The 50,638-nt window shown below is 52.3% G+C and overlaps 2 protein-coding genes across 5 annotated transcripts; both read right to left on the minus strand.

The window, feature by feature from the left end:
- Window positions 1–4,751: 4,751 nt before the first annotated feature.
- Window positions 4,752–9,276, minus strand: CASTOR1 (cytosolic arginine sensor for mTORC1 subunit 1). Of its 3 annotated transcripts, XM_032395151.1 has the most exons (9): window positions 9,042–9,276; window positions 8,351–8,421; window positions 7,007–7,194; window positions 6,792–6,924; window positions 6,420–6,543; window positions 5,863–5,976; window positions 5,610–5,692; window positions 5,417–5,511; window positions 4,752–5,286 (listed from the first exon to the last, which is right to left on the minus strand). In XM_032395151.1, exons 1-9 carry the CDS (start codon window positions 9,152–9,154, stop codon window positions 5,218–5,220), a joined length of 990 nt encoding a protein of 329 aa, XP_032251042.1. In that variant the 5' UTR covers window positions 9,155–9,276; the 3' UTR covers window positions 4,752–5,217. The 3 variants fall into 3 exon arrangements, with proteins under 3 accessions (XP_032251042.1, XP_032251043.1, XP_032251044.1); XM_032395152.1 differs by lacking the exon at window positions 8,351–8,421 and having other exon boundaries at window positions 9,016–9,249; XM_032395153.1 differs by lacking the exon at window positions 5,417–5,511 and having other exon boundaries at window positions 5,196–5,286.
- A 2,033-nt stretch (window positions 9,277–11,309) lies between these two features.
- On the minus strand, window positions 11,310–42,823 carry TBC1D10A (TBC1 domain family member 10A). 2 transcript variants are annotated; one of them, XM_032395125.1, is made up of 10 exons: window positions 42,546–42,823; window positions 23,727–23,826; window positions 19,389–19,496; window positions 15,122–15,228; window positions 14,325–14,439; window positions 14,180–14,245; window positions 13,313–13,502; window positions 13,047–13,201; window positions 12,370–12,448; window positions 11,310–12,091 (listed from the first exon to the last, which is right to left on the minus strand). In XM_032395125.1, the coding sequence occupies exons 1-10, from the start codon at window positions 42,752–42,754 to the stop codon at window positions 11,958–11,960; spliced, it is 1,263 nt and encodes a 420-aa protein (XP_032251016.1). In that variant the 5' UTR covers window positions 42,755–42,823; the 3' UTR covers window positions 11,310–11,957. The 2 variants fall into 2 exon arrangements, with proteins under 2 accessions (XP_032251016.1, XP_032251015.1); XM_032395124.1 differs by having other exon boundaries at window positions 11,683–12,448.
- Window positions 42,824–50,638: the final 7,815 nt, after the last annotated feature.

The following is a 50,638-nucleotide window of genomic DNA, read 5'->3' on the forward strand; positions in this document are numbered from 1 at the left end:
GGTGGACATTCAATGGGTGATGGAGAACGTGGCCAGCTGGGGCCAGGTCACCCTGTCCACAGAGCAAGCATGTAAGGAAAGAAGAGAAGCAGAATATGGCAGTACACACAAATGTTGGGCACCCCCACATTAATAGCCAAAGGTGGGAACCCAAATGTCCATCAACAGATAATGAATAAAAAAAAGTGGTACGCCCATACAATGGAATGTTATTCAGCCACAAAAAGGAATCGAAGTACTGATACATGCTACCACCTGGATGCACCTCAAAAACATCAAGCTGAGTCAAACAAGCTAGAGGCCAAAAGTCACACAGACCCCGTCTACGTGAAATGTCCAGAACAGGGAAATCCACAGAGATAGAATGCAGATTGGCGGTGGCCAGGGGCTGGTAGGAAGGGGAATGAGGAGTGACTACATATGGGGTTTCCTTTTGGGGTGACGAAAATGTTCTAGAACTATATAGGTGGTGGTTGCACAACATTGTGAATGTGCTAAATGCCAGGGAGCTATTCATTTTAAAATGGTCAGTTATGTATTATGTGACTTTCACCTCAATTTAAAAAAAATTTTTTTTTTTTTAAGGCAGAGCTTAAAAACAGGGCAACTCCAGGAAAACCAAGGGGCTGGAAAGCAGCGAGTCGGCTGCAAGGGGTCCGGAGAGAGTCAGAGGCTTCTCACAGCCCTTCCTGTTACTGCTTGGTTAGCGACTGTCCTGGAGCTCTTTCTTGCTCATTGACTTAGAGAAGGCTCAGCTCAACTTCAAAGGCCGGGGCATGCCAGCTCAGGACAGGGTCTGGCAGCTGTCCCAGGAAGAACCTCCCAGCTCTGGGGGAGAGCAAGTCTAAGGCAAGGCCCAAGAGCAGATCTGGTAGCCGGAAGAGCTGTTGCGGCCAGGAGGTCTCAAAGGCAGACCTCCCGAGCAAGGGTCTACCCAAGGCCGATGATCAGGGAGGGAGGGGATACAGTAAGATTTTGCTGGGGAAAATTCACTTGTGCTGCCAGATGACAGGGAGACCAGCAGGAAGCCTGAGGAAGCACAGGTGAGGACAACTGTGGGCTGAATCAGGACCCTGGGAAGCAGGGAAGGCCAGGCCGTGGAGGACGGAGGAGCTGGGAAGCTGGTAGTAGGGGCAGGGGGAGGTGTCGATCTCTCTGTGTCACGGCAGAGGGCCCAGACTGAGGGGCAGAAAGCCAGATCAGGCTTGCTTCAGGCTGCAGACAGAAGACGAGGGACAGAGGAGGAGTGGACAGAAAGGTAGGAGGGAGACTGGGGAGGCTGAGGCAGCTGGGGTGGAGGTCGAAGGTGGAGGGGTGGAGTTAGGGGGCACCCAGCACAGCCCAGCAGTCCCCTGGTGACCGCAGCAAGCTGGGCCTCCTGAGATTAGGGAGAGGCTGGAAGGCCTAGGAGGATGTGGGTCCAGAGAAGGAAAGTGGACAGGAGGATGCACACGGACACACATGTGAACACGAAAACACCAGATGCGGATGCATGCACTGGCACATGCGGACATACAGAAACTGCCCCGCCACAGAGAAGAGCAGACGCACAGACACCAGCAGCACCCACGTCCACATGCGCACAAACAGGCACAGATGCCTCGGACCACGCATACACGGGACGCATGCAGAAACGGAGCCAGGCACACAGCTGAGGTTCGGACGAAATCGGATGCACGTCTAGCTGCAGAGGCACGAGGACACACTGGGACACATGGACACGGACACCTGTGAAACATCCACAGCCACATCAGCATCATGACCAATGCCCCCCCAAGAAGGTAGCTCCGGGCACCCCCATCTGAGGCACCCTTGGCTCCAGAACCCCAGCACCAGGGCCCGCCTGGGAAAGTGAGACAAACCACGGCCATTGCCCAACACACCCACTGGGCCCAGCCCAGGGTCAGGAAGGAGCCAGGGCCAGGCCTCGCGTGCCTGCCCACAAATTCACTGCCACCGGCAGCAGACACCCAGCCACCGACGCAGACAAGGGATCTTGCAAAATCATCCCCATCCCTCAGGGTTCAGCTAAAGTGTCCCTTCCCCCGGGGGCCCTCCCCAGGCTACGGCCCCAGTTAACCTTTCTGCATTCGGGTTTTGCCATGCCCAGCTCTGTGACCTTGGGCAAGTCCCTCCACCTGTCTGTGCTTAAGTTTCCCCTCATGTAAAGTGTGGGGGGATAACGAGAACGTGCGAGAACGTGTGTTGAATACATGAATGACTGGAGCACATCCCTTCCCACCTCTTGTACGGATGGGGGAATCAGCTTCCCTGGACTCAGTCAGCTAGCTGCAGATGGGGCTGCCCTCCTGCCTCCTGCCTCCTGCCTGGTCCCTTCCCACCCTGTGGGATCTTGGAGCCAGGTGGGACATCCAAGAGGGTATGTATGGGTTTATTCTCCCTTCTACACAGGACCAAGAAGCCAGCTTTAGAGCAACTTGGCAACAAGCATGGGACCATACAGCCTGCCTGGCAGGGGTGGGGATGAGGACTTTAAACCCTGAATTTCTGCTCAAATAACTTCAAGGAGGACTTACAAGGTCATTCCTCTGTATGGGCAGGTAAAATCTGAGAGGGTGGACATGAGCCACTGAGTGTCCCTGCCTGAGCTTTCCTCATCTCCCGTCACCATCCACCCAAGAGCCCCCCCCACCCCACCCCACAGGTTCACATCCTCCCAGCAGATAGGAGGGCTGACAGCACCTTTCTACTCCCCAAGGAACTGTGGGCAGGGCCTTCCCCAGGCAAAGGCTTCCATCTTTATGAGGATGGGCACTCGGGCTCTGCAGTCTAGGGCCTTGACCCTTGCACTCAGGAATGGCTGTGCTGATGTGGGACAGGTGGACAGGGGTGCCCAGGTTTGGAAGGACAAGGACGTGGACTGTGTGCCAGTGAACACCCCCAACCTTAGTTAAGAATGACCCAAACTGAGCCCAAATCCGGGCTGACCAGACTGAGTTCTTTGGTTCTAGAACTCTCCAGGGGCCCAGGTAGGACAAAGAGGTGATTCTGTGAGCCTCCACCTCAGCCTGGGACAGCTTAAAGCCTGTCTATCTGATGGCATCCAGAGCATCAGACAAGTGTGAGGTCCAGGGTCACGTCCCACTTTCAGCTGAGTGTGCCCCAGTCACCTCCCAAGCCCTGTGCCCTGACCCCAGGTGGGTCCTGGGGTCCCTGGCAATCCCAGAGCAGATCTCCCCATTTGTAACTTGTTGATGGCCAAGCTGACCCAGTGACCCCCAAGGACCCTAATGCCCTGGGAGCTAAAACCCCTCCACATAGACTCACACATATGTGGCAAAGAGACACACATGGGCTCTAGGCCTGGGTCCAAGTCAGACTAGCCCGCTGGGGCCCTCTTACCCAGGCCAATCCTGTGGGCAGTACCAAGAACCGATGCCAGATTAGGACCTGGTTTGAGGGACTAGGCAAAGCCTGATCCACCCGGAAAGCCAGGATAACAGAAACACCCAAATCAGGCAGTGACTCACAAGCAGACAGATGGACAGACCCCCCCCCCCCAGAGCTGAATATGGGGCCCAGGAGCTCTCTACCTGCAGGTCAGGAGCCCCAAGGATTCTGGTTCTAAAGCCCCCACTTAGCTCAGGACAACTTTTGAGCCAGGGCCCAAGGTGTGCCCTCCAGAGAGAAGCCAGAACTCCCTCTTCCCCCGAAAGTCAAACTACAAAGCAATGACCCCTTCCCAGCACCAAGAAGTAGAGAGGTCCTGAAGGAGCTGCCTCCTAGACCTTGATACACATGAGGAAACGGAGGCTGAAGGGAAGGGGTTGGCCTAGGGTCCCCGACCGCTCACTCACCGGGCTGGACTGTGTGCTCTGTTCCTGTGATCTGCAGACCCTGAGTTCCCAGGGGCAGGACGGGCACACTGCCAGAGGCCTGGCCCCCGTTCTGGCTTTTCTGGGGAGCTACTATGACCTCTGAATACGCCGAAGTCACACCCTTCTTCCCTTCCTAAGTGCGGGCGGGTCTGGGCTGAGGGTACCTGATAACCTCCCCGGGACATCTGTAGGGTCCCATCTGGCTCACAGTGGAATCCCGGTCTCACGGAGCGAGGAGGCAGCCCCTCTGTGACAGGAAACCCGTCACTGGCCCAGAACGGTAGCCTTTGAAGGCAGAGTGGGTTTCAGGTGGCTTCCAGGCCCCTGTCCTGTCCTTCTAGCCAGAGGAAGCCCAGTGCCTGAACTCCCAGGTCCCCACTCTGGCTGGCCCCCTCCTACTACTACTCCAGGAGAGCCCTAGTGACAAGAACTAACTGATCTCTTGGCCGACAGGGACTCCTGTGAGGGACCTCTAGGACTCAGGCATGGCCCAAAAGCAAGCAGGCAACAGCCTGGAAGAAGGGTGCTTTTGGGCCCTCCTTGAGGGGTTTCACTATAGGCCAGTCACACTCAAGGTGGCAGGGAAGGCTGGGGGACCTCCAGGCAGGAGGGTCTCTGAGTCTCTAACCATGTTCAGAACTTTCTGGGCTATTCCAGGAACATCAAGGAAGGAAGAAAGAGGCTGGGCTTCAGAGGCAGGTAGCCCTGGATGGGAATCAGGTGACCTTGGCTAAGTCACTTCCCTTCTCAAAGGTTCAGTTCTCCTGGAGGTGAGAACTGAGTTAGGTGAGCCCAGCCAGAGCCAGCTACATAGGGACAGACCAGGACTTCAGGCAGAGGGGCTGGGAGGAGCCGAAGAGCAGCCATGCCCAAGCTCAGACAACCCCCATGGACCACAGCCCAACCCTTCATAACTACAAGCCCTTTATTAACAAGTCAATAAAAAAGAGAGAAAGATGTAAAAATACTTTTCTCAGAGGCCCCCCAGAGGGGCAGGCACTGTGAGAATCACCTGGCCAGGGAAGGCAACCCAGCCAGAGGCAGAACGGAAACCAGGGCCCTGTCCGGGGAGCAGCTGGCCCGGGGCGCTGAGAGGGGGGATGGCTTGGACCTCAGGCAGGGAATGTGCAAACGCTGAGGCCGCGCAGGGAGTGATGGGGTGAGGGCTTCCCGGAGGAAGCCCAGAGCACCGTGTTCCCCTGCGTGGGCAGACACACGTGTCCACGTGAGAGCCGGTGCCTGCACGCAGCTTACGTACAGAGAGCAGAAGAAGGGGTCCCCCGGCAGGAATGGGGGTGGGGAGGGCTCATCCCAGAGCTTGAGGAAATAGCTTAGAGAAGTCTCTGGAAGCCTGGGGTGAAGGGAGAGCGTGGAGGCCTCAGGAGCCCTGGCCATCCTGCCGTCGCTGGAGGACCTCAATGACACTCCCGATACCATCCTCAGGCACCTGTGGGCAGGTGGGCAGAGGGAGCGGTCAGGGCCACGCCGACCTCCTGGCCTAGATGGACTTCATCCTGCACCCTCCCCACCCTCCTGGGCCTCAGTGTCCTTCCAGGAGCCCAACCCATGGCGCTCACCAGGGCATGGTCAAAGTTGAAGGTGCTGATGTAGTAGGCAGAGATGTCGGCCGCAGCCAGGGGGCCTGCGATCTGGGCCACGATCCCACACTCATCTGAGGGTTATGGGGGGGGGGCGGGAGTCCATGTGGATCATCCTGGCCGCTCCCCCAGGTCCTCCCCAAATCCCCAACACACAAGAAGCAGCCCTCACCAAAGCCCAGGGGCTGTCCACCGATGCGCACCATTCTCCACAGCTCTCCTGAGGAGCTGGTCAGCAGGAGGTCACTGGGGAACCTGGAGAGGCAGGTGGGTAGTGGGCACAGCACCCACCCATCCCCTCCTTGCCCCAATGTGAGCCCCTGGAAGTAGGGGGACCTGGTGACCTCAGAGTCTGACGCTCTACCTCCTCCCTCCCTAGGGCTGGGCTTGGGCTCTGTGGTCCACGGGGCTCAGGAGTCACATACTTTTTCTGCGTCTCAGCGTCCATGACGATGGAGATGTAGCCCTCGATGAGGGAGAAGGCAAAGAATGTAATGGAGCTGGGTCCAGTACCACCAGAGGCTGCTTCCTTGGGGGCGCTGGAAAAGGACAGGAGGCTCAAGTGCTCTTTGGGGCACCCAGCCCACTGTGTCTCCTCCCTTCTCTGGGCCACTTTCCTCCCCTGTCTGAGGGCCCTGATCTCCTGATGGTGTCGGGGAGAGGACAATGAATCTCGCCTCCTCCGAAGACACTGGACCCCAGGGTTGGCAGACGGCCAGACCAAAGCATGGCTCAGGGTGGTCTCAGTTCACACTACAGGAAAGGGCTGAAGCTGTGGCATCGGGATCTTCCCTGAACATCAGTGAGGGGCACATGGGCATTGCAGGCTGCCAGGAACCCAAGACACAGAACAGGGCACAGAGTGGCAGAACTGAGGGACACGCAGAAGGTGTGAGCACAGAGGGACACGCAGAAGGTGGTGGGACACAGCATAGGGAACAACGGTGTGAGGACAAAGAGACAAGGTGCAAACGAGGCCCACCTGTATGAGTAGAAGAGGACATCGATGAGCGTGGTAGCGATGGCTGGCAACGTCTCAGGGTCCAGTGTGAGGACACAGAAGCGGTTCTGTGGGCTCTGGATGGGATGCACGGTGGGGCTGGGCCCTGTTAGGAGGGACCAGGCAGCAGCTGTCAGGGTGACTGTGGGCTGGGGCGCCCCCTGGTGGCCAGACAGGGAGGAGCCTGGGTGGGGTGTAGGGTCAGGCTCTACACCTCTTTCCTCCACCACATCTCCCTATCTTGTGAGGCAGTCAGTGTCAGCTGGTATCACGCCCACAGACCAGCCCTCACAAGGGAAGGGCCCCAGTGGGAAGAGGCCCTGCCTAGATCTGGGTGTCAGAGGGTAGCCTCACCATGCTGAGAACGGGGAAAACCATTGCTGGAATCATCCCTGGCAACAGGCACAGGCTCCCCGCCCACTTCTCGGTAAATGTCGAACTCCTGGGAGAGCGTGTGGATCACCACGGACAGGTCCTGTTCCCGCACCTGGACCACAGGGGTTTGACGTATCACATGAGTCCCCAGGCATGCCCACCCTGCCCCGCACTGGAGCCTGCCAAAAACTCACCAGGATGAAGTCCGTCTGGTACGTGGACAGCATCAGCACAGACACATGGTGCTCCGCCAATGGCGCAATGACTGAGCGGGCAATTTTGGTGACCCCAGCAGCCTGCACAGCTGCACCGCTGTGGGATGACACGTTCAGCACCAGCCATGTGGCCTCAGCCACTTGAAGGAACTCAGATGGGGGTAGCTCTGCGAGTAGGAAGTATACACCAGGTCAGGGCCTATGGGGCTGGCCCCTACCCCTCGTTTGTCTGTGCTGGGGGTGGGGGGATGGGGTTCCACCAAGGTAAGGGTGTGGAGACTGGGGCTGTCTCCCTCTCCCAAGTTCTGCTCCTAAGAACTGCATGTATGCAAGGACTGAGAAGTGCTTCAGGTGCTGGCCTGCTAGGGATGGAAACTTCCCAGTTAAGACTGGAGCTCCAGATTCAGACAGACCTGGGTTCAAATCCCAGCTTCACCATTTACTTGCTGTTGACCTGGGGTAAATGATTTAACTTCTCTGAATCTGTTTCCTCATCTGTAAAATGGGATGAGAGCATATACCTCATGATAGCGTTCTGTGGTTAAGAGGTTTTTATACCATGTGGCACCACCAGGGGGCGCCAGCAAATAAGGCTAGCTGAGGGATGCCCCTCTCCCTCGGCAGACCTAGACTTTCCTGCAGTACAAACAGGGAAACGAAGGCCTAAAGGGCTGCAGTAGAGGATGGGCCAAGCCTCAGTTTTGTGGCCTGAGGCTCCAGGCCTGTGAGGAGGGGTCAGGCTGGCAGGAGCGGGAGCCAGATGTCAGCTTCAGGGACCAGGGAGGAACCAGGCTGGCGTCCAGTCCAGAGCAGGAGCCAGGGCCTGGGTGGCTGCTAATCTCCCAAGTGCAGCCAGGAGGCCCCCCAGGACCCAGACGTGGGCTGGCTGCCTGCTCCTGCATTCCTTTCCCAACCCTCAGACTCCTGAAGTTCCCAGACCAGCCAGGGAGGGGGTGATCAGCACCAGAGAGATAAGTCCAGGGAGAAATAATGGCCAGGGGAATATAACTGCCACAGGAACCTCTGATTCTTGCCCTGAACTGTCATTGAGGCCCTGCCACTGGCCTGAGGCTGCTAAGTGCCCTTCACAGCCCTGTCTATAAAGTTCTCATGGGACCCTATTAATAGAGAACCATAACTATACCCATTTTACAAAGAGGAAGTGACTTGCTCAAGGGCACACAGCCAGTCAGTGGCAGAGTGGAATTCGAACCCAGACCCATCTACCTTCAAGGCCCCAGCTCTTGCGATTTTGGAACCCAGCATCTAGTGAGAATCCCACAAAGAGGGGAGCACGACATCCTTCCCCAGCCCAGCCCCCACCTTTGAAGCCCTCCTCGTCCACCATGAGCGTGTAATCCTCTGGGGTCTCCGTCAGGCTGAAGAACTTGCACCTGGATGGGGGTGGGGGGCATCTTCAGCCTGGGTTGGGCGGAGGAGGCGGGCAGGACTTCGCTCCAGTTCGCCCAGAAAGACCCCTGCTGGGCGCCTCCCTGCCCCCTCAAGCCTCAATTTTCTCACCGGGCCAGTGGGGTGTGGGCCTCATCACCGGAATGACGAACTGTTTTTCGCCTCCCGACCTCTGTTGTAGGAGCTCCCGACCCTCCATTCCGGGAAGGAGGAGAGGCTCACCCGCGACTACAGCCCTGAGGGCGTCGGACTTTGGGCCCCCTAGACCAGCCCCTCTGACCCGATGGGAGGCGTCTGGAAGAAGCTCCCCGCAGTCGCCAGTTGAAGGAATTGCCCCCATTTGACACCACTTGGAGTTAAGCATTGCTCATCCCAGGTTGTTTGCGCCTTAACTGGCCCTGGGAGGGGGCCTCACGGGGCCGGATAGGCGGCGGTCCCAGGGAGGGTAGGCCCAAGCCGGATGGCGGCGGGGGGGGGGGATAGGGAGGAGAAGCGCCCCCCCCGCCCGCTCCCGCTCGCCCAGCGGCGATGTTAATCTCCCGACCCCGTCCCGGAGCAACAGCGGAGCCCACCCCCACCTGTGCCCCCGAACCCGGGCGCGCACCGGCTGCGGCGGGGCAGGAAGAGTAGCTTGATGAGCGGGTGGGTGTAGAGCCAGAGACCTGGGCGGGCGAGGCTCAGCACCCGCACCCGGTGCTCTAGGATGTGCAGCTCCATCACAGTCCGCGCGGACCCGACCCAGCCGCCTACCAGACCCAGGCCGCCGCCGGGGGCGGGGCGGTGGGGGCGGTGCCGGGAGCTTAAAGGAGCCGCTGCGCGGCCGCGTCCATGCCGCCAGCTACGCTGGGGACCCTCCCAGCCCCACGCCGCGTCCACTTCCCTGACAGCCACGCCCTGAGGGGCGGGCGGCCTATCCAAAGTGGCCACGCCTCCTTCTTAAGGTCAGCGCCTCATCCCTCCCGTTCCAGCCCGCCGAGCCCCGCCTCTAATGACTCCGCCCCTTTAGCATTGGCTCGGGGATCACAGGCTGATCCCAACCCGCTGGAGTCCTCCAGGCCCCGCCCATGCCGCGCCCCCTCTCTGGGGCTCCGCCTTTTCCGCAGGTCTCCTTTCTCGCTGGGATCGGAAGCCGATGTGGAGGAGGGAAGTGTGGAATGGCTTCTGTCCTTCAGTCTTATGATTGATATCCTTGAAGCTCCGAAGGGCCGCGAGACGAACCGGGGCTCAGCTGGGACCAGAGTGCTGACCAGAAAACTCTGGAGTATGGAGGGGTAGGAGTAGGCTGTGCAGCCCCCGTGACTCATTCTCTCCCAACAGTGTCTTACCTTTCTCCCTCCTTCCCCTTATGGGGGAAGAACGCGCCTACCCACGAGGATCACAGAGATAGGGAGGGCCCCAGACACTTACATCTGAATAACATACTGTGGGGTAGGGGATGGAGGTGGCCAGGCTTATGGCTTGAGATCCTTCAAGACTAAGTGCTTGGGCCAGGGATGCTCAAGGCCCAGACTTCAGGGGACAGGCCCATGTGTCTGGCGCTCACTGGGTAGTCAGATCTCAGACCTGAGACTTGAGCCCTGTTGAGGCCTCCCAAAGCCTGCAGCCATTAGCAGAACCCAGTTGGCCTGAGCACATGTAAACTTGCTTCATGCCCATGGAGGCCCCCAGCACTGGCAGATGCCCCAGATCTGAGGCTTGTTAGACCAACTTGGGCTCATTTCAACATTAGAACTGGGTTCTGCTCAGGCCGCCTCAGGTTTAAGAAGACTCCAAGGCTAAGCAGGTATCAGCACACCTAGGCTGGCCCTGTAGCAGGACAGACAGAGCATGCTCTGGAGGGCCTTTGGCCCTCAGGCTTCAGATCTGAGGCTTGGAACCAAACAGGTTAAAGCCGGCCACAGGCCTGACTGGGACCCAGCAGGCCTACACAAGCCTCCTGCCTGCTCAAGAACCTCTACTGTAGGCGGATGGAAGCTGGGCAGCACCTCCCTCCCTTGACTCTCTGGCTCAAGGGATTCCTGTGGAACACTGCAGCTGCCACATCCTGGCCTGTCCCCTGGAGAGGGGGGAGGGGATTGTCCTCAAAGCCTCTCATGGCAGGTACAGATGGGGTGGGAAAATACAAGGGTGAGAGGTGGGAGGCAGGAAGTTGGTAGCCTGCCCTGATAGGCTCATATGACACTTGACCTCCCTAGGCCTCAGTATCCCCAGCTGTACCAGGACAAGATGTTCCAGGCCCAGGCTCTGTGATGCCTGAAAACTCCTAGGGAGTTCTCCTCCCTCTCCCACCTCCTTCCACCATGGCCCAGCCCAGCTTGGTAGCCTGCCAGGAACAGCCGCTATTGTTTGACTGGAAAAGCTGCTTCCTCAGCAGAAGGGGGGGGCCTTTCCCAGGGACACCCTGTCCTCACCCTCACCAGTCATCAGGTTGTGACCGCCTGGGCCCTAAGGGGCATTGCCAGGTCACCAGGCACCCTGGTCAGGAGAGGTAGCTAAGGGGTTTTAGGTGCAAATCAACCAGCTTCATCTTTCCCACTCAGCTCCTCTGTTTCCTCATCTGTAAAATGGGGATAATAGAGCCTACCTGATCAGCTGGTGACACAACCAGCCCAGCGTGTAAGTGCTCAGGAAACCGCAGGCAGCCTTCTATTAAAGACCCAAACTTCTTCCCTCATCCCTCTGTGTCCAATGGAGGCCTGGACTTAGCATGTAAGGGCATTCATGGTCCCCGACTCCTGGTGCCAGCACTCAACCCAAAATGAACACTCAGAACCTTACTGGGGTCTGAAGTGGCATCTAGGCAAGGGGCCTTGGTGGAGGAAGACCCTGAAAAGACCTCCTTAAGGAAACCCCCTCCCCTTGCCCCCAGAGATGGGTAGGCATCAAGGCCTGGGAAGCAGGCCCTCACCCATGGCAGACTGGTGGACACGGGGCAGAGGGGATGGGGTAAGCGAAAGTGGGGGTCAGGAACAAGGACTTGGGCCTTGGGCCAAGGACTATGGCAAAGGTACTTCTCAGAGAGGCTCTAGTGCTTGGCTGGGGCCAGGATGGGGGGCTCTGTAGGGTAGAGAGAAGAGATGCTGAGTACCAGGGGTTGCTCCCCTTCCCAGTCCCTAGCCATACACCAACTCTCTACACAAGCCTGTTTATTTCTGTACAAAACCATGTTTCTATTTTACACAAAGAGCACCCCACCTTTTACCCCACCCTCTCTCCTCACAACAGCACCCTAGCCCTGGGAAGCATCCCCCCAGAAGGAGGGGGCTGAGTGAGGCCCCGACCATTGGCCCTCACTTCTGTCTGACCGAGCTGGGCTGGCCCACGCTCCACTCTGGAGAAAATAAATAAAAAGGCTCAGGCAGACTCTGTGCTGGGCCAGCCAGACTCTCTGCCACCCAGTGGCCAGGCAGCTGGGCCCTCAGAGCATGGGCAGGCCCTCGAATGTCAGTCTGTGAGCCGTGTAGGTGTGTGGAGACCCCACCCCACAGGCCTGAGCTGCCAGGGTTACAAGTAGGTGTCCTCACTCTCCTGGGATGTCAGGCTCTCCTGGGAGTGGTGGTGGACTGAATCCTGGGAGCGGTGATGGGCTGAATCCTGGGGAGCTGAGTCCTGCGGGGCTGGGTCCTGGTGGGCTGGATCCTTCAGGGGCACATCCTGTGGGGGACATGCATCTCCTGCAGCGGCTGCCACCTTGGCTTGACTTGGGGTTGGGGGCTTATCCAGCTGCCCGCTTGCCTTTGCCTGCTTCCACTGCTCCTTCTCCTTCTGGCTCTGTTTGGGTGGCTTGGGCTTGCCTTTAGAGCCAGGGAGCAGGGCATCTGGGGGCAGGCGGATGGATGGTGAAGGCTGCAGGGTGGGCCAGGGGCCTGGCTCCGCCTCCATGATGGCCTTGGCACCATGCAGCCTGGGTGGAGAGCAGCACTGCAGCTCACCCCGGGTCTCTTGCCAGCGCCGCAGCTGAATGAGGTGCTCACGCTCAATCTGGCGCTCTGTCACCGGCAACTCTACCACCTGTGTGGGTGGTGACAGGAAGATGGGCACCAGGAAGAAACTTCCCCTCTACTTCCCAACCTGGCCCTGCTCTCCCTCACCATCCCCCAGCCCTGGTCACTAAAGGCTGACCCTAGGAATAATGGGGGTCTGGTCCCTGTGGTGATCACAAGTCCCAGAGCCAAGTGCCAGGTGAGCCAGGCACTTGGGACCCACTGCCTCAAAGGAGAAAGCTGCCCACAACTCGAGTCCACTTGCCTAACTATGTGTCACCTAAGTACAGTCCCTGAGAGACGAAAATCCACAAAGGAAAGAAAAAAGGGAAAATAAAGCCAAGGCCATGGATGTAGTACAGGAAAGAAGAGAGGGTGATGAGTTGCAGCTCCTCTCATCCCCAGGTGGTTCAGAACAGGGAAGGCCCTGCAAACCTAGGCCTCTCTGTGCCCCTGTCTTCTCATTAAGACAGGAGGATAAGGTCTACCCACACCATCCTGAGCTGCTGAGCACCAGGCCTGGCACCAGTAACCTACCTTTGGGGCAGAGAGTTACCAGGCCCCTTCTAAAGGGCCCCCACGTCTCCCACTCCCACCCAGGGGTGATGGGAGGGTGTGGGCCGTACCTCCTGGACCAGGAAGGCCTCCTGCATGATCTTGGGACTGAGGCTCCGCAGTTGCTCGATAGTCTCATACTGGCCCTGACAGGCTTTGAGCTTTTCAGGGGAGCCCAACGCATGTTTCAGCAGCACCAGCCCCACCCGGAAGATGATCTTGACTCCTGCATGAGGGGGTGGTAAAAGGGAGGGCCTGTAAGGAGTTTCTCTGAAAATAGAGGCCCCCTGTGGGCTGGGTTAGAGGCAGGGCTGTTCCCCCAAGCCCAGCCCAGTACCTTCACAGAAGAACATATCCCAGACGCGAAGCACGGAGCTCCAGGGCAGGGTGCGGGCAAAGGCACACATGAACCACTCTGTCATGTACAGCAGCGGGTCGATCTTCTGCCGGCTGAGGTGCTTGTGGGCCACGGGTGACACCTTCTGCAGCAGGGAGAAGAGGATCTCCCCATCCAGTTGGATCGCCTCCTGGGGGACACAGTGAGGCCATGGGGCCAGGACTGAAGGCGACACTTTGGCTCCCAGTACCAGGCAGGCATTCGTTCATCCCTCAGGCAGCTACTGCCTGCAGGGAGCCAACCTTGAGTTGGGGGCTGGGATACACTGAAGAGCAAACCACACACAGCTGGTCTACCTCGTGGAGCATGTAGTGAAAAGGGGCAGACAGACGAATCACAGGGGCAAAGAGACGGGGGACAGGGTGGGCATTGGTGGGGGAGGTGGCTAAGTGCCCAGAATATGGCAGAACCAGGAATGCTGGATTAGCATGTGCCAGAGGTCCCACTTGTCGGAGTCACAAAAAGCTCCCTGAGGGCTGAAAGCTGAAGGAAAGGAGGGGTTATTATGGGAATGAAGGGGGTAGAGGTTTAAGCCTCAAGGCTGAGGCAGGGAGGAACTTGGTGCACTGGAAAAACTGTGATCCTGCCAAGCAGCCAGACGGCTAGAAGCAGCCATGGAGGCCAGGGTGGAACCGATAACTCTGGAGCCTAGAAGACCTCACTTTGGAGAGCCTTGGGTCTTCAACCTGAAAGCAACAGAAGTCTGGGAAGGTTTTAAGCTGGGGCAACAGTGGCTGTGGAGAGAAAAGCCTGGACAGGCCACAAAGGGCAGGTCCCAGGCCTGGTCTGGACCCAGCAAGCACTCACCAGTTTCTCACTGTAGTAGCCAGGCAGGTACTTCTCACAGATCTGCACCAGGCACCAGAAGGCTTGCTGTGGGCGAGAGAGACATGAGGCCTTGCTGCTGGGTATTCCCTGCCCACCCACTCACCCGTCCAGGGCCTGGTGGTACCTCAGCAGGCATGTGCATGAGCAGAACAGCGGCAATGGGCGCCTGGGCCTGGCAGTAGCCCTCCTCAGGTCGGTAAAGGGTATAGGCCTTCAGCACACGGAATAGGTCCTGCTGGCTGTAGAAGGGCCAAGTGGGGCAGGGAAGATAGGTATGACTCTGCCACCCCCTACCAGACCAGACCTGTCTCAGAATTTGCACCTCCCTGGTGACCTAACTATGGTCAGCAAGGGGTTGGTCTCCCACTGCAGCACTCAGACTCTCACAAGACCAGAGGAGGAGGCAGGGAGGGCACTTCCCCTGCCCCACCCCATACGACAGCTGAGAGCAGAGGCTCAAAGAGAAAGCAGAGGCAGAGCCAGGCAGGATGCCAGATACAAGGTAAGAGTATGTCAGGGCTGGAAGTGTGGGCCTCTCATTCAGCAGCTGTGTCTCCCTGGCCAGATAGCTTTGTCCCAAGTGTCTGTCTTGGGCCTCTGGCCTGGCCTGCCTATCTTTCCCCTCCTACATACCTTCTGCCCACCCAGTTATCTCTAACCCTCTTTCTCCCCACCAAAACCTGTTTCCAGAAGAGGACCCAGCAAGCTCTAGCACGCTGGGGAGTAAATGAAAGTTGCCCCAAAGGTAAGAGAAGCAGCTAAGGAGACCCATCCGATTCAAACCAAAGGGAAACTCTAACAGTGGAGTTTGGGGCTCCCAGTTTCCGGGCCCCTGAGATACACCCAAACTCATTTTACATCCTCCGCGCCGAGGGACAGGGCCCAGAATCACCTCCAGCCCATAAGATCCAGCCTGCTCACCCATGGCCTCCCCGGGACACAAACATCTCATGGAAAGGGAACTGCCGGTGCAGATCACGTTCAATGACATCCAGCCACTTGGGGTCCCCAGGGGACATGTCCAGCTCCTAGAAGCAAGATCAAGAGCATGTATTAGGAGTTAGGGATGGCTGCTGGGAAGATACAACTGTCCCAGGTATTGGAGGAGCCCTCTGCCAGGGGCAATGCCCACCCAATCCCATCACGAACTGGACCTTCCTTAAGACAAGTCAGGAAGCTCAGGTAAGGAAGCCTGAGAAGAATGAGAGAGAAGGGGCAAAGAGGCAAGGAGGGAAGGGCCCTAGAAACCCTGAGGGTTGATCCTGGCTCCAGGAAGACCCACGTAGTCAAGAGTGTCTGTCATAGCTGTGGCTGGAAATAACCTTCAGGCACTTTAGTCAGGACTCATTCAAACACCTTAGGTCCTTAAGATGGAAGGCTACTATCAAAGCAATAGCTATCACCTGTTAGCACTGTTCTGAGGCACCCGCGGGCCTCACTGACTCTTCTCAACCTCAAAGAAAAGTCCTATCATTATGCTGTTCACAGATGAGGAAACTGAGGATCAAAGAAAAGTCACTTGCCCAAGTCCTCATGGTTAGAAAAATGGTGGAGCTGGGCCTGGAAGCCAGGTTGACTCAGAGCCATTGATCCCAACTCCTCTGCTGTCTCCCTGTGCAAGTGGCATCACCCCCTATTTAGGAAGGGGTGTATGGTGTGTGTGTGTGTGTGTGTGTGTGTGTGTATGAGAGAGAGAGAGAAGGAGAGAAGGATCTGCACAGAGTGCTATCTGGAAGGATGTGACATTTGTCAAACCATTAAACTCAGAGCCATCTCTGGGTGCTGGGGTTTCGACAGAGTTTTACTCTTTTCTTTGAACTTCTGTGAACATTTTAACATGAGTACCATTTTAAAAACAAAGTATTACACAAAGAAAAATCATTTCCCCATCATTTGAAATGTTCTATATCATGATTTGCTTATTGGTTACATGGATATATATTATTTGTCAAAATTCACTGAATTGCACACTTAAGATCTGTGCATTTTGCTCTCTGTAAATACCTCAACTTTAAAAAATAGAAAGGGGCGCCTGGGTGGCTCAGTCGTTAAGCGTCTGCCTTCGGCTCAGGTCATGGTCCCAGAGTCCTGGGATCGAGCCCCGCATCGGGCACCCTGAGCAGCAAGAAGTCTGCTTCTCCCTCTCCCACTCCCCCTGCTTCTGTTCCCTCTCTCACTGTGTCTCTCTCTGTCAACTAAATAAAATCTTAAAAAAAAAAAAAAAAGAAAGAAAGAAAGAAAAAATATGGGCACTTGGGTGGCTCAGTTGGTTAAGCGTCTAACTCTTGATTTCAGCTCAGGTCATGATCTCAGGGTCCTGGGATCGAGCCCCACATCAGTCTCCCTGCTCAGCGGGGAGTCTGCTTGTCTCCCTCTCCCTCTGCCTCTCCCCCCACTTACACACACTTGTGCTCTCTCTCTCTCTCTAAAATCAACAAATAAATCTTTTAAAAAATCATAAAAATAGGGACGCCTGGGTGGCTCAGTTGGTTAAGTGTCTGCCTTCAGCTCAGGTCATGATCCCAGGGTCCTGGGATCGAGTCTCACATCAGGCTCCTTGCTCAGCGGGGAGCCTGTTTCTCCCTCTGCCTGCCATTCCCCTGCTTGTGTGCTCTTTCTCTCACAAATGAGTAAATAAAATCTTTTAAAAAGATCCTAAAAATAGAAAGGAAAAAATCAATAAAAAGGAAACCCCCAGAGAGCTGAGCAGGGAAGCAGACCATGTACATGTTGCCTGCAGGGCTGATGCAGCATTAGGGAAGGCCCCCTGGGATGAGGGCCAGATTTCTCAGCAAACACACCCGTGGGCACAGACCCAGGCCCTGGCCTTGACTGGCAGGTGTCTTCATAGAAGTCCCTTTCCCTCTTGTGCCCCCTCAGTGGGTGTGTCCCAACATTAAACTAAAGACCCTCGGGTGTCAGGTAACTTGACATGAGAGAGTAAGTACTGAGCAAAAAAACTGACAGAGTGTTTAAGGCTGGAGGGTGGAGAGAAGGACCAGATGCCTTCAGAGGGCTTTTGGTCAGGCACACAGCTGAAGAAGTGGGTGTACAACCTCTAGAGTCCCACATATTCTAAAGATGGGGCTTGTGTGTGTCCTATGAACCTCCCAAGTCAAGCCCAGGGCTAGATACTGTCTGAGTACAAAGCAGGATTGTTTTTGTCAGAAAGGGGAGGAGGATCCCACAAATTCTCCAGAGGACCCTGGTAAGGTAGGGACCTGAGAACCCAAGAAGTCAGTTCCTAGGATGTGCTCACCTGGTACCTCAGCAGCCCAAGGCACTTAACCACACACGGGTGGTTGAGAAAGGAAGAGGTATAGCTGAAGGGCCTGTGGGAAGAAAGGGCTCTGGGAATCAAAGGCAGGTGTGGGCTGCTGGCAGCTGATGCAGCTACTGCAACCTCCAAGAGAGCCTGAAGGCACTCACACCATCATGAGGTGAAGCCACAGAAGAAAACCAGGTAAGAAAAGGACAGAGGTCTTGCCCTGCCCAATGAGGGAGGAAGAAGTAGCAAGTACGGGAGAATATGGAGCCATGAGAGGCTGCAGAAGCTGCCTTGACAGCTGAGATTGGGGTCAACCACCTGGGTCTTCAGGGGAATACAGGAATAGGTGCTGCCACCAATAGCCTGTCACTGTACCCTTGCCTCTTGCTGTCATGTCCACAACAGCCAGAGGAAGCTTCTCATCCTTGCTCATTTCCTCCATGTCATCCACAGGCAAAGTCCTTACTAGGTGTGCTCAAAAACCACTGTTCCAGCCCCTAGGACTGACTTGGGGACCCACCACTCAGCTTCAGAGGATCTAGAAGGACTTTCTTAGCCTTCTCCCACAAGCAACCCTCAAGACTTCACAAAGGTGGCTGATTTCTCTCCAGATACACTACTCCCCACACACAAAATGCACACACAGCTCTGTGCTCTGCTACTCACACAGGATGTGCTCACATTTGCTAACTATGGAACCAGGAGTCTGGCCAGGCCGACGAAGCTCTTGGCTCCCATGCCTGTGCTCTAGCAGCCAGAGGTAAATCATGGACTTGGGGAGAGATTCCCAACTGAACCTCCCCCCTCCACCCAGGATGCAGCCTCCTGAAATGAAAGGGATGGAAGAAGACACTGGAGTCAAGAGGCCTGGTATTGCTGCTCTGTGGGACAGTCCAATCACCCTGATTCCCAGAGCTGCTTCCAACCAGACACTCCACCAAACCCTACCGCCCCATGGCCAAGTACTGCTGGCAAATGACTCTCACCCTCTTCAGGTCAAAAGCAGAAACTCTAGGCTGCCCCGCCCCACCCACTCTTCTCAGGGAACAGGTTTGGCAAAACAGGAGTGTTTGCCAAAGCATGAAGTATGTCAACAAAGAGCTGGTAGCTGGCAACTCTGTTTCACTGCCTGTCACCCACCCTAAGAGCTTGGGAGAAACCCTGATGCCTGGGGCCAGGTCTGGCAGGTAAGCCGGGGTAACCCCAGGGGAGCCAAGTGCCTCCCATAGGGGAGCATGCTGCAACTGCTGCCCAGCCCAGGTGGGCCCTAAGAAGTCCCATGAATGGAGGGGTATTCTTACTCTGGCAGCCATGGGGCAGGGGGCAACGGGTAGGGAGGGGAAGGCATGCCTGCAGAGGACGCCCTCTCTGGCCACTGACTGGTTTCTAACCCCAAAGGATACTGGTTTGGCTCTGCCACCCCTAAGGCTGACAACCCCACTAGTGGCATGGGTGAACTGTGTCTGGCCAGCTTGGATGAGGCAGGAGAAGAGTCGAGGATGGGAGGCTAAGAGTTACTGAGGGTTCAGTGACCCTGAGGGCAGGCCCCCAAAGGCCCAGAGCACAGAGCCCAAGGGAGTCAGGGAAGTGGTCTGAGTGTCCCCTCCTGATGACCAAGAGCTGGGAGGTGGCCTACTAAGCCTAAGAAAACAAAACTAGGTGGTTGACAAGAGAAAGAGCTGGAATGGAGGATGGAAAATCTGTCCATCCCTCTGAAGCCTGCTCAGCGCTGGAGCTTCAGATGGGCAGAGCCCCCAGGAGTCACAGGTTGGACAGGACTGGTCAGTGGGGCATTTGATGGGTGGTCCTATTAATCAGCTCATACTGCTGAGGTCCAAGTAAGCACATGGAGGACTGCTGCTATGTGAAGGACATCAAGAGATGTGGGAGGGAGGGTAGGATGAAAGAAGGGCCACTCACATCAAACTTTCCAGGGTTCTGCTGTAGCTTCACCTTGCCTCCTGACAGGTACTGCCAAGCACGGCCCCGCAGGGAAGGTGGGATGCCCTTCTGGCACCGCAGACGGATCTGAAAGTCAAAAAGAGGACTGTGCTCATGCATCCACCGAGGCAAGTCCTCTGGAGGCTGTGTGCCAGCCCAGCTCTTCTGTTGGTGTTTGGTAGGCCTTCAGTAAGCACACCAGGCAAGCAGAAAAGGGGAGAAAAGAGGACTTCCCTCCTGTTGCTACTATTGCTACAATGCAGAGCCTAGGATGCCAGGGGCAGGGGGAGTAATGACTATAATTAGATATGCTGCCACCAGGTGATGTCAGTCTGTCTCACTGTCCCCTGGCCCAGTGATAAAACAATAATTCCTGAGGTCTCCTACATAATTCTGAATCCCCATGACCATTTTCTGAATCAAAATGTTCCTCCAAGTTGGAGGAGCACCACTGGATATCACTAGGGAGGGATCTGCATGATGTGGGGCACAGCTGCAGCTGTGGGGAGGGTAGCTTTTGAGATGACCCAGAATGTGCCCAGAGACATGGCCTGGGCCCTTCCATGGGGGTGTTTAAGTAGCCATGTGGCAGGACACAGCCCACCTAGAGGGGAGAGAACTCAGCAGAACTCAGAAGGAAGATGGGAGCTGATCAGAATGGCTCCCTCTTTGTTTTGGTCATGAATCCTCTCTTCTGCTCTCCTTGACCCTGAGCTCCCACAATTACCAGCCCAGGGCAGAGGCAGCTGGCCTGGCTGTGAGTCCTGATTCCAACTCTTGCTACAATGCCACAGGTCTTTCCTACCACTCACAGACTGGGAGAGGAGAAGGAGGAAGTGTTTGGGGTAGTTTATGACCCAGAGCTAGGGCTCAATTCTTATACTTGCTGTCTTTATTAGAAAAAGGCTTCCTCTGTCAAAATCCAGTTTGAAAAATCATCATGTCTTTTACAAATGGGAAAACTGAAACACAGAGTGGGAAAATATTAAGGTCACACCATCAGGAACCCACTACCTCCTATACCACACAGGCTAGAGGGATCCAGCCCCATGCACTTCGCACTCCACTGGACTCTCAGAGCTAGATGAGAGGTGAGCTCCACCTGGGCTTTGGGACAGAATGAGACTGAGGCAGCTGCCTTGGTTGTCCTCCTTGACCTCAAGGCCAATGGTCAAGGAGGGTGAGGGAAAAAGCAGAGGCACCACTCCTATAGAATGGAGGGGTGGGGCTACTGGCCAATGATACTCCCCTTAGCCCCTGCACTAAGCAGCCTGGCCTAGGATGAAGATGGGAACTCAGGGCAGTGGGAAGAGCAACTGGATATGGGTTTGAACCCAGTGCTGACCTTGAGCCAATCAATTCTCATCAATAGTTAAGAAGAGAATGGCAATACCTAGGATTCTATTAGAAGGGTGGGAAAATGCCTAGCAGGGGGCCTGACACATAGTCTGTATTCAATAAATCCCTTCCTCTCCACCCCTCCATCCCAGAAAAATGCCTGACACAGAAGCCCCAGGGGCTCAGGCTCACACCTAATTTCCCCTCACCTGGAAACCCCCTCAAACAGTCCCGTTGGAATCTCTCAGAGGAGCAAAGAAGGCCTAGCCTTTCTGATGACCAGCACAAATAAGAGAAAACTTTCCAAGGGTCAGAGAGTGTCAAGAATCAGGAAGGAGACAGGCAGACAGGCTGGAGGCAGTGGGGGAAGAGCAGAGTGGCTGGTCATGGGAGCTAAGCTTGAGCTTCTGGGACTGCCTGCAAAGGGTGAAGAGGTGGGGCGAGGATGGGGCGAGGAAGGGAGTGGAAGGGAACTGCCCCAGACTCTGGGAATAGTTTCCTGCTGCTGTGGGACAAGGGTCTCCTTAAGGAGGCCACTTGGTCTGAGAAGACTTTGGCAAAGGGATATAGTATGGCCTAGAGCCACAGGCCCTTTAGGCTCTCTTCAGGGCCAAGCTTAGCCTGACCTGAGCCAGCCCCTCTACATCATCACAGCCCCCTGTCATAGTTGGCCTGCCCTAGGGGAGCCCAGGAATACCTTCAGTCCATTAAGGTTCTCAAAGAGTCCCTGCCCTCACTCAGGTGGGGCTGGGGAGGCGAGGATGGAGAACCAGGAATACAGCCAGCTTTTCCCACTCTGGCCTCTGGAATCCTCCTTAGCACAGAGGTGATAGGGATGGCAAGCTCCACCTGCCTGCCTTAGAGAGGAGGCAATGGTAGGGATCAGAAAAGATAAAGCAAGAGAAAGTTCTCAGCAAACAGAAAGCACAAGGGATTATCATTCTCTGATTGACAGCTGAGTGAGGCCACACCCTACCTGTCGAACTCTGGGAGGCCTTGGCCAGAGTTAGAGCAGAGCCCTACAGGGGAAGACAGCATTCCAGCAAGAACCTTGCCTCTATACAGTCCCCTCCTGGGGACTCAGGATAAGTCCAGGAGAAGTGTTGGGTCTGGACCTACTTCCTGAAGCAGGTATTGTCCCTCCTGACTTCCTGACCACAGGGAGAGCCCAAGCCTGCACAGCCAAGCAAGAAGAGCTCCTAGGGCCAGGGTGACCACAGCTGAGGTGGCAGGAGTAGAAAGCAGAGGGCTAGGGCCTCTCGGTTGGATAGGGTACAGCCTCCTGTGGTGGCCCCTACTGGACAGGGGGAGCCCTTGGCCTCTAACCACAGTTCCAGGGAAGCAAAAGGGAAGAGGAAGTAGTGCTGCCTGCTCTGCTGAAAGGAGGTCCCCAAGACTCCCCTCTGGAATCCCCACTTGCAAGGGAGGCTGGGGCATGAAGGATCCACTGTCTCTGCCAGCCACTAGTCACAACAGACAGTGGAGAGGGAGATGAAGCTCGAGGTTAAGAACCTCAGGTTTGAACCCAGGCAGTCTACATTTAGTGCCTACATTCTTCATCACCACCCTCTAGATTAATGTGATGAGTTTCCTTTTGCCTCCTGGCCAAAGGAAAAAGAATGAAAAGTAACCTCACAGTTTAATGGTCTTATAAAAATGAAAATACCCAGTGGTCCTCTCCTAGTCTTTTAGACACTAGCTCTGTTGCCCCATAGGAACATCCTTGTGCACCACAATGTGTGTGTTGAGGCAGGAAAATAGACCCCAGAGTCATGCAGGAAGCAGTTGAGAACAATTGCCTTTAAAACAAAATTTTTTAAGAGAAATGTTTAATAAGCAAAAATGAATGCTACAAAGCCTATATAGAACAGCAAGCAAGAGCCCAGGCCTAGGTGTGCCTCTCCTCCACAGGCCTGGGGTTTACAGTCACCAACTCATGGGAGCCTCCCAACACGACTGTCATTACCACTCAACCAGGGAACCTGAGGCTGAGAGGGTGAAGTGACTCACACAAAGTTGCAGAGCTAGCCACAGGCATGAAGAGGGGAAGGTAGTGGGGCTGGGACCAAGCCCATATCTGACCTTCAGTCCTGAGCTTTCTGCTAGGCCCTGCAGCCAGCTGTGCCAGCCTGGACCAGACCAGCATGTCAGGTGATGCCAGTGGGACAGCAGGTTCACTCTCTGCCCTGGGAACTTGTGCAGAGAGACCCTGGACAGGCCTCCACTAGGCTGGGGAGTAACTGGATCCTGCCCAGGTGGCCAAGGGCATCAACACACACACTGTGGTGCACAAGGATGTTCCTACGGGGCAACAGAACTAGTGTCTAAAGAAAGACTAACTAGGAGAGGACCACTGGGTATTTTCATTTTTATAAGACCATTAAACTGTGAGGTTACTTTTCATTCTTTTTCCTTTGGCCAAGAGGCAAAAGGGAACTCATCGCATTAATCTAGTGGTGATGAAGAATGCAGGCACTAAATGTAGACTGCCTGGGTTCAAACCTTGATTTGTGGGTCACCCATAAAGTAGGGGTACCACTGCTACCAACCTCACTGGAGAGTTGTAAGGATCACTCAAGTCAAGTATCCAGCACACTGAAAATGTTCAACACATGTTAGCTATTACTAGCACTATAAAGTCCTCCCTGAAAGGTGGGTGGTAAGTAGCAGCAAGAACTTCTCCCAAGAGGGTTGGAGGAAAGCTGCCTATTAAGGGCTCTTGGCTAAAAGTAGCTTTGAAGTTTGACTCCAGGACAAAGTTCTGTGTGAATCTGAAGTCATCTTGGAGGACCAAGTAAAGACTAGTCCCTGCCCTCCAACCAGCTTCTGTTCCCTTTTCAGAGCTGGCAGATGGGGACACTCAAGGATGCTGGCAGTTGGAGAAGCTCCTGCTCCTCTAAGCTGATACAGGTCCTCCCTCTTCCTTTTCTTCCCCAGGCTGCCAACTCCCAGCCCAAGGCCCAAGGCCAGGCCCCTCACCTTTTTGTGCTTCTTGGCCATCCATTTGTCCCAGTTGTTGAGCATGTCCAGCCACTTGGACTCCCTCTGCCTCAGCACCTCCAGGGGGACTTCCTCTAGCCTGTGGAGCAAAGGGCAGGGCCTGTCAGAGGTGCCAAGAGAAGCAAAGGCCCTGGCTTAGGCCCCAGCCACCAGCCTTGTCAGGCCTTCATTCCTGCCCCTGTCTCCCATCCCTGTGTTCCCTTTAGGGCTGCTAACCCATGAACACCCTAACATAGATGAGAGGGAATGCTGCCCTCTCCCTAAAAGGCATAAGCCAAAGAGACACCAGGTTAAGTGCCCACTCCCCCAATGTGTCAGGGGGCCAGGGGTCACTGGGCCTCTCTGGGGGCAAAGGTCTGAGTGCCTGCATCTGTGCACCAAAGCAAAGCATTCCTGTCCTGGGTCTGTCTAGATAAATATGCCTCTTCAGAGGGCCTACATGCAAGGTATAAGCTGGATTAAAAAAAAAAAAAAGTCAAACAAGTACAGAAATAACATGCTCACCTCTTCACTCTAGCAAAGCTAGTTACTCATAGTTTCCCCAATTAATACCCTGGCCCTTTCCCACCGCTCAACCTTACTCATGCCAGTCCCTTTGCTGGAATAGACTCCAAGTTGTCTCTACCCTATCAAAATCCTACACATGCTTCAAAACCTCACCAAATATCACTTGTATTTCTACATCTACTAACTGAGCAGCTACCACAGCTGTGCTGGCATTGTTCTAGGGCCAGGGCTTCTGGGCAGGCTATGGGGAAACACTCCTTCAACTAGAACAAAGTCCTGGCCCTCATGGTGTTGACATTCTGCTGGGCTCTGAATGCCCACTAGAGTCACGGGGGAAAACACTGGAGCATGGAGACCCACCCCAGGCAGGCTGCTGAGACAGGCTGGGGCAGAATCCCTGGCTTAGCCAGAGCATGCTTTAAGTGAGTGGGCTTCCTCCAAGAAGTGAGTTCCCAGGAATTCCTGAGTTCACATAACTCTCAGGGGCAAAGAGGAGGAGACTAGCATTTGGAGACTGGGTATTCTAAAGATGCTTTCTTATTTAGCCTACAGAGCAATACTGGTAAGAAAATCATGAAAAAAAATGTATGTGTATACCTCTGTACACACACATACGTGCTCTCTTCTTAAAATCACTTTTAAAGTGGTGGATTATGGATCTTTCAAATTTCTTTTTTTTTAACCTTTTACTTTTTTTCCAATTAAAAAAAGTACTTGACGTTGAGAGGTAAGATACCCAGGGAGGGTATCTTGCTCAGGGTCAAAGAGCAAATCAGTGGAAAAACCCAGACTCAAATCCAAGTTAGATCCTAGCCAAGAGCCTGTACTCAGTCCTGCCTGACCTCCCAGAAAGGAGTGCAGGGTCAGAAGCACTCAGGCAGCTGGGAGGAGGCCCTTAGGAACAGGACATGATGGGGCTAGGGCTTGGCCCAGGCCTTGATTCTCTGATTCTCTCTCTGACGGAAGGAAACGTGCTGCTGTGACTTTTACTGGTTGGAAGAGCAGAGGGAGGGGCTTTGGCAGAACAGAGGCCTCCAAAACACAAAAGGGCAGGTCTTCTTTACTGAGCTTTATCTGGGGAACTGCACAGGCCTGAGAGCAGCTTTGGAGCTGAACAGCTGAGGAGAAACAACAGCCTGAGGCAAACTTGGCCCCCTCAATACACTGACGCAGGTCATTTTCCTCTCAAACTGCTGACCCTCTCACCACCTAGAGGCAGAACCAGGACAGGAGGACACTCCTTTCCTTTCCCTCCCCATAGGAGAAAACCAGAGACCACACCTTTATATCAAGACATTTACTGACAGATGTATGTCTCCAGGCAACCCCTACACACGCAGGGAACGGAAACCAAAGGCCCAGACATCACAGGACATGCTGCCTCCCACCGCCTACAAACCACTAGCTTATACAAGTCACATGAGTCTTCTAGTTAACTAAATGAAAGGGGATGCCCACGCTATGTTAACAGGAAGTTTTGGCAGTTGTGGATGTGGATAATAGTTGATCCAATCCTTCCACTGAGCAGATGAGAAGACTGAGGCTCACAGAGGGCAAGGCTTTTGCCTGGGAGTTCCAGCTTCCAGTGAATTCCCACGTGATTAAATACATGCCCATTTGAAACCTCAACCCTCCAGGTCTGTCTTTGTTGATAAGATCTGACTGCAGGGCCTCAGAGATACCCATTCTCCCAACTGCAGATACATAGGGGAACACATTCAAGTTCAGTGTTCCTTTAAATGATGTCAGATAATAGCTTTAGCAGTTTCAAAGCCCCAACATCAAACCTCAGACCGGAATTTCAATTGGTTACAAAACAAACGACCATATTTCCTGGATTCTAAGACACTACTGATTTTAAGCTATACCACTGATTTGGCAAGATCTTCTCACAAACAATAAAAAAGGGGCGCCTGGGTGGCTCAGTTGTTAAGTGTCTTCCTTCGGCTCAGGTCATGGTCCCAGGGTCCTGGGATCGAACCCCACATTGGGCTCCCTGCTCGGCGGGAAGCCTGCTTCTCCCTCCCCCACTCCCCCTGCTTGTGTTCTCTCTCTCGCTGTGTCTCTGTCAAATAAATAAATAAAATCTTAAAAAAAAAAAAAAAAACAATAAAAAAAACCCACCACTACTTTAAATGTACACATCAATCGAAAGATCTATTTGGCTTTTAAAACCTTAAACTGAGGAAATTTTTGAGGAAATATGGTCATTTGGGTGGCTTCTCCTCCAATAGCAGAGGAGTTTAAGTCACCTGGAGATGGTGAAAAGGAAGACACTAGAGGTCTGGTTGTACCCACCACTCAGCACATCACGTGCTCTCTAACTGCAGGTAGATTTCTCTTGATGCACAAGATGTGCTCCTAAAAAATTGCAGGCTATTCTTTATAAAAAAAAAAAAAACCAGAAGGTTCACATATCCTTCAGTCTAGCCAGTCAGGATCTCGAAAGGCATCTGATCAGACTACTGTCTGGTATAGGAATCCCTTCCATAATAGGTAAGCCCTGTGCCCTCTCTGGACCTCAGTTTCCCTAGATGATTGGAATGACTTTAATTGTGAATTGATCCTCAAAGGATGCCCAGAAAGGAGCCAGGAGATGAAGATGGAGTCAGGGGCGTCCCTGCAAATAGCATGATGGTGTAGACGCTATCTGAGGTAATTTCCTCCTGACAGTGGAGGGAGAGCATGAGCCAGCTTCTAGTGACAGGGAAGCTGACCAAATGGCCAGTTTAAAGGACCAATGGCACATCAGGGATGCTTCAGTTCGAGGGCTTCACTTATCCTTCAGAAAACCCCTCTTTCTTTAAGGTGGCCTGAGGGAGTCTCTGCAATTAAAGAGCCTAATGAGAACAGTCTCTAGTGGCCCAACCCATGCTGGAATTCCACCAGGGATGGGGCCTCATTATCACAATAAGCTTATTGTTGAAGTTTCTACTATTAAAATTTTCTTCCCCATGTAATGCCAAAATTTTCCTGATAACGTCTATCTATAATCTCAGCACCCTCTTTTAAGGCGGCACAAATCTCAGCCAGACCAGTCTCATCCCAGGCACACACGTGCTTATCTCTTTTCAACCACCCATCCTTACCTGGAATGCCCTTTCTTCTCCCCTCTCTACGTCACAGCAACCCTTTCAGAGCCCAATATATCAGTAAAAACCACAGCTTCAAATACCAGCAGCAACAGTAGTTACCATTTATACATCATGTACTACTTACCAATTTCTTCCTATTCCTGTTTCATAATAACCCTACCATAATACCATTCTCTCCATTTTCCAGAAGTAGAATCCAAGACTTAGTAAAGTTAAGTGCCTCACTCAAGGCCATATAGCTGGAAGTGACAGAGCTGGGACTCAAACCCAAGCCTGCCTGACTCCACAGCCCATGCTCTTAACCTTTATACTATACTCCTCTGCTCCTACAGGTTAAGCCCTCAGCCTTCACATAGTCTCCGTGCCTGCCCCGATCTCATTAACTGTCCTCCAACCTGAAGACATCAATCTTGACTTAGAACACTATTTCTCAAAGTTTTCAAACTGAGACCCACAATAAGAAATACATTTTATACAGAGATTTTTTACACACACACACACACACACACACACACATATAACGGAAATACATTTTATGAAATAATTTACTCTTATATGCATTCTGAAATTCTCATTTTAATTTTATATTATTCTAGTCTATTTCTTTTGTCTTTTTTTTTTTTAATATTTTATTTATTTATTTGACAGAGAGAGACACAGCGAGAGAGGGAACATAAGCAGGGGGAGTGGGAGAGGGAGAAGCAGGCCTCCCGCCGAGCAGGGAGCCCGATGCGGGGCTCAATCCCAGGACCCTGGGATCATGACCTGAGCCGAAGGCAGACGCTTAACGACTGAGCCACCCAGGCGCCCCTATTTCTTTTGTCTTCTTTTAATGTTGGTCCCAATCCCCTAAAACTGATTTCAGCAGTAATTCATTAATGAATCAAGAGATGAAATGAGCACTTCATTATAACTTGCTCATATTGCTTAGCACTGTCCTTAACTGGACTGGGTCTTGAACTTCGGTAACTCCCACCAAGTATCTCACAGGTATTCAACAGGTGCCTGCTTGCTTTTCTTCATGACATCATTACTTTCATATGAATTGCATTCAGGGCTACAAGCCACTTCTGCTTACGCCAATTTTATCTGTGCCACTAATAGCTCAGTGAGGTGGATCCCTCACTAATTAATAGATTAATTACTATTTGGCACCTGAGAAACTTGACCCAATCAGAAAGGTTATATGACTTGGGCAAAGTCACAAAGCTACTAAGTTAAGTGGTAGAACCAGGGATTCCCCTCTGCCACAGTGACTCATGTGCTGCTTTGGACTCGCCTGGGAAGACTGTGAGGAAATCAGCCGTTCTCCAGATGCCACTGTGGGGCTCTATCTTTGGTCCCCAAGCCCCTAGAGACAGTCGATCCCCATCTCCAGTGCTCTGACTGACCCAGGGAGAAGCCTGCCCATACCCAGCAATGCTCAGTGAAGCCAATATGCTGGATGGGCACAGCTCCCAAGCAGAACCTCAGTCAGGAGATGGCAAGCCTGGGCAAAATGCTGTTTGCTGGCCACCCCCTCCTGAGGGAGAGAGGCACAGAAGAGACAAAACTGGGCAGCCAGGGGGTGACTGATCCCAGATTCTGTTGAGCTCTCAGGCTGAGCTAGGCTTAGCTGTACTATGCCAGGCCATGGCCCAAGGCAGCAGTGATACTCTCCTGACCCCATGCTCTGCAGGCTCCCAGTTTCCTAGCCTTCTCTCCAAACCCAGAAGCTGGAAGTTTGCAAGAGCTCAGAGGAACAAGACCAGTTCCCAAGGCTATAAGACCAAAGACTGGGGCTCTCTCCCCACTTGCCTTCTGCCCAAGCACGCCTCAGCCCTTCTGGCTGGCAGTCAACCAGGTATGGTGCCCATGCCCATGCCCCCTTCATCTGATGGTGGAAGATAAATCTTGATCCCAAGGAACCATTTTTAACCCCCTCCTCCAAGCCTCATTCTCCAAACCAGCCCAAACAGAAAGCCTCTTCATTTGAAGAGAAACAAAGCCCAAACAGAAAGCCTAAGGTCACAGACTATAGGATTTGATCCTCCTCATCTCAACCACTGGAGGCCAGCTGAGGTATGGGGAGAGTGAACAGAGTGGGGATCTTGAAGCCAACCAACCTAGGTTTCCATTCCAGCTCCTCCACCTGGGAGACCATAGGCAAAATACTTGCGTTCCCTGTCTCAACTTCTTCATCTTTAAGTGGGACCATAATACACACCTCAGATTTTACAAGACTGCAGTGAGGAAGAAATGTGTATAAGGGTCCAGCCTGGTGAGCAGCCAGCAAATGGTAGCTATTAGGTGACTGATATTTGCAGCTTACCTAGTACTTTCATATCCCTTTTCTCATCTGACTGGCCCATACACACAGGCACATACACATGCAGCAGGGCAGGATTATGCCCATTTTACCCATGAAGCAACTGACGCCCAGAGAGATTAAGTAATTTACTTAATGACACAGACTATAACTCCTGGCTTCTGATCCCAGCTCTATCACTTTATAGCTGTCTGAAATTGGCAGGCTGCTCCACTCCGAGCAGGTTCCCCACCTGTAATATGGGGGCAATGCTACCTCCTTAGAGGGCAGCGGTAAAGATCACATGAGGCAGTAAGAGTGGACACATTTCCAGCACTGGCCATGAAGTAGCTCTGCCAAGTACTACATATGCACACAATTCCCCAAGGAAGTAGCTTTTATTATCTCCATTTAATAGACATGAAAACTAAAGCTCAGCACGGTTGAGTAATCTGCCCAAGGTTACACAGTCTGGAAGTGGAAGCTGCCAATTAAGCACTAAATTATCCAATAAATATAAAGTGTCTCACCACCTGGCCTCAATATAATCTAAAGGCCTCAGTGCCTGTCACATTCTCTTCTCTCTTCTTTACCACCCAGTAGAGAACCACTACCCTCTGTGCCGAGAAGGGCAGGAATGAGCGACAAGAAAGCGTGGAAAATTGGGAAGTGGATGTGCAGAAAGAGCACAGCCTATGACTGAACCAGGGACAAGGGTGGAGGAGCTTCCCTCTCCCAGAGCTGGAAAAAGTGAGGATAAACAAAAGGCTGACCTACTTTGCACGCTGGGTAACAACCTCTGGAGTTCATTAACCTAAGAGGTGGTAATGACTGAAAGTATAAACAGCTTTTATGCCAGCTCCATAATAACTGATGATAGGAAACTGGAATGCAAGAGGGTGGGTTGGAGGGGGGTGGTGCAAATGGCCGACAGTCAGGGCTGGGAGGACTGTGAGATCACCCAGTAAGTCTACCTCCTCCCCAGACAGTCAGGGAGGCCTATAGCCAGAGGGTAAGTGATCTGCCCGAGGCCATGCTGTGAGTCAGTGTGGAAAAGGAAGATGGTCTGCAGCAGCCTGGCGCTCCCTCCTGCGGCCTGGCAGCCACTGACTTAAGGGTAAGGCAATGTCCAGGCTCTCTGTCTGGGTGAGAGTCTGGCTTGCTTCACTCTCCCCAATTCCCAGTGCAAGCTAGTTCTGGGCCTGCCTCCCTTTCCCGTAAGGAATTCCCTGGCTTTGCTCCTTCCAGCCCTGGGTCAGTACACAATGGTAAACAGGTTCTCTCCACCCTTCACTGGCCTTGCTGCCCTGGGCCTCTGCCCAGCTCTCCACTCTGTTCAGCTCCACCCTTCTTGATGTCAAGCGGAAGAAATGGTTCCTTTAGGCATCAACCTTGCTGGCTCCAAAAAGCAAGGAATCCCCATTCCCCTACCCAGCTAGGGAGGCACAGACCACAGCAGAAACCCCCAGGGCAGCTCTCCCTGACACTGCAGAAAGGTATGGAGACTATTCTCAATAGAAGACTTCCCTTCCCCAAGCCCCCACTCTTAGCAGGCAGAGTAGTGCTCAAAACTTCCCACAGGCAACCATGTCCTCAGATCACAATCTGACTGTGGACACCCAGGGGCCATCCTGATTCATGTACAGCCCCCTCACCCATCCTTACCAAACTTCTAGATCTGATTGATAGATCTTACCAAATTAGTTTTGACTCACTGTTTGACTCACTGATTCCTTCAAGGCTCCCTACTGCCCTCTCCTTGTCCAAAAGAAACCTAAGGCCCTGGCTCTCAGCCCCTCCTATTTTCTCTTAACATCCCTCTTCTTTCCCCAACCCTATCTCTAGGTGGCCCTCTCTCTAAAAGGCCCTCTGTCACCCCTGCCCCCACTCCAATTCAGTCCCACTCATCTTCCATGGCCTCATTCAGAACTCCCTCTCATGCCTACAAAGCCTTTCCTAACTACTCCAGGGACAGAACACAATCAGCCCCTCATTATATTCTATACACATTTCTCCAGAGCCTGTGTTCCAGGGCTGAATCTACAAAGAGATGAATAAAATGCAGTCCCTGCCCTTGAAGAGGTCAATCTGGTAGAGGAGACAGATGGGTGAGTAGATAACTAAGAGGGCAATCTGGTAGAGGAGACAGATGGGTGAGTAGATAACTGGTACACATGGAAGTGTTATCACAGAAGCATGCAGAAGGTGCTAGGAAACTACAAGAAGCCCCCACAGTGGTGGTAGTGGTTGGGGGGTTGTTCAGGTAAAGGGGAGCTAACTTTTGAGATGGTCTTTGAAGGGTGATAGGAAGTGGCCAGGGTGAGAAAGGGGAAAAGGCACAGCAGGCAGAAGACCCAGTATGAGCAAGCACAAGTTAACAGAAAAGGGCACGGCTTGTTTGGGGAATGTGAGCAGTCTAGTGGAGCAGGTACGGCTTCCCCACCCGACTATCTGCTCTGCTGAGGCAGCATTCCATGAGAAGGTGCGCTCCTGGAGGGTTCTACCCATCTCATTCTCCACAGTGTGTCCTGGGCCTAGAATAGAGCTTGGTACCTAACTGGTGCCCAATAAATGTGTGTTGACAGAATCATTAGCTTTGTGATCTCAGGAACTCTGTGTTTCAGTCTTCTCCACAGTAAGATGGGAATACTCTTCTAATACTCTTTTACCTTGAGATCAGGTGGGCAAAATACAAAAAGTGCTTGATAAAGAACATTCCCTCTCTGGCCTGATACCAGCTCTGAATCTTCCTTGAAGCCCAGCACAAGGCTGAGCACAGATGTGCTTGATGACAGCCTTTTACAACATTATAATTCTAATATTCAATTAATGTAACTGAATGTCTGTTAGAGCACTTACCAGGCACTTGCTATGCAACAGACATAATGCTCAGCACTTAACTTACATTATTTCATTTAATTCTGACAACAAGCCAATGAAATAGGTCCTCTAATTATCACCTCCTCCCCCCCCACCACCACCTTCCACAGATGAAGAAACAGGTTTTCAGCAAGCCAGTAACTATCTAAGGTCCAGGGTGAGCAGAAGACAGTCCTGGGTGGTGAATGCAGTCCCTGCTCTTCTCCTACTCTGTCACTCAACTCCAGCACAGAGTGCTGACTACTAGGCTAGGTGCACACAAGCCTTGATCCCAGGGAACTTTGTGGACTCAGAGCCATAAACTATGTGATGCTTGGCAAGTCACTTTACCTCTCTGAGATTTGTTATCTGCCTCTGTAAAATGGAGATTATGATGGTCCAGTCTGGTTCACCATGCAGACGTCTCTGTACAATGGCATTACCATGTGACTATGCTGGGAGGATGGAAGGGGTCACTCAGAGGCAGGACAAAAAGCCCAGGGAGGGTGGTGGTAATTATGACACAAATTCTGATTTCTTCCCCAAGTGACTGTCACTACCCAGGAGGCCTGAGACCCCAGGCAGCACTATGGTTGCATGCTTCAAGTTGAATCTTTCAGCAGATCCACCTCTATTCTCACTTCTGCTTTATCTTCACAGACCAAAGAGAAGGAAGATCAGGCCCTCCAAGTCAGGGTCACCTGAGGACTCTGTTCCAAATGACTCAAAGAGGAACTGATGGGGGGGATTCCCAGCTTGCCCTGGGAGGCCAGAAAGCTCCAGACACAAGCTGAGTGGGACTGGCTCCTGCCTTACCCCAAGGCCCAAGGGTGGTGGGCAGAGCACATGAAGGAATCTGGATCTTCACCATTATGCCAAAGGCCTGAAGTGAACCTCAGAGGATAATTCACACTCGAATTGTTAAGAGCCATCCTGTACCTTTACTTTGTGGCACACACTGCTGGGTGTTTTACCAACATCACCTCTCTTAATCCTCATAACACCCCCTCTCTCCCAGTGCCACCACCTGGCCCATTTACCTCAGAAAAGTCACATGACTAGAAAGTGACAGAGCCAGGTATGCTGGTGTCTTGAACCCAGGCTCCCCCAGGCCCAAATTTAGGTTCTCCCTTTTTGTGAAACCAAGACAGAAAGGGAAAGGAAAGAAGCAGCGTCCTCCAAAAGTGGCTGGCTGGGAAGAAACGCTCCTGGACACACAGAGCCCAGGGCCCAGAGTGCACTCAGGAGGAACAAGAGTTCTCTGCACTATGTTCCTGAGCCCCCTCACTAGCCAGCTGCTCCTGCCTTGTCTTAGGGTACATGTGAGGGGCTGTGTGTGAAGATCTGGGACAGGAAGTGTACCATTCATCACAACACCTCAAAACAACTTGAGAAGCCTACCAGGAGAAGCACAGACACTTAGGGCTGGATTGAAGTCCTAAAGCCGGGATGGGTGAGGGGGGCGGAGGGAGGTGGCCCAGAGAGGCCACACAGTGGGCACCAGCTTTGGTAAGATAGATAATTGGAAAGGAGGAATCCTGGGTTCCAGGCCCAATTCCATCACTTGCCTAGCTTTGGTTTTCTTGGCTGTAAACAGGAAAATAAAACTTATCCTACAGATTTCCCATTGCTCCTGTAAGGACTACTGTAAGGCAATGAGAATGAAAGCACTTTGCAGACTAAAGAGCTAGACAAATCAGAGCATCCTTTGATTTGATTATACTCCCAAAGACATGAGGGTCACTGGTACTACACACAAAGAGAGGTCCTCCCACAGGAGGAACAGAGCATGCTAGAAGAATTGGTCTCTGTGGGCTGTGCCATGACGACCCCTTGCACTTGCATGGTACCTCATAAAAAACTTCTCAAAGCATTTTTCATATACTCCAAGGTCAGTCTCAGAAGCAGAAGAGCTCTTCAACATCATCCCATTAAAACTGCCTTGGTTTATATGTGAGGGAAACTGAGGCTTAGAAAGATTAAGCAATTTTCTCAAGGTCACACAGCTAGTTAGGGATCCACTGAGGAGGCTAGGGACTCAGGTCTCCTGACCCCTGTTCAGCAGTCTTTGTTTATGCTATGCTCCTAATCCAGTTATCTCATTTGATCCTCACAATCCTTTTGTACACAGGCCACGCCTTTAATTACCTATTGAATATCTGACTTCCCTGCTAGGCTGTAAGTCCTGGGAGGGCAGGACCAGGTCTGCATCCCCCATTCCCCATCCCCAGCTGCACACATAGTAAGCGCTGTGAGAAACAGGGAGCATTAGCCTCATGGTCGGGAGAGAGGACATACCTCAGTCACACACCATAAGGGTCAGTGGTGGAGCCAACACCAGCACCTTGACTCCTCTGCCTCATTCAGAGCCCTTTCCCACTACTAGCCTAAATCCACATTTCCAGCCAGACTCTTTCATCTCTGAGAAATGGCTGGCGATGCCCCTAAGTGCTAAGGGGTTCACCTTCTCACAGGTACAGGACTTATTTCCAACTGCCCCAGCTGAGGACCCAGTTCTAGGAACACAATAAAGACTCAGGGTGAGGTCAAGCTGGCCCTGGCTGCCATGTGCCTCCCATTGATCAGTTTATCTATGCCCAAAGCCCCACACCTACCCTCTCCAGCTGCACGCCACCTTAAGGCTGGTTTTCCATGCCCTCAGGCCTTACTCCTCTCTCCTTGGAGAGGAGTCTGGCTCTCCTTGTAGGCCTCTTTGCCATCCAATATGCTTACTGGGCAGAGAGCACAAAGCTCAGTACCACTCACCCCACCCCCCACCCCAACCAGGCCAGCTAACCCGCTCTCCTACTGGAGAGAGACAAAGAATCCCTTGATGTGTTCTGGGCATCCCAGCCATGCCAGGCACCTTGGGGAGCCCAAGGCTGTGACAAAGCAGAGTCAGCAGCAGCCCAATGTCCACTTCAGGCCTTCCCTCCCTGTGGTCAAAGGGCCCCAGTATGGGTTCTGTGAGAGATCAGGGCCACTTCATCTTGTCCCAAGCCTTCCCAATTCCCCATCAGTCCACAAAGCCAGTTAGGCATCAAGCCTTACTGATTTGCTGGCTTCTTCATCCTCATAGCTCCAAACCTCTTCCAGGCCTCTCCATTGCCTTTTTGGGCTGTCCTGAACTCCCTCAACTGGTCTCACTGCCTGCGGTCCAGCTCCTGTCTACAGCAGCACCAGACTGACCTTGATGAAACACAGGAGGCCTCAGTCTGACATTCCAGGCTATGCATGGTCCACCCAACCTACTTTCCTAGCCTCCCCTTGTTTCACATTCTCCTCCTGCCTTCTGCTCTTCTTGTCACCTCCGCTCTTGCACACCGTATTTCTCAAACAGCTGGCTTTTGGGGGTACTTTGCACATAGGTCCCCTCCCACCCAATGAAATGCCCTTCTTGCTCCTTCTGAGGCCTGGATCAATGTCACTTCTTCCTGGGCTCCTATAGATGGAGCTGGCTGCCTTTTCCTATATATTTCAGAGCAACCACACACCTCAATTATAGCCTTTACTGCTCAACACGGTAATGATTTGTTTGTGGTTCTATTTTCCAACAAGTCTGTGAACCTCTTGAGGGCAACAAGACACAAATGCCTTGTTCAGTTCTGTATCCCTTGTCCGAATCACAGGGGCTGGCAGAGTGGTGCTCAATAAATGTTTGGTAAATAAACTCACTACTAAGATGGATAAGCTGGCAAAAGTAAGACTTGGGTTTCTCTCCCAGTCTCCTGAGTCTGCTGCCTACTTTCCTAACTGATGAGCAGTGAAGAACTAAGCTGTGACAGTTTCTTAGGAGCTGCAGAGGGCATGCAGAGGGCGGGGTGGGATAAGAAAGGAAAGAGAAAGGTGAGATAAATAAAGCCAAAGTTGGCAGCTGCCCTGAAATCCTGGATAGGAGGCTTCTAAGCAGGTGAAGCATCAGGAGTGTTGGTTTGCCAGTGGGGCAGACAGGACAGTTTCCTCCCTGCCAGGGAGGGTCATTGGGCCCAGGAGAGCAAAGCAGCTAAAGGAGGCGTCCTCCCCCTCACATGTACTGCCTGCAGGATAAAGTCATCAGCTAGGGCACTGACAATGGGTGGATGATGGCTGGGTTCTGCTCTGGTGGACAATGTATCCTGGCCTGGATGCTCAACTGGCTGGGAGTCAGGAAGAGAATGGGCAGTGAGTGACATGTAGGGTAGGAGCAGGCTGAGAATCAGAAGATCTGGGATTCCTCCTTAATTTGGCTCCATTGTTAACTAACTGCAAGGCTTTTCCAAGCTTCGGATTCCTCACCTGTACAGGGAGCATAATTCTTGCCTTAGCTACAAAGAAACAAAGGCACAGAACGGACATCAAAGTCAGATGACCATTAGGCAGTATTTTGGGGTCAACAGCAATGCAGCATGGACTCTGGCCTATGGGAGGGCTAGACCAGGCCTCATCTGGCCATGCTTTCAGGGCTTCCCCAAGTATCTTTCTCACTGGTTCCTTCTCTGACTTGGCTGGCTATGGACTTTTGCTGTCATGAGACCTACCTTGCCCTCCACACCAGGATGGGGAGGTAGCCAAGTTCCTGCTAACTCCTGCTCTGGGTGTGGGGGCCTCAGGGACTAGTGAGCACCTGTCATCTGCCTGCTGCCACCTGAGCAAGGCTTAGTCACTGGATTTAGCATTGAGAAACAGGTTCTAGTCCTAGTTCTGCCATTTACCAGCTGGCAAACCTTGGGCACTTTCTTCTCAGATCTTTGGTGTGCTCATCCATAGAATGGGGATAACTGCCCCTCTCAGGGGAAAGTGAGGGTGCAACATTGGTTACGGTTCACTCCTGCTCACAGGGGAATGAACCTCACTGACACTCATCATCGTATCTAGAGATGCCAAGTAGAAAATGAAAAGACGGGACACCAGCCACTCCAATCTTAAAAAGGAGCAAGAACAGAGGTGCCTGGCTAGCTCAGTCAGAAGAGCATACAACCCTTGATCTCGGGGTAATGGGTTTGAGCCCCACAATGGGTATAGAGATTACTTAAAAAAAAAAAAAAAGGTAGCAAGAACATTCATTGAGCACTTACAGTGTGCTAGACTCTTTTCAAACATCAGCTCCTGTAAACCTCACAAAAACCCCTGCAAAAATCAGTATTATCACAACCATTTCACAGTGAGAAACCGAGGCTTAGTAAAGTGAAGCAACATGTCCAAAGTCACAAACACAACCAGACTCCAGAGTTTGTATGAAGAGGGAACACAGAGCATCTTCTTTCCCCCCACCTCAGTGTAAACAGATTGGGTGGCTGGACCAGAGCCAGGCCTCACTGGTCCTCTGGAGGTCCTGTTTCAGACCCAGATGCTGGGAGGACAAAACATCAAGTAGGGCCCACTGCCTTATCTCTTTCCCACAGCTTAGGATTTCCTATCAGGCGGACACACAGGCACCTTCCCAGGGCAGCAGCTGGTGCACTGGCCTCCTACTTCACCAAGTCTTGTCTGAGGCCCCAGAACACCCACAAGGCCACCAAACTGGATTTTCCTTTGAAGCTGGAGAAAAGAGAAAATGGACGGCCTGTGGTCTAAAGTCACAGACCAGGGCTCCATATGTGCAGCTGCCTCCTTCCAGATGGACCACCCAGGGACCACTCCACTGCCAGTTCCATGCTCTCCTGGGAACCATAATAGCTCAAGAAAAGAGGATGCTCTGAGCTTACAAGCTGGAGAAGGTGGTGGGAAGGCAGGGAGACAGGCTGTGGCCTGTCAGGAGGGCCCTGGCCCTGCCCCAACAAAAACTGGCACAGACCAAACTATAGGGATGCCAATTAAGCCAGTTCTACGATTTCCAAAGCCACAGGGCTGCCACAGTTGGCTAGGAATAGTGGAGGGCCCAGGGGACAAGAGAACTGAATCAGCAGAAGACAATACTACTATTCCAGATGTTTCTCTCTGGACCCAGCTCAGATCCTTCTCTCCCCTAGCAGGAAGCCAACACCCACGGGATCCCAGAAAGCATAGCTCCTCACCTCATCTGGCCTGCAGCACAGAGCAGACTGAAACTAGGTGGGAAGTTCCAGCCTTAGGAAGCCATTCCTGGCAATCACATGGGAAAAGAGGGAGGTCAGGAACCCACCTCTCTCAGGCCATCTCCCTTGGGTCAGGAGACCTGGTATCCAACTGGTATCCTTCTTTCCCTTCCTGACCACCTCCTCTATGCTACAGAAGGAACCTCCCCATATAGATCTGTTCTTCCTACCCCAAAGTGATAGGAATGGTAACATCACTCTTCCTACCTTTCTCCACTGAGAACACTTCTTTTTCCTCCTCTGGTCCTTCCTGGGCTTCAACAACCAGCTCAGCCCCCAGCCAAGCCAAAAGAACTAATGCTGCCAGCACCTCTGTTTGTGTGCCTGCCAACCACAGGGCCCTTTGCTGGCTGGTTTCTTTCTTTCTCTCCTCACTTACTGGCTACTGCTCACGAGCAGGCAGGGACTATCACAGGCTCACCAAAGGTATCCTGTAGAGTAGGCTCAAAAGACAGACAAGGTAAAGAAGTAGAAAGGGCCTAGGGCTGGGAATCAGAAGTTCTGGGATTAGTTTCTGGCTCTGATCCTAACAAACTGAAGAGGTGAGGCTAATCACTTTTCTCAGGCCTCAGTTTACCTATCTGTATGATGACAGCCATCTCTAGGGTCACTTTCAGCTTTTTGACTTGAAATGTCTGTCAGTAAATGTCATTCAGTAAATAAATACTAATTGAGCATTTACTTCTCTGCAGGCCTGAGTGGAAAAAGGTGAATAAGCCTGGTCCCAGCCCTCAAGCTGCTCAGTCTAATAAACCAGTGATGACAGCATATTGTTACCCTTGCTGGCCTTGTCCTTGTTAGCCTCCTACACTGCTGAGCTAAGTCAGGGAAGATGAGGGCAGGCAGGTTCCTGCTAAGAACCTTCTGTTCCACCTATCCAGCACCTGATTTTCTGCTGGGGCCATAGGCCATATTAATGGATGGTGAAGGCAGTGGAAACTGTCCTGACCTAGGAGTCAGAAACCCTGGGTTCAAGTCTTGGTTCTGCCAACTAATATGCTGTGTGATCTTAAGCAAGTGATTCTCCTCTCTGAGCCTGTTTCCTCATCTGTAAAAGTAAAGGCTAAGCTGGGTCAATCTCTTAAGATCCCTTCCAGTTTGGGGCACCTGGGTGGCTCAGTCGTTAAGCGTCTGCCTTCAGCTCGGGTCGTGATCTCAGGGTCCTGGGATCGAGCCCCGCATCGGGCTCCCTGCTCGGCGGGAAGCCTGCTTCTCCCTCTCCCACTTCCCCTGCTTGAGTTCCCTCTCTCGCTGTGTCTCTGTCAAAAAAAAAAAAAAAAAAAAAAAAAGATCCCTTCCAGTTTTAATAGTCTATGATTTTATGATCTGCTCAGGCCAGGCACCTAACAGTCACCTGAACAGGGTAGCCTCTGATCTGCTTTCTTCCCCACCCCCTAAGCCCCTGGCAACTGCCAAAACCGACCGTCTTGAGACAACCTTTGGTCCACGGTGGCTGAAATGGACCTTTAATCTGGAGCCAGAGTCCCTGCCCTCTCCACTGCAGCCATTAGTGCTAACGTTTCACTTCTCTGCGATAGCACATGGACTCCTAGCACCCTTAACCATGAGATTAGCGTTAGGGCAGTCACCCTGAAACTTTCCATAACTTCCCCTCTTCTGGCCTTGGGCAGGGACTTACTTTTGGCTTCTTCGGAACCACAATATAAACTAAGCAGGCACAGTCAAGCTTTCAGACACCAGAGATTTTAGGTTGATCAACAGGGTCAAGAAAGTGAGGCAGGGAGAGAGGAGGGAACCTGGGATCCCACCTCAGCCCCAGTTCTATAAACACCAGTGATGTTGAGGGCATCTGCAAAGCCTGGGTTTGTGGCTGGAGTGTGGGGAAGACAGATGTCTGGCTGCCTGGTGGGGGAACACAGCCAAAGGGAGGTGCTCCCACTGGGGCGTCTCTCTGTTCATAAATACCAGAGGTACGCCCTCATTCTTCTCATCAATTCTCAGACCCTTAGAAGGAAAAGAAAGGAAACTAACATTTTCTAGGCCACTACCTGGGTCAGACACTGTGCTAGGCACCTTCATATACCTGAGCTCACTTAATCCCCACAGTAATCTTGGGAGTACATGTTACTGTTGCCTTTTATGGTGAGCAAACAGGCTCAGAGATTCAGGATCTTGCCCAAGGTCACACAGCCAGCAAGTGTGATTTTTTTCCCCCTAAGTCTGGCCTTTTCCCACTATATCACACTGCTCTGTACCCTGATATCTGGTTAACTGCCTATAAGAATGCAGTAGGAACTCTTATCTCCTAGAATTCACCAGCAAATCTGAGCTCTTCCTTCCAAGAACCCACAAATGCAATTGGGAACTCCTTTCCCACTTGTCAAGACCCCATCCCTCTCAGGGCCCTAATCCCTAGTGACTGCTCCTCAATTCAAAAAACATACCCTAAGGTCTCCTTTGGTTTCTCACAAGCTAATCCCAGGGGAGCTGTGACAAAGCATCAAATCAAGCTGAGGCATCAGATAAGGGGTGCTCTCTGTGTCCTGCACTGGGCAATGTTTAGCCTGCTGTGAGCAAGTGGGGAGAGGCTGGAGGAGACAGATCCAGTGGGTAGGAGAGAACTCTCCTTAGGAGAGGGAGCTACATTTTTCCAAAGGAGAAGCAGGCCTGGTAAATATGAGGCTTTAGGACTGGGTAAAATCCCGGAAGTGACCTTTATGGGGCTGCTTGTGTGGGGTGGGGTTCTTAACAGATGGTCAAGGCACCTTCATAAGTCATAAGACAGGCTGGGGGAGTCTTGGACAGTCAGAGAAGGGGACAAAGGACCATCTGGAGTAGGGTCCTGGCTGAGTCCTATGGGCCCCCACAGGTAATTATGTGAGGCTCTCTGTCAAAGGGGAGGCACACCATGAGGGAGGCTTGTCATTTCTGTGCAGAACACTAGTCTCATGTGACAGGACAGCTGGGATGGGAGTGGGGCCTGGAGTCTATCCTTCTTAAGGGGACCACCAGCCCATATATATGATCTCTATGAGGATGAGGCTCAGAGGGTTCTGTGGGGCAGTGTGGCTGCCCAGTAACCCAGCTTGGAGACTGCCTCACATTTCTCTGCCTGCCAGCTGGGTCCTGGATGCTCTGGGGGTGGGGATCAGGGTGTGCTACCAGCAGGGACCCTGCTGTCTCTATGACTGCCCCCTTGAGTCTGTGTTTTGGGAGGAGGTGGGTGTTTCCACAGCATACACAGAGACAGCCAACTGTCTGTCCTGGAGGTGAGGCACTGTCACCCTGTGGGTCCTGGGAAGGGGGAGTGTCTGCCCACCTGTTGCCAGTGACAGAGAAATGTGCCTCTGAAGGGGGAGGAGAGCACTCTGTGACCCTTCCGTGAAGGGAAGGGACTACCTGCCCCAGGGTGGGACTGTCTGGGAGGTTGCTGATCAATGTCAGTCCAGTCCACCCAGAAGTCTGCGTGTCTTGAGGTAAGGGTCAGTCTGTCCTGGAGTGGAATGAGGGCAGGGCAGTCTGTCCCTTTGAAGTCCGTCTGCCTAAGGTATCTCCCTGGTGTGGGGGTAGCAGAGTGGAGACAGGGCGTCTGTGGGTCTTGGGGGATGGGGGTAGAGAGGATATCTGTCGGGGGAGGGGCAGCCATCTGTGAGCCTCCCAGGGGTGGCACAATCAGGCCTAAGGCTGCGGTGGCAGCAGTGGGGTTGGGCCAGGTGTCTGTCGTTCTGTCCCGCAGTTGGGAGGAGGGCACTGTGGGCGCTTCCTGGGGGCGGGTCAATGTGTCTGGAGGGCGGGGGCAAGGGGAGGTAGGGTTGGCCTGTCTGTCCTTAGGTCGGAAGCGGGCTCGTGAGTGAGGGGCGGGTCACTCCGCCTGGGAGGAGGTGGGGGTGGGGCAGGGAGGGGAGGGGTCGCTGGTCTCTGGCTGGGAGGGGAACGTGTCGGTCCGTCCAGAGGGCGGCTCCGTCCGCGTCGAGGCCCCCCGCGCGGATTCCGCGCCCAGCCCCGGCCCTCAGCCCCGAGCCCCGGCGCTACTCACGCGCCCTCGGCGCCCTGCGAGCCCACGATGAAGCCGAACTTGTCGATGCGGCGTTCGGCGAAGCCGTTGGCCTCCGAGTCCGAGCCGAGAGAGCTGAGCTCGTCGGCGGCTGCGGCGTCGGGGCCCGGGGCCAGGCTCTCTCGGGTCCCCGACAGACTCCCTTCGGCCGCGGGCGCGCGCGGCCCGTTCTCTCCGCGGCTCTTCGCCATCCCGGCCGCGCCCGCCGCCTCAGCCCCAGCGGCCACCTCAGCCACCTCAGCCGCCTCAGCCTCCGGGCCGCCGCCGACGCCGCCGACGCTCCGCCCATGCGCCGCGCCCATTGGCCGCCTCAAGGCCAGGGGCGGGGCCCTAGGCCCTCCCGGGAGCTTACCCCCACGCCCAATGGGCGCCGCGGACCCCAGGGCCCGCCCACCTCCCTAGACTGGCGCCAACCGACTCGACGTGAGGGGGCGGGGCAGCCGTCACCGGGAGCCCGCCCCCCCGGGCTGTCAATCAAGAGAGCTTACCTGAAAGCGCTCCCAGGGCTTTTCCGGGTTGCCCCCGCCCGCCTGTCGCCCGCTGCGCCGCTCGGTTAGAGGCCGAGGGAGTGCGCTGGGAATTCCGCATCTGCCTCCTGAACCCAGGCTCCTCTCGAGACCCAAGAGATATGGGTAGGGATGGTTTCACCCATTCATTTATGAGAAGCTCTGAGGAGACCCAGGCTGGATTCGGGATTCGGGGACTCGCCCAGGGACACTCAACGGCTTAAAGACCCGGGCTGAGCTAAAAGTTCCGCCGCCCCTGCTCACTGCTTCTAGGGATTTAAATTAGCTCTTGGGAGACCTATTTAATAAGAATAATGACCAACGTTTATTGGGCTACTCATTGCCCCAAGTTCTATCCACTTTCTCTTGTAATCTTTTTCCCAACAGCTTGAGACATGATTAACCTACCATAAAAATTACCCGTTTAAAGTGTGTAATTCAATGGTTTAAAGCATATTTGTGGAGTTGTGCAACTATCACCACAACCTAATTTTAGAACATTTTCATCACCCCCAAAACAAATTCCTATCCATTAGCAGTCACTCCCCATCCTTGGCAACCACAAATCTGCTTTCTATTTCTATAGACTTGCCCTTTCCGGACATTTCATATAAATGGAATCATACAATATGTGGCCTGTGTGTCTGGCTTCTTTTACTCTGCATGTTTTCAAGGTTCATCCATGTTGTAGTATGTATCAGTACTTCATTCCTCTGTGTGCCTGAATAATATTCCACCAAATGCAAATTCCACATTTTATTTATCCATTTATCAGTGATGGTCATTTGGGTTGTTTCCATTTTTGGGAAACAACATTCAGGTACAAGCTTTTGTATGGACATATATTTTCCTTTCTCTTGGGCAAATACCTAGGAGTGGGAATTGCTAGGTTATATGGTAACTGGTTAACCTCCTGAGGAACTGGCAAGCTGTTTTCCAAATTGGTCACACCTTCTGTTATCATCTTTGTGCAATGAGGTAGATACAATTTTGTCCCATTTTTACAGTTAAAGAAACTGAAGTGTAGGGAAGTGGAATCAGCTGCCTAAGCTTAGGTCCCAGCAATAGCTGTGGCAGAGGCAGGATTTGAACTTAGCTCTTACCAACAACAGCTTATATCAGGAGGCATGGATCAATTGTATCTATATAGACTTAGCTCCCAAAAGCCTACTTCCCACCCCAAGGATTGTCAACTCTTGGAGCCATAATGATAGCTCCTCACTTAAGCCCAGTACTTTTTAGTTTATAAGCTGCAACCACGTTGTCATCTGATAGTCCCTGTAGACCTGAGGGAGACAGACCCAGAAACAGGAGAAGACTGGAAGAGCCAGGCCTGGCTGCAGGGCCTGGGACAGGCTGCTAAGGGGCCCAAGGCATGGCCCCAAGAGAGGGGTCCTAAGACTTGAGTGATTTCACCAGCCGTTTCCTTGATGCCACATGGCCCAGACATTCTTGAAGACTTCACTGTGCAGTCTTCACATTCCATAGGCTTCTGGTTTTCCATAAACAGGGCAACAGCAGACATGGGAGTGGGCACAGGCTATTTTGGTCTTAAACTCTCAGTCTAGGAAGACATTCCTCCTCTCCAATGGCTCTAGACAGTGGTGGGTTCTTAGTCCCAGGTTATAGGAGGGGCGAGTGGGCCTTACTGGGGATGTTGGCCTATCCCAGGGAAGGGAAAGAGGAGCCAGACACAAGGGGAGCAGATGTGAGGCCTCAAGCCTGGCAAAGTATTCACAACCCTTTGGCTTCATAATTCTGGTCCTAGGGTCATATCCCAAACACGTTCGGCTCTGTAAAGGCACATGTACAGTGATGTTTGCCTCAGAGGTATTTGGGGTGGGGGTGAGGGATAGGTAAGAAGCACCTGGGTGTCCATCTCTGGGAGAGTAAATGTTTCTCAAATTAAGGCCTTGAGGGGGCGCCTGGGTGGCTCAGTCGTTAAGCGTCTGCCTTCGGCTCAGGTCATGATCTCAGGGTCCTGGGATCGAGTCCCACATCGGGCTCCCTGCTCGGCAGGAAGCCTGCTTCTCCCTCTCCCGCTCCCCCTGCTTGTGTTCCTGCTCTCGCTCTCTCTCTCTCTGTCAAATAAATAAATAAAATCTTTAAAAAAAAAAAAAAAAAAATTAAGGCCTTGAGGCCCAGCTTTTAATTTTCTTACACAAGCCCACCCAGGATTCAAATCTCTGCTGTCACTATATACCTTAAGTCACTTCTCTCTCAGCCCATTTCCTCATCTGCGAAGTGGAAATACTGGGAAATATACCTCCTTATGGAAGTTGTTCTGAGACTTCAGTGTGATAATATGTGCTAAGCATCTGGCACATGGAGGTACTTAGTAGATGGAAGCCAGGAGTGATGGTGTTTGTAGTTTACAAAGCACTTTGCAAATCCATTACTGTCTTGAATATTTCCCATCACAGTCTGTTGGCTGCAGCAGGGTTTACCTAATTTAACCCATGGAACATGGCTTGGGAGACTTCACTTCATGAATGTACCCCTCAGGAACTGGGCGTTCCTGTGCAAAATTGATTAACTTCTCAGAACCCTAGTTTCCTCTTCTGAAAAATAAGAATGTCAATAATTACTCGGTGAGGGGGTGCCTGATTGGCTCAGTCAGTAGACCATGCAACTCTTGATCTGGGGGTTGAGTTCAAGCCCCACACTGGGTGTAAAGCTTACTCAAAAAAAAAAAAAAAATTACTTGGTGAAGTACATAAGCTATCTCTGAAGCCTCCAGCACATAGTAGACACTCAGTTACATCTCTTCAAATTTCAGAGCTCTTTGATATTTATTGAACAAGAGATGAAGACCTGGATCAATAGTTTACATTGCACTAGAGGAAGAACATGTGTGTGAAAAGGACAATAAAGCAGGGTAAGGTATAGAGAATGCTGGGGGTGCGGGTGGGGGTGGGGAATAGATGGGAGATAAGGAAGCTTCTCTGTGGGGATCTGGGAGAAAGAGAAGCAGGCTCAGAGAAAGGGGTGGTTAGACGGCAGTGAGAAAGTAGGAGTGAATGAATGAATGAAAGATCCAAAGGAATGCCCCACAGAGTTACATGGCTCCCTGGATAGTAAGAGGCCTTTGGCAATGCTGTGAAACATCCAGGTAGACTGGCTGCTGTAGGTATTGGGGAGATGCTTAGCTAGGACTGCCCAAATGAATGGACAACCTGGAGACTCATCCTACTGGAATCATTCCTGAAAGTTTAGCTCCAGGTGCTCACACGGGCCCCAGGGAAGTCCTCTTTCCTGGACCCTGGAATGTAGAACTGCGTGTGCTCAGAAAATCTGTCAGCACTGTCAGTAGATGTCCAGATGTCAGAGCCTTTATTTGTAATAAGAGGAGAGCTGAGGTTCAGAAGGTAGACAGGTGGTGCCCAGCAGCCAATGAAGAGTAGGCAAGCTATAGTTTCTTTATTCCTACGATAAGAGAAAGACTCTTTTGGTCCAAGTGGCAGGGAACAGAATTCAAAAGGGCTTAACCCAAAACTGCATTTAGTGGGTTCTATAGCTTAAAAAAAATCACAGGCAGAGGGCGACTGGGTGGCTTAGCTGGTTAAGTAACTGCCTTTGGCTCAAGTCATGATCCCGGAGTCCTGGGATCAAGCCCCGCATCGGGCTCCCTGCTTCTCCCTCTGCCTCTGCCTGCCACTCCCCCTGCTTGTGCTCTTGTCTCTTGCTGTCAAATAAATAAAATCTTAAAAAAAAAAAAAAATCATAGGTAAATGAGCTTCAGGAGATGTCTGATCCAGAGGTTGACCAGTAATAGCAACTTTTATTTTCCTTTTTCTTTGTCCTCCTTCTTGCTTCATCTCAAGCTAGACCCCTCATGGTAGCAGCTCCAGGCTCACCACACATCCATACTACAGACTCTTCTGGTAGCTTCTGCTCAATAGTGAGGGGGCAGCATTCCTTCAGGTGTCATCTGTTTATACTAGGACACATGCCTATCCCTAATCTAATCACCACAGCTCAGAGACAGGGAACACTGACTGGCTTAACTCAGTTTAAGGCAATAGCAGTACCTTCTCTGTAATAAGGAATAGTAGTGTATCTTGTCTTGCTTCAGATTACATGATTCAGGGGTATCTAGAATAATTCACTTACCTTTTTTTGGAAAGATTTTATTTATTTATTTGAGACGGAGAGGGAGAAAAAGCATGAAGGGTGGGGAAGGGCAGAGGGAGAGGGAGAAGCAGACTTCCTCGTGAGCAGAGAGCCCAACGCAGGGCTCCATCCCAGGATCCTGAGATCATGACCTGAGCTGAAGGCAGACGCTTAACCAACTGAGCCACCCGGCACCCCTATTCACTTACTTTTTATCAAAATATAGCAATGTAAGATAAAAGCAAATTCCTAAGTTAATGATCTCAACTTGAAGATGGTACATTTTACTTTTATTTTAAAAAAAGCAAACTTCTAAAGATCTTATATACTAGTATGTGTTTAAGCCATATTGTATTTTGCCTTTTTGATTTTTGAATTATATTACATAAGAATTGTTATAATTCAAGTACACCACATATTTCCACTTAAGTATATATCCTAACATAACCTAATATAGCGTTTGTATATATTCTCTAAAGTGAAATGGGGGGGCGCCTGGGTGGCTCAGTTGTTAGGCGTCTGCCTTTGGCTCGGATTAGGATTCCACAGTCGTGGGATCGAGCCCCACATCGGGCTCCCTGCTCGGCGGGAGGCCTGCTTCTCCCTCTCCCACTCCCCCTGCTTGTGTTCCTGCTCTCTCTCTCAAATAAAATCTTAAAATGTGAAATGGGTCGGGGTACCAGGATGATGCATTTGGTTAGGAGTCTGACTCGATTTCGGCTTGTGTCATGATCTCAGGGTTGTGAGATCGAGCCATGTGTCAGGCTCAGCACAGAGTTTGCTTAAGATTCTCTCTCCTGGGGCGCCTTGGTGGCTCAGTTGGTTAAGCGTCTGCCTTTTGCTCAGGTCATGATTCCAGAGTCCTGGGATTGAGGCCCGCATTGGGCTCCCTGCTCATCGGGAAGTCTCCTTCTCCCTCTCCCCTGGCTTGTGCTCTCTCTCGCTCACTGTCATAAATAAAAATTTTTTTTTTAAATTTTATTTGAGAGAGTAAGCGAGAGAGAGCGAGCACAAGCAGGGGGAGCGGCAGAGGCAGAGGGAGAAGCAGGCTCCCCGCACAGCAGGGAGCCTGATGTGGGACTCGATCCCAGGACCCCGGGATCATGACCTGAGCCGAAGACAGACACTTAACTGACTGAGCCACCTAGGCGCCCCTCAAATAAAAAAAAATCTTAAAAAAAAAAAAATTCTCGCTCCCTCTCCCTCTGCCTCTCCCCCCACTCTCTAAATTAAATAAATCTTTAAAAAATAAATAAAAAGTGAAATGGGTCTAATCATAGATGGCCTCCTCTGGGCCACGAGAAGTACTCAAGTCAAGCTGCTGGTGGAACTGAAAGTGAAATTCCTTAATGTCTACAACTCCCAAAGTTCTCTGTGTAAGTCTAAAATGACAGCCTCTCTGAGAGCATCAAATCATGCCCATTTTCCCAGCAGTCCCACAACAGAAACATTTCTCCCCATTTCACAGTCCGGTCTGGTGAGGCAGTGAGGAAAGTGTGGTCACCAGGAATGGAAAAGCTGCTTTGGCCTTCCAGAGCCCTCATTGGCCACATGACCTTGTGTATCTACCTCATCTAAAAAATGGGGCAGACAATCCTGAGGATTGCAGTGAGATTCAGAAAAGCTGTGTACGCAAGGCATTGCCTTCATGTCACAGGCCGTATACCAGAAGTGTGGAGGGCTGGGCCCATGGCCATTGACAGTCACAAGGCCACCTGGTCAATGGGCCTTCTACGACGGGAATGAGCCAGGACAGATGTTCATTCAAGAGCTTCAGGAAACGGTTTGGGCCTCAGAGGGTGGCTCAAAGGACCCATTCACTCATATTCCACCCAGAAGCATTCCTGGCCTCCAGTCACAGCCTCCGTCATCTGCCATCTGGGGGGGAAGAGTGCCCAACACCACACCCTGTTCCCCATTCCCAGAAACAATCCCAGGAAGAAAGGAGAGCTTGGAGCATAGGACACCCCCAGGCATCCTGACCCCCTTCCCAGTGTTCAGTGCAATTTTGGGTGTTGACTATGGAGAAGCAACCAGCAGTGCCTTCATTTTAGATACCCAAAAACATGGAACCCACTTCAGCCCTGGCCCCTGGGGGAACTTCTAGCAACCAGGTGGGAGGCAGATGTCGAACAGGGTGAGGAATAACATCCCTCGACCAAGTTAAAAATGTGAGGCATCAGTAGTTTGTAATGGAGCCATACAAGTGGTACTGTAAAAGGTCTGGAGTCAGAAGCTTTGAGATTGTGTGTATGGGACTGGGGGGAGGGGGGGTTGCTGGTGGTACAGAGCAAGGTAGGGTGGTGACTAGAATACTGGTTCTATGACCTTGGGAATGGCCTTACCCCTCTGAGCCCTGGAGATGACCTCGTGGGGCAGCTAGGAGGATCCAATGGAGGGACTGCAAAGAAAAGGCACTAGGTACTCTCGGGATAAACACACATGAGATCTTTAGAATAGAATGAGATTTAGGTTTCAAATCAGGAAATAGTTTTCAACAGGCTCTCACCTTCCTCCCTCTAAACGCCCATAGCAGCGCCTAGCTCTGTGATAGCACAATTCCAAAAAAAACCAGCCTGTGTCTGGCTCTTACTAGGGAGCAAGGCCTGTGACAAGCATTCTGCACACATTCTCTTTTCAGCTTCTTACGCTGTGGACTGTGGGCATGCAACCCACCATCTCTGTGCTCAGCTGACTCAAGTATAAAACAGGAAAACTCAATATTACATAAGTTAAAATTGATGGAGTACTTAAAACAGGAGTAAATTGGTTAAATTTTTAAATTCTTAGAATAAGTCATAGCTGTGACACAACTAAGTACTATTTAAATAAAACTAAAGAAAATTTCATGACCCTGTGCTCACTCAGGGTAAGCCACCTAAGGTCACAGAGCCAATCAGGTGATGGATGATTCCAGGCCTGCAGGAAACTGCCACCCTCCAGTCTCATCTCCATGTGTCTCTCCGCTGCCCACTGGCCCGGAACTGCATCACACTTGTCCTTGTTCTTCTGTGGTCCTGGCATGCTGAAAGCATTTTGTAGCAGTCTATTAAATACACAGTGTATGCCTTTGGAGAATCCAAACATTTTAAGAGCTATAAAAATAAATCTTTTTTTTTTTTTTTTTAAAGATTTTATTTCTTTATTTATTTGAGAGAGAGAGAGAGAGAAACAGCATGAGAGGGGATAGGGTCAGAGGGAGAAGCAGGCTTCCCGCTGAGCCGGGAGCCCGATGTGGGACTCGATCCCGGGACTCCGGGATCATGACCTGAGCCGAAGGCAGTCGCTTAATCAACTGAGCCACCCAGGCGCCCTATAAAAATAAATCTAAGACAAATTCATGAAAGACTTGGTGGTGATAAGAATTTAGTTAAAAGCCCAACATTCCGGGGCGCCCGGTGGCTCAGTTGGTGAAGTGTCTGCCTTCGGCTCAGGTCATGATCTCAGGGTCCTGGG

This window comes from Phoca vitulina, unplaced genomic scaffold (genome assembly GCF_004348235.1).
Source record: "Phoca vitulina isolate PV1807 unplaced genomic scaffold, GSC_HSeal_1.0 scaffold82, whole genome shotgun sequence".
Taxonomy (NCBI): domain Eukaryota; kingdom Metazoa; phylum Chordata; class Mammalia; order Carnivora; family Phocidae; genus Phoca; species Phoca vitulina.

Coding starts and splice junctions, on each gene's coding strand:
- CASTOR1 (XM_032395151.1), bottom strand. CDS start 9,154: ATGGAGCTGCACATCCTAGAGCACCGGGTGCGGGTGCTGAGCCTCGCC. Junction 5,512..5,609: donor TGGACAGCCCCTGGGCTTTG/GTGAGGGCTGCT, acceptor CATAACCCTCAG/ATGAGTGTGGGATCGTGGCC. Junction 5,287..5,416: donor TCAACTTTGACCATGCCCTG/GTGAGCGCCATG, acceptor ACCTGCCCACAG/GTGCCTGAGGATGGTATCGG.
- TBC1D10A (XM_032395124.1), bottom strand. CDS start 42,754: ATGGCGAAGAGCCGCGGAGAGAACGGGCCGCGCGCGCCCGCGGCCGAA. Junction 13,202..13,312: donor GGATATGTTCTTCTGTGAAG/GTACTGGGCTGG, acceptor CCCCTCATGCAG/GAGTCAAGATCATCTTCCGG. Junction 12,449..13,046: donor AGGCCTTCCTGGTCCAGGAG/GTACGGCCCACA, acceptor CCACCCACACAG/GTGGTAGAGTTGCCGGTGAC.